The sequence below is a fragment of the Mytilus galloprovincialis genome, chromosome 14 (assembly GCF_965363235.1).
Source record: "Mytilus galloprovincialis chromosome 14, xbMytGall1.hap1.1, whole genome shotgun sequence".
NCBI classification, from domain to species: domain Eukaryota; kingdom Metazoa; phylum Mollusca; class Bivalvia; order Mytilida; family Mytilidae; genus Mytilus; species Mytilus galloprovincialis.
In genome coordinates, this window is record NC_134851.1 from 68,783,961 (window position 1) to 68,856,049 (window position 72,089).

At 31.6% G+C, this 72,089-nt stretch overlaps 2 protein-coding genes across 2 annotated transcripts; one reads left to right on the plus strand and one right to left on the minus strand.

The window, feature by feature from the left end:
• Nucleotides 1-1,712: 1,712 nt before the first annotated feature.
• LOC143058070 (COP9 signalosome complex subunit 8-like) lies at nucleotides 1,713-11,040 on the minus strand. Its single transcript, XM_076231531.1, has 8 exons — nucleotides 10,939-11,040; nucleotides 7,504-7,574; nucleotides 6,413-6,461; nucleotides 5,491-5,620; nucleotides 4,472-4,579; nucleotides 3,362-3,424; nucleotides 2,402-2,487; nucleotides 1,713-2,059 (listed from the first exon to the last, which is right to left on the minus strand). Exons 1-7 carry the CDS (start codon nucleotides 11,008-11,010, stop codon nucleotides 2,408-2,410), a joined length of 573 nt encoding a protein of 190 aa, XP_076087646.1. The 5' UTR covers nucleotides 11,011-11,040; the 3' UTR covers nucleotides 1,713-2,059; nucleotides 2,402-2,407.
• A 485-nt stretch (nucleotides 11,041-11,525) lies between these two features.
• On the plus strand, nucleotides 11,526-29,402 carry LOC143059636 (MPN domain-containing protein-like). Its single transcript, XM_076233151.1, has 15 exons — nucleotides 11,526-11,628; nucleotides 13,328-13,509; nucleotides 14,356-14,502; nucleotides 15,312-15,401; nucleotides 16,182-16,444; nucleotides 17,453-17,493; nucleotides 18,828-18,954; nucleotides 20,549-20,645; nucleotides 21,726-21,798; nucleotides 22,779-22,855; nucleotides 23,344-23,512; nucleotides 23,963-24,033; nucleotides 24,845-24,934; nucleotides 25,312-25,404; nucleotides 27,763-29,402. The coding sequence occupies exons 1-15, from the start codon at nucleotides 11,625-11,627 to the stop codon at nucleotides 27,847-27,849; spliced, it is 1,611 nt and encodes a 536-aa protein (XP_076089266.1). The 5' UTR covers nucleotides 11,526-11,624; the 3' UTR covers nucleotides 27,850-29,402.
• Nucleotides 29,403-72,089: the final 42,687 nt, after the last annotated feature.

The following is a 72,089-nucleotide window of genomic DNA, read 5'->3' on the forward strand; positions in this document are numbered from 1 at the left end:
ATTGGAATTTTGGCGGGAAAATGTTCTCTCTTGATTATTCATAGCTTTATCATTGAACGGTTAAAGTTCTCAAAAACAATTACAAAAAAATAAGATTTTGTAAGACTTTCACAAATGGCTTATAATTATACATGTAAAAGATTTACAAAAAGAAAAATACGGGTCCATAGGAAAATTTTTTAACCCATTCAACTGGATAAAACCAGAAGATTTCGAATCTGACAAAAAATTTCAAAACATTACAAACAAACATCCTTAAGGCAAATTGTTTTGTTACGAACAGGCTATTCAATTTTTCATTTTAACTGTTTCATATATTTCATGTCAGGTCCTTATATAGCCAAGTATTTTTATTTTTTATTTTTGGAACTATACAATTGCCTATAATTATTTTAATTCATCTGAACTTTGGAGGATAGTTGTCTCAATGGTAATCATACCCAATCTTCTTTTTGTTATAAAGGAAGGGAGACATGTAGTGTGATTGCAAAGTAGATAACTATATGTCTGATACCAAATGTGTTGTGGCTGATAAAACTATGAGTCACTGTATGGCTTTCAACAAATCCAGTATTTGAATTGGTTGGAATCTGGTAAGAGTATGATACTAAAAAATTTATGACTACATGGCTAGGTCCATGTGTTAAAAGTCAGATTATCATTATGTATTTATATATTCATTTGAGAAAAAACAACCATAAAAGTCCATTTTGTAGGTATTGAATGCAAATACATAGTCCCTAATCATTACAAATTCATTGTTTTGGAACCAAGTTCTAACTTAATTTATAAATTGTCATTATAGATTTTTGTTCGGTGTGAGCCAAGGCTCCGTGTTGAAGGCCGTACATTTACCTATAATGGTTAACTTTTATAAATTGTTATTTGGATGAAGAGTTGTCTCATTGGCACTCACATCACATCTTCCTATATCTATATATGGTGTAAACTATATAACAAATATCAAGTCAATGTCTTCAATCATGACTGAAAAAAGTGAAAAAAACCTGATTATCTAAATTAATTTTGTAAGTCCAAGGACAAATACCATAACTCTGCACAAAATCATCAGCCTAGATCAAAATTAGAACTTGATCTGTGACTTTTCATGATAAAACTATATACCAATTTTCAAATCAATACATTCAAGCATGAAGAAAATTTGAGACCGGAAACGAAAAATTCAGCAAATTTTCCATTTGTAAAGGGGGATAACTCTAGAACTGTTACAGTGATGCCACTGAAATTCAAACTTGATTTGTAATCATATTTCATATCATTTGGTTAAGGCAATCTAAAGTAAGAGAACAGAAACCAACTTTTGGACATATGGGACATATGTACATATGTACGTACATACAAACAGACAAGGGTAAAACTTAATGTCTTATCCTTTCCAGCAGGGGCATTTAAAGTGTGGAAAAGTGGTTTGCTGGACTGATGGATTAACAGACAGAGTGCAAACCTAAAGACCACTTCGACTTCGTTGGTAGGGAACTTAAAACTACACAAAAATCAGTAAATTTGTCATGATTTTTTTTATTTTCTAGGATCTAGGGTACACACATTGAACCAACTGCAAGCTCTTAATAGTCCCTAGTAGTATAAATTGCTAGATTTAAATAATGATATACATTGTTGTATATTGGATGAAAGAAAATACTTACATCTTTTTTTTATAAAGGTAAACATAAGCAAAAGAAAACAACACATAGCATTTAAATCTTTCATTCTCATCTTTTACAAATATTGAAAATCTTACAATGATTGGTGTTTAACGATGATTTTTTTTAACTGTCTTTTAAAATTTACACTATCATGACTATTGTCTATCTGAAAACAAAACAAAGATATGCATGACACTTTATCTTGCTGGCACATCAGAAACTGGCACATCAGAAAGCAGCTGGACAAATCTTTATTCTTCTAGTTGTGTAACCAATCACACATTCTGCTTCCTAGTAAATCTCTTATTATATTGTTTTTAAAGTCAGTGGCTAAGTTGACATTCATCTCCATTCATTAAACGTCCCATATCACAATCAAACTACAGTCAATCCTGGAAAAGAATAATAAAGATGCATTAATTAAAGGAAGTATATCAATACAAATTGTGTGAAATTTTACAAGACAAATGATAACTACAAAAGTCCATTTGTTGGTCAAATACAATCAAAATTTCATAAATATTTCAGGACAATATGACAATGATGTTGATGTTAAAAAAAATAACAAGACTTGAAAACATAGATGCATACACACAAGGAATGTTGAATTGCCATGTTTCTTCATTTTGGCTTGACACTATAAACAACATAATTATGTACTGGTATTAGAATAATGATGATAAAATCTTCACAAAACACTAGGTTGTTCACTTACTAGCAAATTATTTACTTACCAAGTGTCAGCTCTCTAGGAAAGACACATAATCTGTAAGGACACTCAACTGTTGTTCACTAACCAGCACAGGATCTACTACTGCACCTGAAATATGCATAAATATTGAAAAATAAGATCAAACAAGAATGTGTCCATAGTACACAGATGCCCCACTCGCACTATCATTTTCTATGTTCCATTGGACCGTGAAATTGGGGTCAAAACTCTAATTTGGCATTAAAATAAGACAGATCATATCTTAAGGAATATGTGTACTAAGTTTCAAGTTGATAGGTCTTCAACTTCATCAAACACTACCTTGACCAAAAACTTTAACCTGAAGCAGGACAAACAAACGAATGGATGGATGCACAGACCAGAAAACATAATGCCCATTAATGGGGCATATAAACATAAAATAGAATAATAAAGAGATTATTCAATAAGTTGTAATTCAGGGGAGGATCCAGCCATTTTCGAAAGTGGGTTCCTAACACAGGATAAAGGGGGGTTCCAACCATATGTCCCCATTCAAATGCATTGATTGTCCAAAATTCAGCCTCTGGAACCCCCTCCCCCCTCTGTTGGATCCGCCACTGTAATTAATGAATGTCTATAACTTTCTAGGAGAATACCTCTTGCTGACAATGGGCCATGGTGGCCAAGTGGTCTAAATAGTCCGATAGTTGTATCACTAGATTGTCAACACTGAGGTTGTGAGTGGAATGCAGCAGATATTAGATGCTTTCGACTCTTATCTTAATTGACTAGTATTATCAGTTTTCCTACTGGTGGCCGTGGTTCTCTCTGGGCACTCTAACTAATTTAACCAATAAAAACTCACCACCACGAAGTACCACAATAGGGTTGAAAGTTGTGTTAAAAAGTCAATCAATCAACCAATCTAAATTCATGAAATTACTACTCGCAAAATTTAAGTAGCTTTCTAGTGTTTACTTCTATTAAACTGAATACTTACATGGCTTCCTAGGTGTAATAAATCTTGTCTGTGGATCAGCATCCCAGCCTTCCTTTTGTACTGCTGAAAACAAAGTATTGAAGTATAAAATCAAAAATATTGTGTGATTCATTTCAATGGTCAATACAATAATTACTGTATAGTGGTTTATTATTGCGAGAGTAAAATTTTGCAATTTTCAGTGAATAAGGTATACATACGAAATATTTTGGCGGCTATTATTTTGAAGATTGAAAACATTTATCAATACTTTTGCATGTGCACTTTTAAATTGGCAGACTTTATTTTGACGATTTTATTCTATCCGTAAAAATAAGCAAAAATGTACATCCCCTGAAAATAACCAGCTATACGGTATATATCCTAAGGTGACCATATTTTTTACACCACTGTCTTTTGTACTTTATGGAGGTTACATGTACCTAATTGGGAATAATACCCCCATCTTTTTCTTTTTTTATTTACAGAACATACAAAGTGAAATGGTAAGTAATCCCTGTTAGTTGTGATTGTTTTTTTTTTGTTTTTTTTAAGTGAATGGTCATCATTGTGAGTGATTTTCATAGTAATATCTATTCATATATATATTTATACTCGATAGATATAATAAACATTATTTATCACATCTATAATTGTAGGACACATTTTCAAGAATAACCTTCATCATCTGAGATCAATTTGTTGTATTATGCAAGGGGAGATAAATTCATTTTTTGAACGTGAAACATTTTTTACAGTAGTCTCCCTTGATATTCCATTTGTATAATACCTTCATCTGCTAGCAAAAAGTATGGGGAGATATGTGTACAATACATTGTGCTGCTTCAGTTGATGGCATTTTGCAAAGGGAGTTATATTCTATTCTAAGATGCACACATTTGTTACAGTAGTCTATCTTGGAACAATACCTTGTGATGCTTCAATTTATAGCGTTATGCAAGGGGAGATAAATTCTATTTCGAGCTGCATACATTTGTTGGAGTAGTCTCTCTTGACATTCGTAAAATAACTTTTGCTGCTTCACTTGATGGCACTATGCAAGGGGAGACAATTTTATTTGTGAGGTACAAACATTGTTTACAGTAGTCTCCCTTGCTTTTTGTATAATACCTTGTGCTGCTTCACTTGATGGCATGCCAACAAATGCAGCTAAATCATCAACGTTGATAGAATCATAGGCTTGGGCAACCAAGTTAAAGGCTCTCTTTCTGGTAGCAGCTGTATAAAAATATAAAAGGTCATCATTTTAAAACTTGAAATCAGACATATTGGAAATCATAGAAACAAGAACAATCACTCTTTACCTCTTCCTTAGGCATAAATGTTAAACATATAGGAAATAAATACCTATTTTTTTCAAGCTTTCCAATTCAGGAGTGAATTCCACTTGTTCAATAGTCTAATTGGGGTAGATAGTAAATTTATGAAATGTTGTGCTTTTTTTTGAAGGACTAATAAGACAAGTCAGTCATGCCTGTCTACATTGATGCATTTGAACTATTTTTACTGTTTTTCTGTTGACCACAATTTCAGCAGTAACAACGTTTCAACACATTTAAGACAGTTCAATCATTTATAAAAAAAGAAGATGTGGTATGATTGCAAATCAGACAACTCTCCACAAGAGACCAAAATGACACACAAATTAACTACTATAGGTCACCGCACATGTATTCAATTAGATGTAAAAATTGTTCAATGTATAGTTCAATTACAATTGCAAGTAACTTATTTTGTCACAACAAAAAAAGTTTTCTTTTTCATCGTTTTTGGCTAGGAGTCAGATTCAAGCAATATTTCCACTCATTGAATTTCTGCTAAAGGGGAGTAAAACATAATAAACTAGACTACAAAAAATATACTGAATATTAGTACTGTGGATTCATTATTATTCGTTGGATACCAATTTTTCGTGCATATCGTGGATTCAGGTAACCCATGAAATTAAATGTTCAACGTATGACAAATTTTCTATAGGCTTGTACGCAGACCTCGGCAAAATCCTTAAATTAAATATCCACTAACATACAAGTTTTCCTTTATCCACGAAAATTGGTACCAACGAAAATAAATAAACCCACAATTAAAAAAAGTTTGAGACAACTTGTATAAGTTGTACCCTGACTGACCTAATAAAGCATCCATAACAGGTTTTAAAGCCTCAGACCATTCCTTGTTGAAAGCTTCATAGATTCCAGGAAAATCTCTCTGCCAAATCTTCTGTCCAACAGCCCATACATTTGTTAGCTCTGGTGTGGACTGAAATGGACAATTTAGAAAGTTTTTATAAAGCACAGAAGACTTTCTCATTTTTCAACTACAACTACGAGTCCAATTCCATACAAAATCAATATAATGTATGAACAAAAATGATGAACAAGGCTGAATGGTGTACATCTCATAAATTTAAAATCCCATTTCGGGTTGATCACAATAGTTCTTCTGAATTTCTTCAACATCTAGCCAAGTTGGTTTCAATTAACTTAACAATAAAAATTTCTAAAAATAACTGACTGAAAATTTACAATGAATCAAAGTAATTTTACCAAATTAAATAGAATTAATCATGAAACACAGAATACAATGATGAAGATGAGATCATATATATTTGTATTTTTAAGGAGGTTTGCTACTCAGTTTCAAAATAACTAGCTTCTCATAACACTAGTATATATATTGATAGGGGATAAATAAAGGAATTAAAAAAGCAAAAAAAAAATATATAGGTCAAGGTGCTTGTTTTCGAGATATTACCCATTGAAATTTTTGGCGGGGAAATGTTCTCTCTTGATTTTTCATAGCTTTTTCATTGACAAGTTTAAGTTCTCAAAAGCTTTTAAAAAATAACAAGGATTGTATAAGACTTTTACAGATGGCTTATAATAATACAAGTAAAATATTTATAAAAAGGAAAATGGGCAAAAAATGTTAAGGCATTCAATTTCAAATGGATAAAACCAGGCGGATTCAGAAAATTTGACAAAATTCCAAAACATAACAAGCGAACATATCACACTTTCTGTGCATAGCATATGTTAATAAATTACCTACTGTTTTTATTTGGGCTGGAATTCTTTTCCATACAAATTTGGCCTCACATCTGAAACAGAGATATAGTTTTTTAAATACAGAACTAAACATTTCTTTCTCTTACAGTTATTTAATGTCAGATCTACTAATTGTTCCTGCAAAGTTATCTTTCAAACACATTTCGTAAATTATATATATTTACAACTATAATAATTACATTTTAATTACATGTATTGAAAATTCCTCTCTCAAAAAGCATGTGTAATTTCAGACATGCTAAATACTACTAGTAGCTGTTGCACATTATCTTTGATGCTACTGGAATAAGGGAGGTAATCCAAGTGTAATTATTATGTCAGCAGTAAAAAAATGTACAATTTTTGAATTAAAAGTCGTTTTTCTACTTTGTAAATTTGTCTAAAGATTGATTTGATTACATTCATAACAGATGTATTGAAACTTATATATGGTAATGTATTTAAACAAAATGTTCCTTGACTATTGGGTTTATCCAAAAATATTAAAGAAAATAATATTTGACAAAGACTGCAGGAAATGACAATGTGATTTCAACTTCGCGTTCAAGCACCTAACAGAATGACAAATATCTTCAGCATTTGGATGGGGGCCTGTTTGCCCAATTTGCCTTGTCTGTGAGCTTTGTATTTTGCAAATTTTCAGACATGTAAATGTTTTGCCAGTATTTTAGTGTCTTTACACATCGGCACTTATTGTTTAAACCATTGACAAAACATTTTTTTGCGGGATTCCCAAAATTTTATCCCGGTGGAATTAGGTGGGATCCCAATTGGAATCCCATCAAAATTCCAGCCGGGATTCCAGTGAAATTCCAGATTCATTTTCTCTTGGGTATAGTTGAAACCATTGACAAAACCTAGTTTAACGTTTGGAAGGGAACTTGTTATCAGCCTTCTGTTATAAGAGGGCATTGAAATGGTTAAAACTTCAGATCATCAGACAACTTTCACCAGTATTTTTGTGTCATTACGCTTAAATTACTATATAACAGTCAGGGCGTACTACTTATACAAGTGATTTTCGCTGTGAAATATAAAAAAAATCACATTTCAACATTCAACCATAAGACTTACATTTCATTATGTAACAGGTGCAGGGCTAACAGCTGTGTGTACTGTTGGGATGTAGCTACTCCACCTGGTGACTACAAAACAAAAATAGAATTGTACTGTGCAGTCTTCAAAATAAAGATAGAATTGTACTGTGCACTCTTCAAAATAAAGATAGAATTGTACTGTGCAGTCTTCAAAATAAAGATAGAATTGTACTGTGCAGTCTTCAAAATAAAGATAGAATTGTACTGTGCAGTCTTCAAAATAAAGATAGAATTGTACTGTGCAGTCTTCAAAATAAAGATAGAATTGTACTGTGCAGTCTTCAAGATTAAATTCTGACCAGGTTGGGAACATACTATCTATATATAATATAGACAATAAAAGTGTATTGACTTGACATACATGTATCAACCATATAAGGATAAGGCTTAGAAACGGGGAATTCAAATGCCAGGCTCTGCCAAGCTTTATCCCCAATTCGGGCCGAATCCTTATATCGTTGATATGTCAAGTCAATACACTATTATTGTCTTTATCATGTTTATACTGCAATCTAAAAAAATCATTTTCAATTCAATTGTTCTTTATCAGTCAGGGGTGGTACTTAAACAAGTGATTTCAAAATCACTTCTTTGAGTGATTTTGGCTGTGAAATATTTAAAATTTTTGCACAGACTTTTCGAAATCACTGAAACAAGTAATTTGAGAAGTAGAAATGTAATCACTTCAATAAGTGTTTATAACATTTTTGGGATATTTTTCCCACAAGCTTGATTTTTTTATTGGTATAAAGACCAGAATTCCATTGAAAAAACAACTATGTACATGCAGAAATTGTCATTTGCTTGATAAGCCTGCCAGTTTTTACAGTGTTTTTGATTATGCAAAAACTGGAATAATTTGTAGATCAGGGCATAACTTTAAAATAAATCATTCTAATTCTAAAGAAAACCAATCAGGTCACCTAATACTGTTGACCTTTGTCTGATAGTAAGAGTAGTTAATGAATATTTGATTAGAGAACAATTCCCAAGGGTACTTTTAAAAGCCTTAGCGCACTAACTTACTGTCCAAGCCCACTGGTGAAATTGATATCCAAAGATAAAAGGATAATTGATTTATGTAGGAAAATTATAGAAAAGTTTGTGAAAATATGGAAAATCAATGAAATTAGCATTTGAAGATCAAAGAAAACACCAAAATCACTTAAATAGGTGATAACTGAATATAAAAAATCACTGAAATAGGTGATAATGAAATCACTTGTTTAAGTAGCACCCCTGACTGTTTATTGTGTAATTGTTGTTTATTTGATTTTTATTTTTTTCTAACTGTTGTCTAGTCGCATTATTTTAAGTATTTGAACAAAATATGTTAAAGTTTGTTGAAAAATTGACAGAATATTTATATTGCCGCAATCAATTTATCATTTTCTCTTTGATTTGCAGAGTAGAATACTGGAATACAATGTATTTATCTTTAATGATATTTGTTAACAAAATAATTGAATTCATGTTTGTTTTTATTATTAATCCATCAATGGACAAGTATCACAATAATTAGTGATCCGAATTATTTTGTCATTGAACAATTAATGATCCTAAACAAGCCTTAAACTTTTAAATATTTCAATGTTTTCATAAATTTCAAGAATATACATGATAGATATATCATATAGAAATATAAGTTTATTCAACTTCAATGCCCTGAATATATTCGTCCCCCTATTTTGGTAGAAAACTAATAATAAAAAAAAAATCGAAAAATTTCCCGAATTTTTCATTCTACTAAAGAACTCAAAATCATTAACTTTTTTTTCCAGATCTACTTCCTGTTCTGGTTTTCACCGCATTAGCGCAGAAATCTTCTTCCTTTTACAGTCTTGTTTGAATGAAATATATATTTATCAGTCTAGTGAAGTATTAGCTGCGGAACCGTAGCTCTTAGGTGGTCCGCAAATAGTAAAAAAATAGCATAAGGACCTAAGAGCTACAGTTCCGCAGCTAGTAAAGTATAAGATTGGAACTCAATACAAATTTATTTTTAATAATTGTTTGATATGAAAAAAACGTTACCTGAAAGCGTTTCTTTTGTTTACATTAAATATGACGTCATAACTTAAAGAACGTCACAGCTAAATCCCTAAAAAACAGAACCAAAATCGGGAACGTTACGGTATTTCGGTTTCTTTTAGCAATGTTTGAATTAAAAAATATAATGCATACAGACTTCGTCCCCATTCACAGGTTATGCCTGTCTCATATTATTTTTGAATGTAGGACAGAAAGTCACAGGACAAAAAGTCACAGACAAAAAGTCACGGACAAAAAGTCACAGGACAAAAAGTCACAATTCATTTTTTCTGATTATTTTCTTTGAATAAAAACCGCTTATTTCTACAAAAATATTTTTGTATTTTTCTTGAACTATTGTATATATAAACCAACTTTGTTAACAAAATTTATCAAAAAATATCAAAGATGATCAAATTATTGTTAAAAAACAAAATGTCAAAGTGGCTTGGCACTTAAATGGCTTCATGGTGCCAAGAAATGTATCTTTTGCCTGATTAAAATTAAATAAATCTTGATTTTTCAAGTATAATGACACATTTCCTAAACTTTAATATGAATATATGTATTAAAAAGTAAATATTTCAAAATATTTCTTTAATAAATTCAAACAATTGTCACCAAATTATTTGTGACTTTTTGTCCTGTGACTTTTTGTCCTATCAAATTTGTGACTTTATGTCCTGTGACTTTTTGTCCTGTGACTTTCTGTCCGTTTACCTTATTTTTATAGTAGGGCGAACGGAGTCTTTGGGCGAACGACCTCCAAGCGAACGGACCTAGGGGTCACTGTGAAAACTGTTAAAATATGGAAAAATAAAGGTTGGCAGGTAGGTGAAACTTACATAAATGAAGAGATAAATGAAAAATGAACAGATTGATGCCCGATTTATATAATTCCAAGGCCGTCAGTCGGCATCAGAAGCGACGAAGCAGCGCATCTATTTTGGGTGGGCAAATATCCACTTTTTGATATGGGACGAGCTCTGACGTCCCACGGCCCCAGCTTGTCTGGCAAAACAGCCGTTGGACGTCTGAGTAATCTCAGACTAGTGAGAATCCAACCCCAAAATAATTAAAAATAGAAAAAAGATTAATAGATATTTGGAATTGTTTATATATGTATATTTTATCAAATATTATTGGATGCCGAATTGACTTTAATTTGGTGCCGATTTGACTAGATGCCGATTTAACCAGGTGTCGATTTGACTTTTTCTATGGGTGCCGATTTGACCAGGTGCCGATTTGACTTGTACCCAAGATGACAGGTGTCACTGTGATGCCGATTTGACAAAGTTCCGATTTAAATTTTTCTATCTGACGGAAGAAAACATATGGGACATATATATTTCAATAAAGAAGTATGAAGAAATTTTACGTCAAGTTCTTGATTTTGCAAATCTATCTGCATTGTTTGAAAATTTTCATGAGCCACAACTTCGGCAGCCATATTGTGCGAATTTTGTAGTCAGCAAAGCTCTGTTAAGATTGTTAATTTTAAGAACTAGCAAAAAATAGTCAAAGATAAAATTTAAGTTTAAACAACAGCGCACTACCATAAACTGAAAACTAAATTAAAGTTGAATAGTGAAGGCTTGTACACTTAAAAAAGATGTATCATGTTATGATATCTATTGAATAACCTTTAAGGCTTGTTCAGAAAACTGATTCGGGAGCATGATTTTTTTCTTTTTTGAACATTTGGGTGCGTTGTCTTTAAAGTTATATGAAACGACTTGTTTGTATATTATAAAATCCCGAATGAGAACAATCTGTCAACACTTACGTTTTAGACACGCAGAAAATTGAAAACAAATATTTTAGATATTTTTTTGAAAACAAAGAACATATAAATCATGTGATTAGTGAAACATTTAACAAATTTGAAGATTTTGAATACTCTAACTATTTGTTTTATTTTTTAGCTATTAAATTAATCATCCAATTAAAATTCAAGAAAACATGTTGAACCGCACCTGAAAGGTCACAGGAAGCACATGTAAACAAAGAGGGAAAACTTGTTTGTAAACAATGTTCAAACTATATATTGATGTTTGAATAAAAATGGGTATTATTTTCAAACTTTCTTACTGAAATTGATGTAATGAAAAATATCGACCAATCATTTCCATGCATTTATTTAAACCAAAGCAGTGGACAGTCAAAGAATTTCAGAGTTTGAACCCAAATTTATTCAACAACATTTAAAAATGATTAAAATGTATAGATAACATATATCATGTATATAGGCCAAGAAAATATTTGTATTGTAATCTGTAATTTCTAAATAATTGCTCAATAATTCAGCACAATTTTCCTAGATTTGAGTCATGACAAAGAAATGAATCTTCAAAACAAAAATTAGTCATAATAACAGACTTCCCAGTGTCCTACACACTCCCTTGGGCAGTGTTGGATGGGGATTGTTCTGGTGGTGGGATAATATTGTAAAGGACACATCTCCATTAATCCTTAGGGAGTGTACATGGATCCGCTGTACCCTTGCAGTCAATCAACATGATCAAGGGGTGTGTCTAAATTGGAGGTATCTCAAAGTACATACATTTAGTGCAGTGATATTGTTGGCTTTTTCAAAACTACCTCTACCCTTTTTTATTGGGAAAATATGCGTCATTTTTATCAAATTGAGAATTTTAGATGAATTTGACTGGAACTTCAATTTGCAGACCCCCTTTCAAATAGGGCTCTTCACGGTTAGTTCGGCCATATTGGATAGGGGGCAGATTTTTTGGAAGGAGGTGGAAATGGTATGAAAGTGTGGGAAATCCTATGTGTGTTTCCAAGCAACAGCTCTGTTTTAATGATGTTTTCCCGTATTTTTCACACCATTTTTACCTCTATTATGAAAATCTGCCCCCTATCCAATATGGCCGAACTAACCGTGAAGAGCCCTATTGACTGCATTTTTTAAAACGTTTATCTGATTTCTTTTTAGGAGATTATAAAATAATTTTTACACCAAACAAGGTAAATTTTACAGACCCGAATCTCCGGAAACCTTTGTTTTACATTATCAGGAAATTCAGGTCCCGTCAAAATTTACCCAGTTTGGTTCAAAAATATATTTTATACTCCTAAAATATGAGTTTGGCGTTATGACGTCAAAGTAAGGCGTCAAAGAAAAAAATTATAATAGCCTTTCAAGACGTCATAATTATTTGGACTAGGAAAAAGGTTGTCTTTTTGGGAATAATTTTAAGCCATTTTCTTTTCAAATTGGAATTCTTCTCCAGCATGTCCAGGGGAAAAAGCCTTTATTCTCCAGTAATTTAAGGCAAACAATATCACTGTATTGTGCACATTTATTAGGCAATGGCTATTATTCATCAAAATAATTATTATTATTAGCCACTATCAATTTAATAACATAAGGAGATGTAGTATGTGGTATGATTGCCAATAAGACAAAGATCCAAGAAATACAAATTTATATGATGTGGATTAAAGCACCTTTAGGTTACCTTCGACAATGAGCAAAATCAATTCCCTAAAATCTGCTATTAAGGCCTAGACCAGATAGGGGATTATCTCCCAAAGGAGTTATACTATAATGTATCTGTTTTGGATATTATACACCAAATTGGATATACATGTAACTTCACAGTGCATGCAGTGCAAAAAAATTATTTTTTTACAAATTGGAAATGACAACATAAACATGATAAAAGGCAACAATTTTGCAACATTCCCCCTTTCCATTGTCAATTTTATGATTATGCATTCATGACATATTAATTTAATTTTAGATAACAAGATGGCGGACGAAATGGAGGAAGATTTTGATGATGAAAATGACTGTGATGAAGAAAGTAGCATTTCTGAGAACTTTGTAAAAACAGCCATTACTGGTCGTGGTGTCACTTTACAGATGCTTATTATCGATGGCATTATAGAACCAGGCAATGGACTTCTAACTCTTAAATATTTAGTAAGAGAATTTGATAAGAAAAAATTCAGGGGCAATAAGAAATCATAATTACAAATGGACAGACATTAATCATATTGACAACACCAGGCTAAAAATGAATTGACCTGTAATGGTTTACCTTTTAAATATTGTGACTGTTATGGAGTGTTGTCTCATTGGCACCCATACCGCATCTTCTTACATCTATAAACAATAGTGAATAAAACAGCACACTAAAAGCTATGGGAGCATTTTATTAGTGCAGTCATGTTTTATATCAACCTTAAACTGATCAAACAGAGTGCATAATGCACACAATAACCCTGTCAAAATCTTTCATGGTGGTGTTGCTTGATTCATTTTGATTGTTAAACAAGAGAAGTGACCGATATCTTAGAAGGGAAATTCAAACTCTATAAGTTATCATGGTTATCTTGACAAAAAAGTTTCTTTCCTATATGTAGGTGTATATAAGAACAATTAACTAAATTTTAAAAGAATTTATTCAGTTTATGCAATTGAAGATTGCAGTCCTTATTTAGTAATAATTGTAAAACATCATGACCATAGTATCATTTAAATTATAAGGGGAGATAATTTATAACGCTATAAGTTATCTTGACAAAAAAGTTTCTTTCCTATATGTAGGTGTATATAAGAACAATTAACTAAATTTTAAAAGATTTTATGCAGTTGAAGATTGCAGTTCTTATTTAATAATAATTGTAAAACATCATGACCATAGTATTATTTAAATTATAAGGGGAGATAATTTAACATTTCAATTGAACTGACATTGTCTTATATAATTAGTTTTATGTGGAGGAATATGTTTTAATACACAAAAATGTCTAATGTTATTTTCAGGGAAGGAAGTTTATCGCTGACCTACTGCCGAATGGTAAAATAATGACGCCTGCCACAAAAGAGATGTTTGGCACACCAAGTGCTTGGGCTGCACATTGTAAACGCCAGGTTAACCCCCTGAAAAAATCTGGTTGTGGGTGGAATTCTGTAAGTATTATGCAATCATAACAAAAAGGGAAAGATAACCTAAAAATTGAAAATTGATAATTAAAAAAAAAGATGTAAGAATTTTTGCACATACAGATCTAAAGTCTTTACCTGTTTTTTTCCTATTGACTTGTCAGAGGTAGATACATTTCCATTGACACTTTTAATGAAATCTTAGAAAAAAAACTTCGTTATTGCCAAGTATATCTTTCTGAAGTGCTACTTATTTTGATTAGAGCAACCTTTCATCTTTCTCAAGAGATATGAAGTAAAGGTGATTGCACTAGAATTATTGCAATTCCACCTTTAAAATTTTGAAGATGTGCATATTTACAATAAAACTAGAAGATCCTGAATGGTCTTTGAAATAGAAAGTGGAAAGTAGCATTGTCAGATCCTTGTTAACAAGGATTGGACTCAGGATCTGTATTTCAAACTGTGATGTACTTTACTTTTTGTTTGCAATAAAAGAATCATTACTCATGTTACTGTTAGACATCAATCATTTTCATGATTTTCATATTTATTTCATGCAGTCATAAAAAGAGGGGAGGAAGAAACAAAAAAATGATATAAACCTTATAAGTTCAAGGAAGACAACAAAAAAGACCTGTACAATATCAGAACAATATAGTATTTTGATGAAATGAAAAACTCACTCAAGGCCATTACCGTGAAATTGTTGAATACTAGAAAGACACTAACAAAATTGGAAAGTTTTCATGTAATGTTTAAAGGTAATGCATATCCTTTGTTACATAACTTAGTAATTGTGTGTAGAACGTTTGATCTTATAATAAATATTATAGGTGATGTACAAAGGTAAAAAGTTGGACATGTGGAAGACATCTTGGTTCAGGAAACATAGACCAGGAAGTCCTGCTAGGAGGGAGTCAGTTGTAAGTTATAATTCATTGACAACTTAATACGCAAATATCTGTAATATATAATTATATATAGTTAATGTTAAGGGTCTTGAATTTAATTATTGATTTGCAACACTAGTGGTTATTTCTGATTATTTTCGCCTTAAACAAATTATATTATGATTTTATACTTGCACATATGACTTGGCAGACTTGCACACAAGAATGTGGCAGGGTAAAACATGTTAATATTTGCTCACCCCTCCCCTATACCTGGGACAGTGGTGTTATTTATACATTCTTAACAGCTAAAAAATCACAAAGTACAGATATGAGAGTACTTGCAGTTATTGACAGCTAGTTCAAAGCCTATAACAAGTTAACAACTAATAAAAGAAAATCATGTACAATGTATCTAAGACTAAAATATCAATCAGTACACATCCAAAATCCAATGAATTTAATATAAAGACGTCATTAAGAGTCAGAGTCAACATGATCTTTTGTAATGCCAAAATATAGGTATAGACAGATTGTAGTACATGTATGTTGATAGTGTGGAATTCCCATTTCAAATATATACCAACATTTAAGCATACACAAGTGCTTGTCCATGAAAGAGAATTAGAATGGGAGTTTTTTTTAGTAGGTGGAAAAATACTGTCAAATGACATGTACACATTTGTAGTTCTATTTCTTATATAAAACTTATGTAAATTCATACAGGGAGAAGTGCCAGTTTAGTGGTATTCTATAGTAATTTAATACTGATTGTTAATTTAAGTCTTAATTACAAAATATTATTTTTCATAGTCGCCAAGAGTTTTTATGATGGAACAAAATGGTGAAAGGCCTGGAAGTGCAGCCAGTATACAAAGTAACCATAGTGACCGTCCAAAAGTATTTGATTTCAGCAATCTTGCTAGAGGTGTATCTAAAGACCACAATGACCAGCAAAATGGAAGAAGTCAGAATGGCCAAGTTTCAAGTTCAGCAACAGAATTCAAAGCAATACCTCCACCAATTGACCTCAGTGTGAAACCCTCGATGAATAATGGCAATGACCCTGCTTGTAGGTAATGACCGTAGTACCTATATACAGATGTTGAAATGTTATTATACCCCCTCACCAAATTTTGTCTGTCCCCTTTTCTGAAATCACTTTAGTTTATTAAGCTTATGCATACAATCAACAATCACATCAGTAATTTCCGAATTTACCTCCACTAATAGGCCACAGTCTGAAATCCTCAATGGATAATGGCAATGACTCCGCTCGTAGGTAATGACAGCAATACATTCATACAGATGATGAATAAAATGTTATTATGCCTTTCTATCATGTCTATTGTTTGTCCAATAATCTATTTGTAGCATTTCTGGAAGTATCTTTTTATAATCAAGAATATGTCCTTTGATCAACAATCAAGAATAAATTTCTCTGATTAACAATGGCATCATCAATATGCAGTAATTTCTAAATTAACAGTAAATATTCATAACAGTTTGTAGAAGCTTTGAAGAATGGATTTATTTAGTTGTGAAAGATACTGTGTTAGCTAATTACCTTTTTGTTAAAAAATTTAACAAGTGTTCAACTTGATAACTCAAATCCAACTGCAGATTACTTAAATCAATGTTACATGGACTGTTTAGTTTTAATTAGAAAAGAGAATGGAAATGGGGAATGTGTCAAAGAGACAACAACCCAACAAAAGAGCAGAGGTTCACAAGACTTTCATTACCCACATTTTCTTGTGTTGCTATCAGGCCATAAAAAAGAATAGGATTGTTTGCCCAAACGCTACCTACCAAGAAAAAAGCTGCCTACTCAAATTCTTTTATTGTCCTGATTTGAAGAAGTTTTTTTTAATCAGACAGGCATGAAGACTAATAAACACCCAATACTTCAATTTCTCTTTAAAAAAAAAAGAAAATGCCTACCTATCCACTGTCTCAACCTCTGAGTAGGGTTTGGGCAAACCAAAATATTTTTAATTGTGGCATTTTGAATTTGATTTATGATTTATTTTGATTTAATCTAAGGCTGCAATGAGTAATTTCAATTTTAATTTTAATTACAGAAGTCCTGGAGACAATTACAAGCCTGAGATACAAGAAGAAGGTAGGTTGCCTTTAATTGCTTACATCCACTTTATCTGAACTTTGGTGGATAGTTGTCTCATTTGCAATCATATCACATCTTCTTATTTTTATAAAGTATCTTATGATAAACAAAAAAGTATACCTATATACAGTCAAACCTGAGTAAACCAGACCCTGAATAAACAGGATTCCTGTTCATTCCGGCCGAAAATTAAAGTCCCATTTTTTTCCCTTCGAAGTCTTTGTCAAAATACCCTTTGTAAACCGGACACTGTGTATTCCGAATTCCGGTCTTATGTTGCAGTCCCAATACTCTTAATTAAATCAATTATTACCTGTCAAAACCAGTTAGTCTAATTAATTTAAAATGATTGATACGTAATCAAAACATATTTGTTTATACAATATGGCTTTTCAAGGTAATTAATTAGTCAGGTGTTAATCTGTAAACTTACAATCAGAAAGTGGTGAGCTGTATTATTTATCAAGACATAATACATGTAAACGTGTCAATTAAACGGAAAGACACACCAAATACATCTCGGATTGAATTTACATTGTAATTTGGATAAAAAAAAATAAAACGTGTTTTCGAAATCCTGGGTTCTCTGTTGTGAACCCCGTAACCAATGACCCCGATAATGAAGAACACCCAGATGACAACAAACAATATGCATTGAACACTTTAAAACAAGGTTTCGACAGTGATGAAATTTTCTTTGAAAATATTCTTGCTTTTTAATCGACCATACCAACGTTTCAAATTAACGATCATGGAAGTAATTCAAAGTCATTTACTTCTGGTCAAAACGGAAAAATGAATAAACCGGCTCACTGTCCAAACCAGCCCTTTTTCATAGTCCCATAGCCAGCCGGTTTATACAGGTTTTACTGTATAGGTAATGCCAAAACACTTAACTAACAGCACCTCAGTGTTCTGTCAAGTACTCCAGTAAATGAAAAAAAGCAATTTAGAATATGGCATGCCTCCGAAGATATTTTCTTCTCTAATATTCATCAGTCAGGAATGTATCAATAGACCTAGACACATAAGGTGACGTTTGGAACCAAACATTTCTTGGTCTCAGAATTTACTTGAAAAGATACAAAGCACTCAAAGTAAGCACTGGAAATTACAGGCAATTAGAAATTTGAAAATCATGTGGAACAATACAACTGGTTTGCATGTGACTGAATGTCAATTTAAGAAATATCAACATAAAATCCATGTGGAAAATATGACAAAAAAAGTTGAAAATATTCAGAGACTTGTATATGGTGTCTTACACAAAAAATGATGAAATTAAAAAAGGAGTAAACAGTTAAAGATTTGTTAATTTTCTTTTTTTCCAGCTTTAAATTTGTCAATGAAGGAACCAGAGAAAAAAAGTACAAAGATGGAAACAGGGAACAAGGAATCTCGTGTAAAACAAATGGTATCAGTTCATCATTCCAACTTAAGAAAAGGGAACCAGGACTTGTAAGTTTCACTGTCAATTTGCCTCTTTAGAATCTAAAGGAATTTGAGTAACTCATTGATCATACACCAAGATGAAAATAATGTTGCATCATAAAGCATAGAGTCCTTATGCGATTTCTGGCGCGGAAAGAATTAAGATTAAGATAAGATAGGTTAAATTTCCATTGTTTAGTATCATTGTATGATTTTAATCAATCATAAAGTTTTTGATGTATTATTTTGTATTATAACTAGAATGCATATGAAAAGGTAAATTATTTTTGAAGGGGAACAAGTATTTGCATGGTTTCCCATCTGCTTAAAAGAAATACACTACAGATCATGTGCATGTTGGTCATTTCTACTGGTAAGCTCTGAGTGAGCAAAACTTCTAGGAAATAGCTCGTACAGGCATTTAGTTTTCGTGAAGCCTGTTTTTTTTATGACAATGCATGGTACAAACTTCATAAGCTTTTCAATTTTAACGCCTCCAATGTTATAATGTAATCAAGATCAGATTTATGTGGCGTCACCTTCAGCTTTCAAGAGTTATGTCCCTTTAAAAAATTGCTGAATTTGCAGTTGCCGAATTCTTACTGTATTTTTCTTAAACCAAATGTTATGAAACTTATACACAATGCTTATTCCCACCAAACACAGATCAAGTTGGAGTTTTGGTTGCATCATTTTCATCGTTCTCAAATTGCTGAATATGCCATATATTTACAAGAGTTTTATGTTTGAAGTAAATTTCTGTATAATCAAATAGTGATTTATAAATATGAACAGAGTTTGCAAAATTCAGATAGAAGTTATGATTTCCATTTAAAAATAATGACACATATTTGAATTATTATTTTTCAATGTCATCTTTTTTACTTTTGTGTTATGTGACTCATTATTTCTCTCAAATTTTTGTGTAATGTGAATCATGTTTTTTTCTGTTTTCAGAAAGCCTGGTACCTTTGTGTAATGTGAATCATGTTTTCTGTTTTCAGAAAGCCTAGTACATTTGTGTAATGTGAATCATGTTTATCTATTTTCAGAAAGCCTGGTACCTTTGTTATGTGAATCATGTTTTCTATTTTCAGAAAGCCTGGGACCTTTGTGTAATGTGAATCATGTTTTTCTGTTTTCAGAAAGCCTGGGACCTTTGTGTAATGTGAATCATGTTTTTCTGTTTTCAGAAAGCCTGGGACCTTTGTGTTATGTGAATAATGTTTTCTATTTTCAGAAAGCCTGGTACCTGTGTGTTATGTGAATCATGTTTTTCTGTTTTCAGAAAGCCTGGGACCTTTGTTTAATGTGAATCATGTTTTTTTTATTTTCAGAAAGCCTGGGACCTTTGTGTTATGTGAATCATGTTTTCTATTTTCAGAAAGCCTGGGACCTTTGTGTAATGTGAATCATGTTTTTCTGTTTTCAGAAAGCCTGGGACCTTTGTGTTATGTGAATCAATTTTTCTATTTTCAGAAAGCCTGGGACCTTTGTGTTATGTGAATCATGTTTTCTATTTTCAGAAAGCCTGGGACCTTTGTGTAATGTGAATCATGTTTTCTATTTTCAGAAAGCCTGGTACCTTTATGTTATGTGAATCCATGTTTTCTATTTTCAGGAAGCCTGGTACCTTTGTGTTATGTGAATCATTTAAATCATTAGGAAAGACTCAGCCATTCACAGTATCATTATCAACTAATGTTTTATTACTTATGGTGAGTATTCTAAGAATGAGACCTGTTAACAGGCTGGGGGGAATTCATCTGTTTAATTTGCACTTTCCAAAAGAAATGTGCAGAATTTATCTTGGTTTCAAATAAAGAAATACTTGGCATGAGTAAAGTTTTATCCTGTCCAGTGCAATAGAAAAAAAATCACATAACATTCCATTGCACATAAGAAAAAAACCATCACTGGAAGTTAACCAATCAAATTCCCCCCCCTTATTTAACCTTTGTACAAGATTTAGTAACCATGTAAGCTCAAGTTTCAAATATATTCTATAGAAACCCAAAAATGAAAAAAATAATGGTGCTTTAAAATACCCACGACATATGTTTATGACACAGAAAATGTTTTACTGCAATAAAATGTAGGATTAATTACCTACAACTGTCAAATTCATCCGACCTATTTTCGTATGTGACATACCATGATTTGGTGGTATTACACCTTAAAGGTTCGAACCTCACCAAAGCAATTGCCATTACTTGGGGGTCTTTTGTCCTTCTGTATTTCCATCCTTGTAAACTTTTAATGACAAAATCTGCTACTCTGAAAATGAGCTAATATTAAACAACTTTACCATTTTACATAAATGTCCCTTGTATCCAACAATTTGATTCAGCAATTAATTTGGCTAAAAATAAAACATGGGGTAATACTGGAGTTTGTGACTCTCAAAAATCAGAGGGGAAGATACCAAACTCATAAACGAAAGACAAAGTAACATCATGGCAAAAAAGTAAACAACAGCTTTACTTGGTGAAAAAAACAATTGTTCCTATTAAATGAAGATTTTGAATAATTTTGTGTTTTGCCTATTATCTTGAAAACTATATTAGATGGGTAGACACGGTACACAGCAAAATGATAAGCAATACCAGATCTTCACTAGTGCACGAAGCTATTAAAAGACTCCAGGAAGTGCTTAAAACAATATTTTACTAGGTTATTGAATCAGTCTCATAGAAGCCTCTTGTTAATGACATAATTATTTAAAACTATAAATTATTATGCTAAGATTTGTATGGAGGAATGAGTTTATACTTTAATGAATAAATATTTTTTTTAAGGATTTCCATTGCCATCTTACCTCAAATGAAGTTGTTGGATACCTCGGTGGAACATGGAATACACAAACTCAGCGTAAGTTATAAATCCTCAAATTAAGGTGGTACCAAACACCTTGACAAAAATTAAATTGGGTAGTTTAATTTTCATTGAAGTTTGATAAAACAATTTGCTTTCAAACTTTGACAAAAAAATGAAAATAAAAAAAAAACTTGAACCACAGACTTTATCAGAAAAATTTCATTGGATATATAGTAGTCTGACAAGAACATATTTTGATCATTGAGAAACTTAATATTTCTTCAACATTAGAATGTGTTCATTTGATTTTTACAGAGTTATCTCCCTGTAGTGTTTTGTACCAACTTAAGCAATTACAAAATTCATGCCTTGTTAAGGAAACCCCCAAAAATTATTGGCAACCAAAAAAGCAAAATAATAAGACTACCGGTATTAGAAGATTCAATAAAATGTTTTTGTGAGAGAAATCTATTGATTTCTTATGGTAAAGATGTGTTATTAAAAAATACAGGTATTTTTACAGCTAGGGTTATTTCTCTGTCCTATTGACATGTTTTTGATAGCATTGTCCAACGCCTTTTTTTTTTTTTTTATTAGAAGCCTTCTAGTATAAGATAGAAAACCTACATGATATATAATGTTTTTTTTGTGAAATGCCTGAAAAATTACACAAACTATTAATTCATACCTGTTGAAGAATAGTGTAGCACATAACACTTTCACAAAAGTTTTGCTTTATTGTATCTCTGGCGAACAGTTTTTAAGATAATTTAATTAGGTTTGCCTTAATGTAGTTGAAATTTTCCTTATTTTTTTTCTTTTTTAAATCTGAAAAATCTTTTATTGTAAATACATTTTAAGTTCTTAGATATTTCAGATATTTTGAAAATTTCCTTAATTTTATGACCAAACGAAGATACTTTGGAGCAAGGCTAACAGTCATAAAAATTTGTCAGTTATAGAACATATTTTGTACTTTTTTCATTAATTATTATTGATGGTGTTTTAATATTAGATTTCCATTTCTGTTACAGATTTAAGTATAATAGAAGCATTCCCATGTAAAAGTCAGTTGTCAGACGGACATAAATCTGCTGATGTGGAAGAAGAGGTAAATACTCATGAATAAAAGGGGATGTCAGGAGAATGCAATCAGCCCCAATAACAAACAAAAAAGGCAACAAGTAGTCTCAACAATATACAAACTGCTATAAAAATTAATTGATTGATTTTTGTTAAATACAACTTTCAGCTTGGCTATATTATGGTGGCTAGGTTTTTATTTGAGAGAACCATGACCTTCCACCAGAATATTGGCAATCCTAAGCAGTTGATATTTGACTTCAATACATGGAGGGATTTGATAAAAATGATTGGCAATTTGTACATTTTTCCTTTGATCTAACTGCCTAGGCTAGTGATATCTGTAGATTAACTACTTATAACACTGGGCCACTGCCCATATGTCTGTGCAAAATGTCAGGATCCAAATTGGCCTTATTTAAACTAAACAGGGTTTATAAAAGGTCATTACTCATATGAAATAGATACCAGTGGCCATTATTATTAGTTGTGTAATATTCAAAGTTTATATTTCAGATTAAAAAGGTGATGAAGAGACGAGGATTGTCATTGGTTGGCTGGTATCATAGCCATCCTTGCAGCCAACCAGATCCTTCGATACGAGATATAGGTTGTCAGATGTCATATCAACTTCGTATGAAGGGATCTGGTGCTACATATTACCCATGTGTGGGTATCATTACATGTAAGTGTATGAGACAAAGCCTGTCATTGGTTGATAATTTTAGCAATATTTATTCCAACCAATTAGATATCCAGTTCAAAAAGCAAGACATCATTTAAATTTTTTGAGACGAGGCATGTCATTGATTGATAATTTTACAATCATTCTTTCAGTCAATTATACATAATTTGATACATTTATTCAAAATGCAAGATATTATTTAAATTGTTTGAGAAGAGGCATGTCATTGGTTGATAATTTTAACCTTCATTCTTTCAGCCAATTAGGTACCTCAGTTCAAAAGCTTGATATTTTAATTGACAAAGAGAATGTTCTACAGCAAATAAGAATACGAAGGAAGTACATATATAGGATTGAAACAATTAACTAGAAATTAAAAGTTGGTGATAAAGCATTGGAAATTTAAGGATCATTTTTTTTTTAATAAAAAAAGTTATATTATTATTTCAGCACCATTCCACAAAGTCCAGTCCAGTATTGATTCCAGCTATAATATGTTTATGGTCATGCCTCCATTAGAGGTGGGTAATTTTTATTCTAAGGAAATAATTAGTTTGTGTTCTTTATTCTTTAGTTTTCTATGTAATGTTATGTGAACTATTGTTTGTCTGTTTGTCTTTTTCTTTTTTAGTCATGGCATTGTCAGTTTATTTTTCGATTTATGAGTTTGAATGTCCCTCTGGTATCTTTAGGGATATCTGCCATCAAAATATTTTTTATTGAATCAAAATTTACCTGATCAATGTTAGATCAAAATACAACAATGCTATATTTGTTTTGAAAAAATAATGTAATATATATAACATATAAGCATAAATATCAGACATGTTCTTTTAGTTGTTGAAATTGATTTTAAAAAAATTTATAAAACTTTACTACTACAAGTTGTATTTTAAATTGAAAAAAAAACATTTTCAATTTTTTTTTGACTGATTGATAATTGGTTTCTTGAAGTTATTTGCAAAAAGACTACATCTAATGAAAGTCCCTAACTAAGAGTAAGTCAAATAATTGTAAAAATCTGCCTAACATCCATTGAAGTTGAATTCTTAAAAAAAATGTGTAATGTTCATTTCCAAGATCAGTTCACCAAAATTCATTACAGTGTAACCTGGCTTATCTGACACCTGAGTATTCAAACATTCTGCTTCAACCAACACATTTTTCTAGTCCCAAAATATGTCTCTCTGTACAGAAAAAAAAACTTGGTATTCTTAAACCTTGCTAAATCCAACATTTTTTCTGGTTTCCAGTGTGTTTGATTACACAGGTTACACTGTATTTACCAATATGTTTTATAAGCATTCCTAGAAAATTATATTTACATTTCAGGATGAGCCCGCAGACTGTGGTATTCCTATGAAAGTAGCATATGTACTCAATCAAAACCAATCAGTCACAGAGGAACTCCTGAGTGAGATGGTAAGGATGTATTTAGAATTAGAAAGAAGGCATTTGATTGGATAATTACTTTGTTGTAACAATGGTTTTTATTAGACAATCTCATATATTATATTGCAATCAAATACCATCACTTCCAAGTAAAATCAACATTAATAATTTCTAATGTAAAATAAATCCATGAAATTCCATAAGGAATTGAAATTGTGTAGAAAAAGTTGTATACAAAATGTTTGTTTGTTTTACAAGATAGTTTTTTTTTCATGATGTCCCATAGCTTAACCTGAGAACTACAAGGAAAATTGACATTGTAATTGAATATAAAGCAATGACTTGTAAAGAACAAAAAAAGCATGTGTTAAAAAATAGTGTCTTTTATAATTATTCTCTGCTTTCAGAAAAAAGTGCGAGATTTTTACAGAGGGACTGATGACTGGATAAACTTCAATCATTCCTGGCAATCATCAATCAAATATATAGACAAACTCAAGGTCAGTTCTAAAAAACACAAGGTTAAGGTCAGTTCTAAAATACACAAGGTTAAGGTCAATTCTAAAATACAAATATATAGACAAACTCAAGGTCAGTTTAAAAATACACATGGTCAATTTCAGTTCATCCATAAAATATATAGATAAATTCAAGGTCAGTTCTAAGATACACAAGGTCAAGATCTGTTCTGAAATACAAATATTTAAACAAACTCAATGGCAGTTCTGAAATACAAATATATAGATAAACTCAAGGTCAGTTCTAAAATACAAATAAAAAGATCTCAAGGTCATTTCTTAAATACAAATATATAGACAAACTCAAGGTCAGTCCTAAAATATATAGACAAACTCAAGGTCAGTTCTAAAATACACAATGTCAAGGTCAGTTCTTAAATACAAATATATAGACAAACTCAAGGTCAGTTCTAAAATACAAATATATAGACACACTCAAGGTCAGTTCTGATAAATACAAATATATAGATAAACTCAAGGTCAGTTCTAAAATACAAATCTATAGAATCAAGGTCAGTTATAAAATACAAATATATAGACAAACTCAAGGTCAGTTCAAAAATACACAAGGTCATTGTCAATTCTACGTTACAAATATATACATAAACTCAAGATCAGTTCTAAAATACAAATTATAGACAAACTTAAGGTTAGTTGTAATTGTAATACATGTAACATGTTTTATATTTCTCGTATGGTCGGGCCTGTTATCTATTTCTTGCATGAACAGATATTTCTTGTATCACATTGCACGGAGTGTGATACGAAAATCTGTGTTCATTTCAAAGGCTTGTCCAGCATCCCAAGACAAGATTAAGGCATTTTCATTGGTTATTCCTTGGGTCATTTTTTACTTTCAAAGGTCAAGATGAAGAACATTTCATACATGACAAAGGAAATTGTAATGTCTTCAAAAATATGCAAAATACTCACACATTTCACCTGACACTCTTCTCTTGTAAAATTTTTTTACATTCTGAAGCATACAAAAAGTCTTAAGGATGTTTGCTTGTCATGTTTTGGAGTTTTTGTCAGATTTTCGAAATCCTCTGGTTTTATCCATTTGAATGCCTTAAAAAAAAATTGCCTATGGACCCCCATTTTTCTTTTTATAAATCTTTTACATGTATAATTATAAGCCATTTGTAAAAGTCTTATAAAATCTTATTCATTTTTTAATAGTTTTTGAGAACTTTAACTGTTCAATGATAAGGCTAAGAAAAATCAAGAGAGAACATTTTCCCGCCAAAATTCCAATGGTTAATATCTCGAAAACACGCACATTGACCCCTATATTTTGTTTGCTTGTTTGATTCCTTAATTAATCCCCTATCAATCTATACTAGTGTTATGGAAAGCTATTTATTTTGAAACTGAGCAGCAAACTTCCTTAAAATGTCTGATGTTAAAGTTTGACACTGGAAAAGGACATATGACATCATACTGGAATGTGCAAAAGACTAGATCAACATTTAGCAGAATTTTAAAATTTACACATTGAGAGTATTGATCATATGTATGATATAAAATTTATGGTATTCTCATTCATGTAAATTTTACAGCTAATTTCCTAATGCATGTAGAGCAAGACTTAGGTTAGCTAGCTTGCTTTATTGTACAATTGTAATTGGGATAACATCCAATCAAATTTAAATATAATATAAACAGTTAGAATAAGCCTATATATATTGTTTAAAGATGTAATGTTAATTATAAAGCTTGAGCAAACATTAAGGATGTTCGCTACTCTGTTTAAAAATAACAAGCTTTTTAAAAGACTGTTATAAACTGAAAGTATATAAATAAAGAAACTAAAAAAGCAGAAAAAAATGGAGGGTCCGTGTTCTTGTTTTCTAAATATAAACCATTAAAAATTGGCGGGAAATAATTCTCTCTTGATTTTTCTTTCACTTAACATTGGTACCTTTTTGTTTAAAAAACTATGAAAAAATAACAAGGATTTCATAAGATTTTGAAATATGGCTTTTTGAATAATATGTAATAAAAATATGAAAAGAAAAGTAGGGGTTAGTGGGCAACTTTTTTTTGTGTAAATACATGGATAAAACCAGAGGATTCCGAAAATCTGACAAAAAATCAAAAGTTAGAGGAGCAAACATCCTTAATACAAACAAAGCAAGCAAGCCAAAACAATCTTTACTTTACTAGCATTAGGGACATACATGTAATTTTATCTCTATTTATATGATTATGTGTTATGTTAAAGTCATGAATGCAAAAGTATTGTGTGTTATTGTTAATATGTCTGATCTGGGGCCATTGATTGGAAAATAAAGAACTTTGAAATCTGAATTTTGAACTTTGAACTTATACTTTTAGGAATCATTGAGCAGAAAACTACCTGCTGATCAGATGGATAGTGGAACACTGCTGGATTTTGTAGAACACCTTGTTTTGAACAATTAATGGATAAGTTGGAATGTTTATAAACCAAAAGATATTTTTTTTAAATGTACAGAATCTGAAAATTGTGGATGAGTAACTACATATGAGCAGAGGCATGAAATATAAGACATGAAACTGTTGTCAGATAAACTTAGTGATGAAATTGTAAAAAAAAAGTACTTTGGGTTTACTTATTTTCAAGGGTACTACTTCTAGTGGATTGAGGGAAATTGCCATTTTAGTGGATATTTGATTTTGTGGTTTGGTCAAAGTATGCATATATTCTAATAGAAAATTTGTAATTTGTTGTACATGAGAATTTGTGGTTCCAAGGTTACCACTGGCAAAAAATCCACTGGTATCTAACGAATAATAATAAATCCAAAAGTTGTTGAAGAAAACTTTGGATTCTGATGTTTTCATTGAGACGAAAATTGTATTTTCATGATGGCTTTATTTTTTAGTTTTTTTTATACAAGTTATGGCATTTTAAAAATTATAAATGGGCATTTAGAGAAAATTGGTTGTAAGCATGAGGCAAAAAATGTATTTTATTGATTTACATGTTTCTAATATGTTATTTTGTGATTTATCTTTGTATAAATTTTGCTAGTGGGGAAAGAATGCTGCTTTACCTAGCAAGTCGCATTAATAGCAAATGGGAAGGCAATAATAGTATAACTCAGTAATAAAATTAAGTCAGCAATATTCATAGTGATAAAAAGTATGCTGCTTTGCTTTGTAGATTTGTTAGAATGTGGCAATAACTAATGTTAAACATGAAATTACAAACGTAATTTTAAAAAAAATGTGTAAGGATTACAAATGTGGTAAAGGTACGTTAGGTTTTAGACATTTGTGAAAATAGTTGATGAAATCTGAAATATATCATATATATATAATACAGTTTATTTTTATCTATGTGAGAACTTGTGACAATGCTTTAGAATGTGTATTATGATTGAGGAAAGGGCATAAGTCAATTTTTATGCCCCACCTACGATAGTTTTTTGTTTTTTGTTTTAAACTCTGACGGCATCAATAGGTAAACAGGTATTTGCATTCATCAGTTCACCAACTGATGCCATGGTAGCTTTGAAAACAATATTGTTATCTCCATTCTAATGAAACTGACAGTAAACCAAGTCAAATTATATACGTCGTTTACTCTTGCGCATACGTTTTCATAGCATCAATTGTGAATATTAATGACTTTATCCAATCAAAATGAACGTTACAAACGATGTTGCATTAGAATTCACATTCCTTATTGTTTCTCTGTCAACTACTGCATATACAAGGGTTGTTAATATAGTTGTCATATCTTAGATTGATTGCCAGACAATTGATTTTATTTTACTATGGGACATTTGTACTAGTTGTGCATAATTCATGATATTGAATCTCATTCTTTTTCTGATGTAAATATTTATGTACCATTGTTATACCATTGTTATGTTAAAATGTAATTTTGTCAGAAAAAAAGCCAAACAAATAAACCATATTGTATTAATAATGTAAATACTTCAAAATAATTATATTTAAACGGATGCAATAAAATAACAAATATTATATCAGCAGACTGGTTTCTTAAATGATTTTTCTGTTTTCTTTATAAGCTGTGGCCTAATGTTGATCTTCAACTGTTTTGGTTGATATACATATTCTGCTGTCATATATTCAGCTTTTAGCCTTCTTGATGAAGTTAAGGTGGTACCCAACACTCAAACTAAAATTAATTTGACTCGTTTAATTTTCATAAAATTTTGACAAAGTATTTACTTTGACCCTTTGACAAAAATATAAAAAAAATCAAAAAAATTGAACCAACCATTTAATCAGGAAAATTACACTGGTTATATAGTAGTTTGACAAACACTTATTTTGATCATTGAGAAGCTTAATATTCCCTGAAGAACACAACGTCATTAAAACGTTCTGCTGATTTTACAGAGTTATCTCCCTGTAGTGTTGGGTACCACCTTAAGTTGGATTAAAAGAGGGCTAAAGATACCAGAGGGATATTCAAACTCATAGATTCAGCTTAGAAGACAAAGTGACAAACGCCATGGCTAAAAAAGTAAAAGACAAAAAGACAAATTATAGTACACACATCACAACATTAAAAACTTAAGACTAAGCAACAATAACCCAAACAAAAACTTTCAGTGTTGTTTTAATTTTTTGAATAATCGTCACAGACCTACGTTTTTGTAACAGAAAAAAGAACCAAAAGAACACAACCTCCACTTAGAAAAAGAAAGGAAATCAAATATCAATAGAAGAGCGCATTGCAAATGATATTAAACTGCTGAAACTTTAGATATGACAATAGTTCAAATACACTTAAATTTGGAATTCTCATGACCTGTGAAAGAAAATCAATAATTTAGAATCATTGTTAAAAAAGGATTATGTGATTCGGGCTGAAATCTCTCTCTCTCATGTATGTGGATTAACGTGATCTGTACCATTCCGCTATAAATGGTTTGTTCAGAAATAAAGATAAATAAGATATTGCTTTTTAAGAAATTTTCCTTTGATCTTACTGACTGATAATTTCCTTTCTCATATGAAAAATCATCTCACATGGACAGAAGCTTGTTTATGATCATAACATGGTATCCAGAAGTGAATTTTGTCCCAAAAAGATTTTTTTTTTTTGGTATTTTACTTATAAATGGACTTAAACAAGTTCATGTTTTCTCTGACTGTTTATGAAGCTTTACACTAAATCCATTGGCTGTTGGATGTGTACGGATTGATAATTTAGTCTTAGATGCATGATTTTTTATTAGTTGTTAGTGGCTTTGAACTAGCTGTCAGATAAGTGCGAGCAAGTACTATCAGATTTGTTTCGTAAGAGTCTTTTTGTTGTCGGGATGTACAAGTACCCGGCCACGTCCACTTGTATTTTTGTCCATCGAGGAGTGAAGCATTTTTCAATTGATTTCATAGTTCGTTCTTATGTTGTACTGTTATACCACTGTCCCAGGTTAGGGGAGGGTTGAGATCCCACTAACATGTTTAACCCCGCCACATTATGTATGTAAGTGCCTGTCCCAGATCAGGAGCCTGTAATTGAGTGGTTGTCGTTAGTTTACGTGTTACATATTTGTTTTCCGTTCATTTTGTTTTATTTAAATAAGGCTGTTAGTTTTCTTGTTTGAATTGTTTTACATTGTCATTTTGGGGCCTTCTATAGCTGACTATGCGGTATGGGCTTGGCTCATTGTTGAAGGCCGTACGGTGACCTTTATTTGTTAATTTCTGTGTCATTTTGGTCTCTTGTGGTCGGTTGTTTCATTGGCAATCATATCACATCTTCTTTTTTATATTTTTTTTTTGCCAGGAGACAATACATTCACTCTTTGGTTAAAGTTTTAAAAAAATTTCATAACTTTTTTTATACTATCCTGGATTTGTACCAAACTTGGACTGACGCTTGTTTATGATCAAAAGCTAGTATCTAGAAGGAAATTGTGTTAAAGTTTTGTGCCTGTTTATCTGGTTCAGGTTAATATTACATACAGTCTGCAGTTAAAGTTTTTAAAACATTTATTAGATTCATAAAATATCCTGGATTTTTAACAAACTCGGACAGTCATCGTACAATCAAAAGATAGTATCGAGAGGAATATTTTAAGTGATTTTTCCCTCATTTTTTCGTGAGCCTGCGATTAACAACAAACGTATAGGCGAGAAACCGTTCTGCGGAACTCTTACGAATTTTTAAAGTTCATTTTAATCAGACTTCCACTGCTTTAACGTTATTAGAATGCCACTTTGCCGTCTGAGCATGCTGTTGATTTATTTTATAACCATTATATAAATCACTTGTTTGAAAAACATCGGAAAGATTAAAACATATATAGTTCTGCAGTAAGGAAACACAACAATGTGATTTCTATTCAAAATACAATAACAAAACACTTCTCCGTATTGAAAAATCATATTCATTTCATCTATTTATAGGAAAGAATTTTTCATAAAAATGTTTATGAATGGATTTAAAGAGCTTGAGCTACTGTAGCGTATCTCGTTCTTGTTATGTATTAAAAGATTTTTTTTTAACATTCTATAACATAGACTAGCCTTCATAGAATTACAAATGATTTAACACAAAGCGATTTAATCAGAATTCCAAGAAGTAGACACTTACGCACTGCTTGTCATTTAAAATATATTCAATACCTCGGTGATTTTCTTACATACTATACGTAGCTATTTAACTTTTGATATAGCTTAAGTATAACCTATTGAAACTCATCCGTTTGATATTACACCTATTAAAAGGTTTAAATGGAATTATTGTATCATTTCTTAAGGGCAGCAAGGTTCTTTATAAAAAGACAAAACTCAAGGCACTCTAAACATTAACGATTGAGGTTAGTTTCTTTTTCTTAGAAAAGAAAAAAATATATTTTGGAAAATGCAATTTAAAATTGATAGTCCAAAGAAAGGCTAGTAAGTAATTTAAACATATTTCTATATATTTTTTTCTTTCTCATATATATATTATACACTCGTTAATTTACTGATGTCAATGGGTAAACATTGACAGAATCCCAACACATCAAAATGGTCAACGTACATATGTATGTGTTTAATGAGACATTTTTTTTTTCAAGCTTTGTTTTTTTTTAATTGACATTTTATTGAAAGATTTTTTAACTGTATTGATTTTCCCGTAATGTTCAATTCTAAATATACGAGATTGAACATACGTTTATTTTCCTACTGACAAATTTTGTGAATCATGGTCAAGAAATTAGTAAATGGTAAAAATAAATATAATGCATTCAATACCGATTTTCTCAAAGGATCACAACATACACAATAACCATTCTTTATCTACAAAATGTACAACCAGTTGTTGGCATAATACGGGCTATGATCTTCACATTTTATCTATGATAGCATGATAATTAACTATTAACGAGATTGTGCTAAACTATCATAAGATGCAGACATGATATTTCAATCAGTTTAATTTGGGTCTTGAGCAGGCATATTAGTAATTAATAGTAGTTATTTTTGTAAATTTATGTTGTTTATTGTCATATTGAATAGTTTCTTGAGAATCGCCTATTCTATCATCGGTCTGGTATTTATTTTGAACTGCAATTTTCTGTACGTGTTTCTGTGTTTTTCTTTATTCCAAATCAGCTAGATGTAAATAAGGGTGGTTGAGATATCATAAAATGTGCTAAACTCTGTCGCGTGTTGTCGCCTGTCCCATATCAGGAACTTATATATCCGTTGTTAGTTATGTGTATTCCGTGTGTGTGTGAAAAATGCAATTTTAAAGTCCAATAATTTTTCTTAAAGACTATTATTATTACTTAAAAAGATATATTAATCACTTTTAGTTTAACGTAATACAGATTTACATCTTTTGTCTTGCTGGATTGTCGTTTCTTTAAAATGTTAATTGCGTTTTAACTTAAAAAAGTGAAATACCAACAAAATAACCGAACTCCAAGGAAAATCCAAAACAGAAAGTCTCTTTAGAAAACAAACGTCATATTCCCGACTTAATAAAGGCATTCCCTTGTGAAGAAAACGGTAGATTAAATCTGTTTTAATATATTTAAATTAGTTATAATAATTACTTTTATTATACCTCAGTCATCATTTTTTATATAAGATTATTGGACATCGGTAAAACTATTTGACGGCAAGCGTCGTCATATTTCGCGAAATTTAAAATGCAGCTACGGGAATGGCTAATTTGTAGAATGCCGCGGGAGTTGCAACGTCGAATTTTACATCTTGTATCAGTGCAGAACGAAGCCTCAACATTTAAAATATATATGAAGTAAACATGAAACAATATGATTGCACTTCTGTTATTTATGTTATGATAGTTGATTTAGCCCAAACATTTATATTGTCTGATGTATCTTTCGGTATAATAAAACACTTACTATGGATATTCGTGGAAGTTAGTTTATTGTCCTCTCGGATACAACTATTCACCTCGACTTCGACTCAGAATAATAGTTGCACCTCGAGGACAATAAACTTAGTATTTCACTCATAACCAGTCAATAAGTATACTTAATTTGAAAGTTTAACTAAATTAATATTTTCATCTTTTTTCTTGCTGGAGTGTTGTCTCTTCAAAATGTCAACTGCGTCACAACCTCGTCAACTGGTGAAATCAAAACCCCAAACACTATGGCAACAAACAAATATGTCAATATTTTCCTTTCAGGTAATAACAATATAATGGAACGTTTGAAATTGAGCACAATCGTAGCTTTAGATTTTGGAACTACGTATAGCGGATATGCATATTCATTTAACTCTAATACAACGAATTTGATGAAAATCCATGTTAATCAGTCTTGGAAATCTGGCTATCGGCAGTTTTTGACACTTAAAACTCCAACATGTGTTTTATTAGACATTAACAAAGAGTTCAAGTGTTTTGGGTATGATGCAGAAAATGAGTATGCAGATAAGTGTATGGACGACATTCACAATGATTACTATTTCTTCAGAGGATTCAACATCAAAAAGGTATTATATTCATGTAGTCTTGTTCATTATAAAGTACAACACCTTTTCTTTTTGTTGCTCGTCAGATCTAGATTTACTTTATTTTTTTGTAAAACATTTAAAGTTTAGCTGACACAATCCATAGAAAACTTTTAACTTAACAGCACGACCTCAATTAAAACTGAGATTAATCCTGCATAGTAAAGTGTTCTTTTCTGTAACCTTGCTGGAAAAAAAATGCGCAGGTTGCCAACATTGAAGTTCAATCCTCACATAGGTATATAAATCTTGTTTAAAATAACACATCTGAATATCACGAACTAGATGCACACATGAAGTAGAAATTATGATTTTGTAGATACTCTTACAGTTTTAATTCCTTGTCTCGATTAAATGAGTTGAGCCAGTTCCACTTGATTTTGATTGATTGTCATTCAGAAAAGTAGTTTATTGTTCCCAAAGTAATAAAATAAGCCCGATTTTGTAAAATGGTGTCCAAAGTTTTATTTGATAATTCAATGTGAATTAATTTTTGTAACTTATTATTTTGCTGTTGTTTATTGTACTACTATCAATCTTTTAGTCATGTCAGTGTCTTTTTGCGTTTTCTTAACCATATCAGTTTTACATGTTATTAAAAGCCGTAATTTCCTGTGGATAAATGCAGATATAATGTAAAGGGAACTTGTTATAAAAATGTCTAGAATTTCTTTATAATTTTAAAATCTTATTATTGATATCATTTTCTACATTGTGCGATCATTACCAAACCTATTACGATAGCCGGTGTCCATTTTACCAAATTGTTCCGGATATGCTACGTGGGTAATTTTTCTATCTTTTATCAATATATTTAGCAAATTAAATCGCTGCTAAATATATTTGTAGGACTCTAAAGTGCGATGGGGACGCTAAAGTACGATGGTCACGCTAAAGTGCGATGGTCTACGCTAAAGTGCAATTCCTACATACGCTAAATTCCGATGTTCTGCGAAAGTATAGACGTACGATACGTAGTTGGATTATGACGTTATCAGTCGTTTTACAGACTAAAAATGAACACCCCGGAAGACAAATTACAAATATTTGATTCAGAACTTTTCAACCAAATGTCAATGACTTAATTGATTTAAACCTTACCGTGCGTTGTCGACTAAAGCAAAGGTGTTTTATTTTGGTAGCTGGAAGAAGAACTTGTATCCTGCAGTCGACCGTTTTACTTTAGGCCCTATAGATATAGTATTCACATAACTTTCCTGTATCCTGCTTAGAAGCGAACGGATGCATTTGAATCATTGTTTATGTTTGCAGTATATTTTGCGGTCTCCGTAAAAATGTTGTCGCTTTATTGAAAAGTAACGTCGGCAAAATAAAGGTACATATTTCCATGCGTAAATTATAAATTGTCGGCTAAAACATGATTAGATGGTACATTGCAGGAAAATATAAAATGGATGTGTAGTCGCTACAAAAAAGGCGAAAATTAAGCTCGGCAAACATCGCCTTTCTCTCTCATTTAAATTAAACAAATAAATCAATGTTACATATTCCAACAATAATCGAATTTTGTATCTTTTAATTTTAAAAGAACGATTGTAAGGGGAGGTGTTACCATAAGCGATATATTGTCACAGTGGGTACGGCAAGCTACACCAGTTATAACAATATTTAATACGCACGAGTTGTCAAAAATTATTTACAAGAAATATATAGTATTCTGTGACACCTAAATTACCTCTTTAGCAATTATTACGTGGTCGGTCTTTGAGAATCATTCACTCCTGTTAAATTATACTGCCCTTTCACATCTATGGTATACACCTTATAATACTAGATTATACAAAAGGACTATTTTTACATTTAGTGTTCTTTAACGTTTTTTTTTTATAAAGCTCCGAACCTTACCCTTTTGGTCCATCGCACTTTAGCGTGATATACCATCGTACTTTAGCGAACAAACAACCATCGCACTTTAGCGTGAGACATCATCGTACTTTGGCGTATACCATCGCACTTTAGCGTGACCATCGCACTTTAGAGTACCATCGCACTTTAGAGTCCTACATATTAACTAATCAAATCATTTAATTTATTTTACACTATTTCGAAAAATGGATTGTTTCCCCTGTGTTTTAACGCCATTTGTGAGCATCGTTTTTGGAGATATTTTCTGGCTGCCAGTTTTTATTGATGGAGTGAGTCAGAGTGCTCGGAGAAAACCAGCAACCTTCGATAGGAAAACTAACAATCATAGTCAATGAAAATTGGAGTCGAGTGCACCCACAAGAGTTGGATTCGAAATCAGAACCTCAGTGTTGGCTGGCTAGTTATTACAATAGTAACGACTTGACTAATTGACCACCTAGGTCCTCAATTTATAGAACATTTTCTATCAAATTATACCACCAATACAATTTTCTCTCTTATACGTTAGAATACCACCAGTGATCTGATGTTGGAGGATGTGACAGGCAAAACACTTCCTGCTATCCACGTCTTCATAATGTTTATCAAGGCCTTTGTTTACCATATAACGGAAGAATTGGACAAGAAAGATGCATCTTTTAAAGAAAATGAAACTAGATGGGTTATTATTGTGTCTGTAGATTTGACGGATACAAGTAAACAGACCCTGAGGTCATGTGCAGAGCAGGTTAGACCGTGATCTAAACATTAAGTTACTTATATTCATGTTCAGTTTCACTAAAAGGTGTGTACCTCAATGGAAGATAATTTCCGAAGTCTTTCAAAACGAGAGATAATTAGAGTCAACGAAGGTAAGCACCAACGGAATTTTGATACAGAAATGTAGGTTCACCGTAAAATCATTGTTGACAGTTTCTTTTGAACAATACACTTATATATTTATAAAATAAGGAGATCGGCATACTTGCCCTGTTGCTAATATCAACAGTACCTGTCTTTAATATCATACATTTGGGAACAGACGTGCTATTTTATGTCATTGAAGGTATATTGATTTGTGCAAGACAAGTGAATGTACAGTATACAGTTTTGACATGACTAATACCGTGTTAGCGAGGTATTAAATGTTTACAAATATAATGCCTACCCATGTTAAAATGAGCATAGAGCATGGCATGATAGAATTATTTCGATTCTAATAGGAATATTTTGAACTTTTTTCTTCGAAGCGGACCTATAGTAGACGCTCGAAACGTCGCCATTTTGATTGATGAACAAAAACGTTATAGAAAAATCAACAGTTTGTTAATAAAAAAAGAACAGAAAAATTGTAACTTACTTTTAGAATGTTTTTATTTAATTTTCTAGCGAGCAACACCAACAAAAATGTCCATTTGTATCTCTGACGTTGCAATTTCAATTGTGACGTCAATCACGTGCAGCCCATGTTCTATTCGAATTAGAACATGGCTTTGTACCCAAAGCTAAAGAAGCACGTCATATTAGAATAACATGTTATTACTTTATTTGATCATGAGATCATTAGGCAAAAGAGCTATGAAGGCCTGAACTTAGAGAATTAAACATGAAAAGCAATTGGATGATTACTTTGTGCCTAATACATGTCAAGAAAAAAATCAGGGAAACCACCCAATATAATTTATTTGAATAATGAAAGTCAAATTGTTAATACTCTTTGATTACAAAAAATCTGTGTCAGGTTCAATAGTAATTTCATTAAATTTTACATGTTATTTTCAAAGGCTGGAATACCCTTAGGTCAATTGATGTTGGTAACAGAGGCAGAAGCCAAATTCGCTTATTGTCAGCGCTTAATGGACAGAAACCATAACCAACACATACAAGAAGGAACTGACTATATGGTGGTTGATATTGGAGGTATTTTGTTTGTATATATGAAAATGCTTCATTCTTAAGCTTTTTTGTCCTATTCTGGGTTATCTAGTTTACGAGTTATGAATCATAATAGTATTATATTTAAAGTTGAACTTCGTTGAAATGCAAATGTATCCCCACAATATCTTCCTATATAGGTTTGTCTTTTTTGAAGAATTAGTTAGCCCCAAATTTACTCCGTTATTTCATCTGCCAATAGTGATTTGATCTATCATAGGGTTAAAACAAGTGATAAACAAAAAAAATGAAAAAATATTGGACCTAGAACCGATGTTTTACAGAAAATTGTAATTTAAAGAAATTTTACCACTCCAGTCTCTGATAAAGGGAAAAGTAGAAGACAATTCTAAAAGTCAAAATAAACATAGTTGTGATGATTCAAGTAAGTTATGTTATTAAAAAAATACCTAATTAGTTATTAAAAGTACCAGGATTATAATTTAGTACGCCAGACGCGCGTTTCGTCTACATAAGACTCATCAGTAACACTCATATCAAAATATTCATTAAGCCAAACAAGTAAAAAATTAGACCATTAAGGATCCAAAATTTCAAAAAGTTGTGCCAAATACGGCTAAGGTAATCTATGCCTGGGATAAGAAAATCCTTAGTTTTTCCAAAAAAATCAAAGTTTTGTTAACAGCAAACTTGTAAAAATGACCACATTATTGATATTCATTTCAACACTTCGTCAACACCAAAGTGTTGACTACTGGTCTGGTGATACCCTCGGGGACGAATCGTCCACCAGCAGTGGCATCGACCAAGTGGTGTAAATACTTTGTCAATATACTGGTTTTTATTTTAACTTAATGTACCACGATTGTATGATAGAAAGTCTTTCATAAGACTCCATATACGTGATCCAATCTTGAAAATGAAAAAAAGAGAAGTAGATATTTTTTTGTTTTAAGACTAGCAAATATGTGATACTGGATAATGTATAAACTAAATGAGGTTTGTTTTGAAGATATATAATTCTTCACTCCATAAACAGTATTCATTATTGATAATAATGAATGGGTGCATGTAATAAATGTGTGTTTTTCCTGCTTTTGTCACAAACAATTTATTTTTTTTGTTCTAATTTTTGTTCTAATTAGGTTCTATTGCAGACATAACAGTCATCAAGAAAGCTAACGATGGAATTATAGGAAAATATCTCAGAACTGGTAATGATTGCGGTGGAACAGCGATAAATATGAAATTTTTAGATCTTTTGAATACTTTATTTGGTAAATCAGTGATGCAATCATTGAAAAAGGAAGCTCCTGATGCCTTTTTAGCTATTATAAGGGAATGTCAACAAATACAAAGAAAAGTAAAAGTAAATCAAGACAAAATAGAAATGAGAGTTCCATATGCGTGTTTGAATAATATTTGCTTAAAGATCCGTGATGAAAATCTTCTCAGTGTAATTTCCACTTCTGAATATGCTAATGACATCATTCTAAAGGGTGATTCACTTCGAATGGAGGCCGATTTAGTGCATACGTTATTCAATACAACTATTAACAAGATTATATCACTAATGGAAGACGATTTCTCAGAACACATATATTCACATAACGTGGAAGCCATCGTCATGATCGGTGGTATGTCTGAATGTATATTAGTTCAAGAAGTTGTTCGACAAAAATTCATACACAAAAGCGTTACTGTTCCTAAAGACGCTTGTTTAGCAATAGTTAAAGGAGCTGTTTTATGTGGAAGCCGATCATGTCAGTAAAAATATATCCATATCAGATTAGGATCTCGTTAATGAAAAATAACGCTCAAATATATAAATACAGGTATATGAAAAAAAAACAACAGCCAGCACATGAAATAGGCAAATGTATCGGATTATTTAGACTTAACAATAACAAAAGGAGATCTATCATATGATGTGATTATCTTGTAAAAAATATTTTAGTTTGCCCATAAAAAATCTTAATATTTGAAAATTATAAATTCTACAATGTTTTTCCAATGTATAATTGGAAATTCGAAAGTATCTATATATAGCATGGACAATCAAATAAATCATAAAGCGTCTAGAAAACACATATATGTTCAGATATACGTGTACTTTATGTAGAATATTGATAAAATAAGACTTATCTCCTATTTTTTTTTAAATTTTGTCACCAAATATAGTCAAAGTATCATACCAAAAAAGATTTTAATTTGAACAAAAAATGTTGAAATACATTTACAGAGTAGAGTAGAATCATGTCATCAACTGATTCCCATTTTAAACCAGCCATTAATTTTAAATTTCTTGTCCTTTTAACGAAAGGGGCCAATATGTAAATTTGAACCAATTGGTTTTATGTAGTTGATCTGCAAATATCTTGTTATATGTGTGCATCGACGAAAATTTTCTGTGTAATGTTAATATACTGTTTTGACATGTTTGATTGATTTTAAAATTTGGCTGATAATATTGTGTCATGCTCTCAGGTACTTTGAAGTAAAACTAAAACATTCTCAGACTGATATTTCCAATTATGTTTACCTTGTATATTATTCCTGTTTCAACTGTACAAGAAAATATTGTATTATGTATTTGATGAAAATTTGATATGATTTAGATGTAATTTCAAAATGTAATGTAAATCGAACTTTTTAAGAAAAATTTGAAAACCCATTATTTTAGACTCGCTTTCAGTGATTATATGTAACTTTTTATACTGACAATGACTTTTTTTAAACTTTGTTCTTTTCGTTGTAGTATAAATGCCTTTTAATTATGATAATTTATTTTTAAAATTTTCTGTTCCTTTTGTTTTTATTTTTTATATGTGTTTCAAAATTTTATTTCATTTTTATTGCATTGATTGTTTTAATGTTTAACACCTTATTTTTTTTTAAATGCATTGATTGTTTTATGTTTATGCGCTTAGAGTAATTTTAAATTAGATAATGCGCTATATAAATATTGTAAATAATAATAATAATAATGGATCTGTAAAAAATATGTTTATAATCTTTGTTTACAATAGAACAATCTATTAAAAAATGAGACATTGATGAAAACAAAGGTTAAGATTACAAAATATTTTGTTATTGACGATAATTGTCATAAAGAAATAACTATATGACCAAGTGTGTTCAGAGTCTTTTTTGAATTCATTTGTTAATTTGTTCAAATATTTTAGACTGTTGTGTTGCATGACATACACTGTTTTGTCTCCTTAAATTTCGTTTAATATCACTGATATATTGATGATGTTATTGCTATTAACAATTCGAAATTTTCTGATTGGGTTCTATTAATATACCCCCAGAACTTCAATTGAATAAACAACAGACACAACTTCCACCGCTTCAAGTTTAGACCTATAACTCGAATTTGACATACGTACAGCGTCATGTCAGTACCAGAATCTATGACAAACGAGACGACTTGAATTTGAAATTTAGTAATTTCCCCCAGCTAAGTAGACATAAGCTAGGTTGGTCCCCTCCGTAAAACATTCAGTATGCCTTCGGAATATACAAATATTGTCAAGAATTTCAATAACGGCCGGGGAACAGACTAACATAAGCCAACTTCACCTGCTTATGGAATAAACATTTCCCAACTAACTAGTATTCGGTATTCAAAAGCTTGCAGCTGTTACTCAGACTTTGTAACACGTCATCAGTGTCTGACCAGAAAGTTGTTGAACCGGTCAAAGAACGTCTCGTCCCTTTTTCAAAAAGTTCAGCAGAAGGTATTAAGACCTTGTTAATAAATATTCCGTATTAGCCTCACAAATAATCATGATGGTTTTGGATATAGATTCTGCGTACTGACGTTGTTTGTCGTTTTAATGACGTGTTACAGTGTTCTTTTATTTGTCTTTATTAATATTACTTTTACTATTAAGATATCCATTTGACAAGACTCTACTTATGCTTCCCGTCATACATTGAATGCAAAATTAATTTACTTCTACCTGTGACAGCACCAAAATAAAAAAAAAATCTCAAAGGATTTATCGAAAATTTGAATGTAATAAGAACTTGTCATTTAATACATACATTAAAGAACACAATATAGAATTATTTTTTAAAAGCTTTTGAAAACGTTAAACGACCATCGATTACAATAACAGAATCAACCTCGACAACGTTAACGTTTTTCATTTTAGTCTTGTCGTTCGGTTCTTGCCATTCAGTCCAGTCCTTAGTGTAACCCTAAATAAGGTTGTTAAATTTGATGTATGCCTTTGAACTTATACTGTTGAAACTGTTTTTGTGATATCCATTTGACGTGACATCCCATCATACATTAAACGACACCGTGTTTTGTTTCTACCTGTGTGAGGTCCTTTGAGAATGGATTTCACATGTGTAAATAAAATCGTGTAAGAAAATATCAAGATGATTTTGTTAAATTTAATATATGCATTTTGTGCTCCTTTGTTACATTTGTTTGTTTTATAGTGATTAAGATGATGACACAGTATCATCTGCTATATCCCTATTTTTGACCTTTTAACCTATTGTGGGTTTTTTTTCACACATTGTTGTCAATATTATGGAATTTGATGTGACTGTCATACATTTTAGAGGTTAAGCTAGCTAGAAACCCACCAAATTAGGAATATGACAGTTTTTGTACATTCGTTTGATGTGTTTAGGCTTTTAATTTTTCCATTTGATTAGGGACTTTCCTTTTTTTTAGTTTTCCTCGGAGTTCATTACTTTTTAGAAGTTAATGTATGTGCGCAGCTCATGGCTGTTTATATCTCATCTGCTTTTGTCATCAAATATATCTTTTGACAAATCTTGATTGTCCAATTACAATGGTATTTCATAACTTTTCTTGGATATATAAGTCCAAATTAATCCTATAAAATATAAGTTTGATGACCGTGCATGTCATCCTCTGCGTGGACTGGCCGAAAAATCCAAATTTTGCTCAAAATTCTAGTTTCATCAAATCTCTATTTCTTGCACTAAATACGTGTGCAGGACTTCATCCGTTTGGTTTCTCAAGAAGTCTTTCTCATATCACCTCGTGAGGATAAATTTGAATTATATCTCAAATCAGTTACGACTTATATACACGTGTTATAAAAAAGAAGAGGTGGAATGCTTGCCAATGAGACAACAGCTGTCCACAAGAGACCAAAAATGACACAAATATTAACAACTATAGGCCACCGTAAGGCCTTCAATAATGAGTAAAGCCTAAACATAGCACAGTTTTGAAGATATGTTATTTCGATGAATAGATTCGTTCCCCATGCTTCACTTTTAATACCTTTTTGATGTTCATAGTTGAGTTAAAGTACATTTGATTAAAATCAATCATCACTGTTAGTAAATCCGTATATTACATTGAACATAATACTACTGTATGAACCTATTAATTCACTTTTCTTAATGCTAATAGATGTCGATATTTGTATCGATGGATTTTCAAATTGACTCGATTTAGAAATTCAAACAATTCTTCTAATTATTTGGTTTTCCCTGAAAAGATTGATAACATCCTGCAGACAAATAGACTCAATTCCATTCCATTGATATTCTACTTTAATGGTGATTTTTTAATCAGCATTTTGTTTAACCACGCTATTTAGATTTTGAAAGGGGTCCCTTGTTGCTGTATTACTTAAATTTTATGTAATTTTTCTGTAAATTCTGTCATTTCTCTCAATTTATATTCTAGTGGCCTAATATTCTCTATTTTCTTACTATTTGGTTTATTTTTCTCTATTTCTTATCAAATCTACCATTTATTTTTCAAATTTTATCCATTTTTTAGATCCTTATTCCAAAACACATGAAATAAAGTAATGAGAACGATTTTGAGTTAACTTTCACGAAGATTATAAAAAATAAAAAGATCACAAGTTTCACCATTAGTTGTTTGAAAAGATACGATAATAGGAAAACGTTTCCAAAATGTAAGGGAATTTCAAAGTTTAGACATCTTTTGCAATATACACAACGAAACGCTATCATCAGGTAATGTATTTATCACATCAAAATCTATATTTAAAACTTGTATATTTAAACACTTTTAATCTTGGTATGTAATTTTTCTTGTATTTCTGTATTGTTGTGATTTTACTTTTTGTTGAAAAAATACCAAACAAAGAAACAAAATTAAATAAAATCAGTATCTACCATTAACTAACTAGAGGCTCTAAAGAGCCTGTGTCGCTCACCTTGGTCTATGTGCATATTAAACAAAGGACACAAATGGATTCATGACAAACTTGTATTTTGGTGATGGTGATGTGTTTGAAGTTCTTACTTTACTGAACGTTCTTGCTTCTTACAATTATATCTATAATGAACCTTGCCCATTAGTAACAGAGAAAAATATTTGGTAAAAATTTACATAAATTTACCGAATTAATGAAAATTGTTAAAAATTGACTATAAAGGGCAATAACTCCTTAAGGGGTCAATTGACCATTTAGGTCATGTTGACTTATTTGTAGATCTTACTTTGCTGAACATTATTGCTGTTTACAGTTTATCTCTATCTATAATAGTATTCAAGATAATAACCAAAAACGGCAAAATTTCTTTAAAAATTACCAATTAGAAGGCAGCAAGCCAACAACCGATTGTCCAATTCATCTGAAAATTTCAGGGCAGATAGATATTGACCTGATAAACATTTTTATCACATGTCAAATTTCCTCAAAATGCTTTGGTTTTGAGTTATAAGCCAAAAACTGCATTTTACCCCTATGTTCTATTTTTAACCGTGGCGGCCATCTTGGTTGGTTGACCGGGTCACGCCACACATTTGTTAAACTAGATACCCCAAAGATGATTGTGGCCAAGTTTGGATTAATTTGGCTCAGTATTTTCAGAGGAGAAGATTTTTGTAAAAGATTACTTAGATTTATGAAAAATGGTTAAAAATTGACTATAAAGGGCAATAACTCCTAAAGGGGTCAACTGACCATTTCGGTCATGTTGACTTATTTGTAAATCTAACTTTGCTGAACATTATTACTGTTTACAGTTTATCTCTATCTATAATAATATTCAAGATAATAACCAAAAACAGCAAAATTTCCTCAAAATTACCAATTCAGGGGCAGCAACCCAACAACAGGTTAACCGATTCATCTGAAAATTTCAGGGCAGATAGATCTTGACCTGATAAACATTTTTACCCATGTCAGATTTCCTCTAAATGCTTTGGTTTTTGAGTTATAAGCCAAAAACTGCACTTTACCCCTATGTTCTATTTTTAGCCGTGGCGGCCATCTTGGTTGGATGACTGGGTCACGCCACACATTTTTTAAACTAGATACCCCAATGATGATTGTGGCCAAGTTTGGTTTGATTTGGCCCAGTAGTTTCAGAGGAGAAAATTTTTGTAAAAGCTAACGCCGGACGACGACGGACGACGGACGACGGACGACGGACGCCGGACGCCAAGTGATGAGAAAAGCTCACTTGGCCCTGTGGGCCAGGTGAGCTAAAAAGGACACCAGAATGATACACATTTTATTGTTAATGTGTGGTTGTCAATACATCTTTTTGGTAATCATGCATCTATTAAAATGTTCGGGAAATCGTATGAATTAGCAACAGAATCGGAACCGGGCACAAAATTTAACTTTTGGGAGTCGGTCGACATATGTTTACGATAATGATGTTATTTGAATAATTATTTTTGATATTTATTCTTAGAGGTTTTATAGATTTGCCTAGTGTTATAAGGTACGTCCCATTAACATTTCACGCAAATACCGAGCTTAAACGTTACCGGAAAAGATTCATGCGCAGATACAGGAGATAAAAAAAAAACAGAAGAAAAAGTTAACGTTTCTGAGTTCATTAGAAGATACAAATTTCTTTATGTATTTTCTAGATATTTTTCTTTTAACTTTCGTCCCCATAATATTAAAAGATCTAAAAGGTGTGCTTGTCATTTTTATGTTTTACATTAATGTTTGATGCTAGATTGAGTTGTTTGAAAACATCTTTTGCATTTGTCGTTATACTTGTTTCATATATCTTCTACTGACATCACTGAATCGTGTTACTTTTTATTCTGCCTTTCCCTAGATGTTAGTTACCTCATTTATGGAAATTGTATACGCTTTCCTTGAACAAAAATGTTGCATTCATAATATACCTTCTTTAATGTAAGTTTTGGTCGTTTTAAATCATGATTTGACGAATTCTTATGAAGTTATTTTTCGTCTTCAGTTGTTGATGGCGCCTGGTTATGGACATTTTACCACGATGTATGTGCTTTGTTTGACATATTGATGTGTTGGGGTAAGACACATTTTAAAACATTAAACATAAAAACTACTTGAAAAGGAATGCTAAATCTCGCTGATTTAGTTTCCGATAAAAGTGGAGTTTCTTCATGAAAAGATGAGTGCAGGTTTAGATACCTTTCACCATTCATGAATAAGAAACAAAAAGAGAAAACAAACTTTGCCGTATTTGTAGCATTCAACTTCCATTTGCGAGTATGGTCTTTAGGAAACGATGATAGTCCGTCAGAAGGGGACGATAAATGGCTGACCCGTGTTAAGAGAGAGCACGTTCAAGACACCCTTGTAGATTTCGAAAAAGAGTAGGCTTATGCCGCTACAATGCACCACATGCACCCGGAAAGTGGAAAGGGATTAATATAAGTTGCATAACTTGTTTCTCAATCCACTATAAATAATTATGTTTAAACTATTCGACGAAAACTTAACATGTCTGTAAATATAGTACAGTACACTGGATTCATTTTGAATGTTAAAAATGATTTCATAATGAGATGATTCGTTTTGCTGCATTACCGTTTTCGAAATGATATTTAAGTTTGTTTTATTTTTAGATTTATCTTAAAATAGTATGATATATATTATCTGCCCTAAAACATATTTATGCTGTTATATTGGTCTCTTTTTTTATTTTACCAAATATGTATTTCATGTGATAAGACTAAATGTGTCAGTTACAAATGTAGACGTTCAACACACATCAAGTAATTTATTTCCCTACCTTGACAAACTTTATCAAGATAAAGTTTTAAGGGTAAATACAATTTCACAGGGGTACTTGTAAGGGCAGTTATGAAACTTTCTTTTTAAATAACTAATTGAAATATAAGGAAAGACTTCATTTATTATTAACTTTGAAAATACAGAAGCATTTAGACATTTAGAATTTTGAAATTATTACAAAAATAATGTATCCAATTATTGTAATTATTTAGATAGAAATAATCCAGAGTGGGACATTTCGGGGTACCCATGGTGTAAACTGTTATACCGATTGAAAGCAAATACTGCCAAATACTGCATGAGTGAGGTGATTTATATCATTGGCTGAATAATGAAGTTTTAAAGGTAAATATAAATATATTAAGTTCAACATATAAAGGGTATATTGATTCCATAACTGCATCACGTGTGTTAAAAAATATATCCACTCGAGACAGTGTAATTTTCAAATGTTTAAAATCTAAATGTCGAGAGTGAATAAATAGCATATTGCATGTGATTATGTTGTTGAATGTGTGTCCCAATAAATTTTACACGATATACACAGACAATCACTCACATTAATTTTACATGAATTTAAATTCATGTGAATCTCATTGAATTTCACGCCGAACGAACTAATATGTGAAACTCACGTAAGATCAGTTTTTGTGAATTTCATTTGGAACTCATGTGAATTTCACATGAAAATCACGTAAATTTTCATGTGAAATTCACATGGATTTTCAAAAAAGAGTAATTCAAATAACATCTATTTTTCAAATTAAATTAAAATCATGAAAAACATCAATTTCTCTCTGTGTACATTCACATGAAATCCATATGAAAAATTTCAGATCAGATTTATGTGAATCTCAAGTCACATAAAATTCACATGAAATGTCATGTATAAGCTCGTTTGAGGTGATTCTCTTGTGAAATTTTGCATGTGAAATTCATGTGAGCAAGTTTTGCCTGTATACAGACAAATGTACCCTTCTATTCGAATGATGTGCACAAAGTTGTGTTTTTTCCTTAGTGACATCATAAGACATGTTCGTCTTTTTTCATGACGTCACAACAGAAACTTCAGATGAAAGCAAGAACATTTGCCCTAGGAAGAACTAAAATCAAGCGAACCACATGTTGGTTTAAAAAAAAATCAACAGGCTAGGAAAATCCGTATTTATTAAAGAAATAAATATCTTTAATTTTTTTTAATTGATATTTTACCTAAATTCCTTTGATATCGTTTCTAGATTAAAAAATAAAACATATTTTGATAAACGCATTGTCTTTTAAATAAATGACTGCATGATGGTATGACAGCTTTAATGTTGATCCGGCGCTAATCACGAATTTGAATCGATAGCTACATCAGAATTCATTTGCAAATACGTTTTCGATCACGATTTTCGTTTGTTTAATACTTACAGATGATTATGGCAACATTAACATACTCAGTTCATTATAAATTCATCAACACCTGATTAAGGACAATTTATTGTTCTTGTTTAGAACATTCTTTTGAATGTTGTCATCCAATATTTGACTCATGTGTATGTTTCTCAGTAACTAAAAGAAGGAGGATTACTTCATATATCTGTATTGCCTTGCGGTTATTTTTTACATTGCCTATCAAATGCTGATAACCCTTTATAATCCTTCACTTCCAGGCATTATAAAAAAAAACCTACATCTTGTTTTCTATAATTAAGTATCAAGTATACATCCCGCTAACATGTTTAACCCCGCCACATTATTTATGTATGTGCCTGTCCCAAGTCAGGAGCCTGTATACAGTGGTAGTATGGTTTATGTTTTACATATTTGTTTTTCGTTTTTCGTTCATTTTTTCAAATAAATAAGGCATAATTCCTGTTTGAATTGTTTAACATTGTCTTATCGGGGCCTTTTATAGCTGACTATGCGGTATTGGCTTTGTTCATTGTTGAAGGCCGTACGGTTACCTATAGTTGTTAATGTTTGTGTCATTTTGGTCTTTTGTGGATAGTTGTCTCGTTGGCAATCATACCACATCTTCTTTTTTAAATGTTGTCTTACAAAGGACAAAAATGTTTACTTTGTCAATTTTTATTTAAAACATGATCATTATCCCCTGATCTATGCTAATAATCATAAGGAATGTTAATTTTACTTTAAACTTGTTAGTCATACAATTCATTAACTCATTTAAAAAGCCCGTAATCCATGTTTTATGTTGCTCAGTCTTTAGTTTTCTATTTGGTGTTTTTGTACTACTTCTTCATCTGTCTGAAGGTGTTTCGTTTTTCATTTGTAGTCGTTGTCAGTTTATTTTCTTTTACAAAAATCTTTTCCTCTAAAACTAATGGGCCAAATTTTACCAAATTTGACCAAAATTATCATTGGAGTATCTAGTTTAAAAAATGTGTCCGATGACCCGGTCAACCAACCAAGATGCCGTCATGGCAAAAAATAGAACATAGGGGTAAAATGTAGATTTTGGCTTATAACTCTGTACCCAAAGCATTTAGAGCAAATCTGAAACGGTGTTAAATTATTAATCAAGTCAACATCTATCTGCCATTACATTTTCAAATGAATTGACAACTGGTTGATGAGTTGCTGCCCCTGAATTGGTAATTGTAAAGAAATTTTGCCGTTTTTAGTTATTATCTTGAATATTTGCATAGAAAGAGATAAACTGTAAGCAGCAATAATGTTCAGCAAAGTAAGATCTACAAATAAGTTAACATGACCGAAATGGTCAGTTGATGCCTGAAGGATTTATTGCCCTTTATAGTCATTTTATATCAAATTTTCGTAAATTTTTGTAATCTTTTACAAAAATTCTCCTCTGAAACTACTGGGCCTAAATTTAACCAGACGTGGCCATAATTTGTTTAGGGTATATAGTTTTAAAAAGGTGTGCGGTGATCCAGCCAACCACCACGATGGCCGCCATGGCAAAAAATAGAACATAGGGGTAAAATGTAGATTTTGGCTTAAAACTCTGAAACCAAAGCATTTAGAGCAAAGCTGATCGGGGTTAAATAGCTAATCAAGTCAATATTAATCTGCCCTGAAATTTTCAGATGAATAGAACAACTGGCTGTTGGGTTGCTGCCCCTGTATTTGAAATCTTCAAGTAAATTTTAACAAAATATTTTCCTCTGTAGCTAAAGGGCCAAGTTCATTATAGATAGAGAGAGTAGTAAGTAGCAAAAGTATTCAGTAAAGTAAGATATACAACCACATCACCATCACCAAAACACTATTTTGTCATGAATCCATCTGTGACCTTTGATAAATATGCACATATACCAAGATGAGCGACACAGGCTCTAAAGAGCCTCTAGTTTCTCTTCTTCTTATTCATAGTTTTAAGCATCAGAATTGATTTAACCACAATGGACTTAATTTATTTCTTTGTTTCTTTTCACCACACTTTTAGATACTATTATCAAAATATTTCTCTGTCTTAAATTTCCCCAGATTTTAAGTGCTTCCTTAAAATAGTTGACTTATATGGCATATAATTTTCCTGATCACAATCTTTATCAGTTTTTAGCTTCCCCCGATTAACAAAGGAACACATTGAAATTTGATGATCGGACATTTTGTGATTGAAAACAAATCAGCGATGCGCGATTAGTATTTATTTTTTTACGGTGCGAAACCGAAAAATGTCCGGAATTTGAAAAAATGATACCCTTTTAAAATGAAAAGGTGGTCGGCTTTCAAAATAAGGTGGTCTGCACATGGGACTCAAATGCCAAATATAAAACTCTGGACCAATGATTACCAGAGAGACAACTCTCCGCAAGAGACCACATGATACAGAAACCAGAGACATGTTATACAATTGTATTATATATCTCTGCAGAAACTAACTCCGATAGGTCACCGTACGACCTTTAATAATTAGCAACGCCCATATCGCATAGTCACTTATGTATGTACTTGTTTATAAGAGTATCTATTAAGCAGTTGCAACATTCAAATTATGCAACATTTTGCAACTAAGCGACTATATTTAATAGATTATTCCATATATGTTTTGAGTAAGGATACCTTGAACAGGTGGAAAATAGTAACATTCAAAACAAACATCAAACTTCAATGTGTCTCTTTTAAGAATTATTTTTTTTGTAATAAAATATATGAACATAGTGGTATAAACCATTTTTGGAGTGTAAACAAATCTTTGGATGTTTTAGATTAATTTCGTGCTTTTGATGGTCCTTTTGATTCTGTTGACAGTTTTGATTTTTCTACTCTTTAAACAACACTTCCACAATATCTTATCAAACAAAAGTTTTCCTGTTTAATAAAGTGGTCGTTTGGTAAAGCTGAATTCAAATATATTTGCTGCAATCAATTTAAAGCCTTCTGCTCTAATTAGAAAGGTAAAATATGCTAGATATACTTACTGGAGGTGTGATGAGATGATTGAAGCTGTTAATTTTCTCCTTGATAATATTTATGTAGGTTTCGGCAACAAAGTTTATCGACAGGTTGTAGGTATCCCCATGGGCATCAATTGTGCCCCTTTAATAGCAGACTTGTTTTGTACTGTTACGAATCACAGTTTATGACTAAACTCAGTAAAGACCCGTCGAAATTGCATTTAATTGATAAATTCAACAACACTCACAGTTATCTTTATGATTTTTTTTCGTTAAATAATCAAGAATATTCTCAATATACTGCTGAAATTTACCCAAAGGAAGTTACTTTAAATAAATCAAATGTATTCGGTAATAACTGTCCTATTTAGATATTTCGCTTTTAAACGAGAAACTCCACACTAAAATTTACAACAAAAGAGACTATATTTCGTTCCCTATTGTTAATTTTCCATTTTGAGATAGTCATGTACCTTTGGCACAATCTTACGGTGTTTATATTTCACAGCTCGTTCGTTATGCCCGTGTCTGTTGTGACGTTTTTGATTTTAACGAACGCAATCTATGTATTACTGGTAAATTATTAAACCAGAGATATCGTTACCATAAATTACTTAAAACCTTTACTAATTTTTTCCATAGATATAAAGATTTGGTTTTGAAGTTTGGTTGTGCCTGTAGAAAACTTATTCCAAATGGGATAACACATCCTCATTTTTACGGAAATGTTTTTAACCGTGCCCGGAAATTTAGAAATGATCCATTGTCGCTCCTTTAAATAAACTCATCCTAAATGGTTACCTATTCAACGCTGTAATAAGATCATTGAAAATTGTTTTTCTTGGTATAAATATTGATTTTGTTATCAGTAAATTAAAAGCTTACTAAAATTACTAGTTTGTTATATACAAATAAATATTGAGGGATCTGTCTATACCTGTAACTTGGCATTGCACAAGGTAATGTTTTTCTCTGGTTGTTTATGACGTCTTTACTCTAAATCCATTTGATGTTGGACGTGTACGAATTGATAGTTTAATCTTAGATGCATGATTTTTTTATTAGTTGTTTGTGGCTTTGAACTAGCTGTCAGATAACTGCGAGTACTCTCAGATCTATTCATTGTGTTTTTTGGGTCGGGATGTATAAGTACCCGGCCACGTCCACTTGTACTTTTGTCCATCTGATGAGTTAAACCTTTTTCAACTAATTTTTATAGTTCGTTCTTATGTTGTACAGATTTCCCACTGTCCCAGGTTATGGGGGTGGGATCCCGCTAACATGTTTATCCCAGCCACATTATTTATGTATATGCCTGTTCCAAGTCAGGAGCCTGTAATTCAGTGGTTGTCGTTTGTTTATGTGTTACATATTTGTTTTTCGTTCATTTTTTTTATATATAAATAAATAAGGCCGTTAGTTTTCTCGTTCGAATTGTTTTACATTGTCTTATCGGGGCTTTTATAGATGACTTTGTGGTATGGGCTTTGCTCATAGACGAAGGCATAACGGTGACCAATAGTTGTTAATGTCTGTGTCATTTTGGTCTCTTGTGGACAGTTATCTTATTGTCTAAAAGTGAGTCTTTGACGTTGGTGTTAATAAAACTAGTTGCCCTAGAAAACGTGTTTGCTTTTTTGTCGAGCCTTCGACTTTAGTCGAAAAAGCGAGACTAAGCGATCCTACATTCCGTCGTCGTCAGTGTCGTCGGCGGCGTCAACAAATATTCACTCTGTAGTTAAAGTTTTTGAAATTTTAATAACTTTCTTAAACTATACTGGATTTCTACCAAACTTTGACAGAAGCTTGTTTATGATTATAAGATAGTATCCAGAAGTAAATTTTGTAAAAATAAAATTTCATTTTTTCCGTATTTTACTATAAATGGACTTAGTTTTTTCTGTGGGGAAACAAAACATTCACTCTGTGGTTAACGTTTTTAGAATTTTAATATCTTTCTCCAACTATCCTGAGTTTGTACCAAACTTGGACAGAAGCTTGTTTATGATCATAAGATAATATCCAGAAGTAAATTTTGTAAAAATAAAATTCCATTTTTTCCGTATTTTACTGATAAATGGACTTAGTTTTTTCTGCGGGGAAACATTACATTCACTCTGTGGTTAAAGTTTTTAGAATTTTAGTAACTTTCTTAAACTATCCTGGTTTTGTACCAAACTTGGACAGAAGCTTGTTTATGATCATAAGATAGTATCCAGAAGTAAATTTTGTAAATAAATAAATCCATTTTTTCCATATTTTACTTTTAAATGGACTTAGTTTTTCTGCGGGGAACCATTACATTCACTATGTGGTTTAAGTTTTTAAAATTTTAATAACTATCCTGGGTTTGTACCAAACTTGGACAGAAGCTTATTTATGATCATAAGATTGTATCCAGAAGTAAAGTTTGTAAAAAGTTTACTCCGTTTTTTTTGTAATCTACTTTTAAATGGACTTAGATTTTCTTACAATCATAAAATAGTAACAAGAGGAATATTTTTATTGATTTTTTTCCTCATTGTTGTTGAGCCTGCGATTAACAGCAAAAATAGGCGAGACACGGGGTTCCGTGGAACCCTTACACATTTTTTTTTATTCTTATTGATTGAGATCTTTCAGCCAATAATTGTACGATTGTTGAAGACGATACGATATAAATTGTTCTTATAGCAAGCAGCAACACACCTAAAAAAATAACTTGTTTACCTCCCATTTTTTCTGTTGTCTACTTTTTGTCTAGAATCTGTATGGAATTGCTTCATAAGGTACTATATGGTTAATTTACAGATATACATCACAGTATTTATAAAAAGCAATCAACTTTATCACGATCACAGTTTCTTTTTCATTTTTCCCCATTCTTCACCATGTTGTGCGGGTCGCCATGAACAGAAATAAACAATTTGCAGCAATCAAACTGAAATGAGATTATTTGTTTGATTATTGAGTTTATAAAATACGATTTTAAAAGCGTTTCTGATAATTTTCAGAGATATGAAAAATGATAAGTTACAATATTACTTTGATTAAATTTTACGACATTTTACAACACTTTGTGCAACATGTTGTGCAGAAGGAGTGAAAATTTAAACACCTGATGTACCTTAATTTATAAGGTTTGTCTACTGTTAAGGTTAATTTATGTTTTTAAACAAGAAAAACAAAAAACAAGCATAGAAGGTATAGTTTTAGAAATTTGACTCAAAAAGTAGAATTTATATTTTGACATTGTACGTTTCTTCAAATAAAATTGAGAATTGAAATAGGGAATGTGTCAAAGAGAAAACAACCCGACCATAGAACAGACAACAGCAGAAGTTCACCAACAGGTCTTCAGTGTAGCTAGAAATTCCCGCACCCGGAGGCGTCATTTAGCTGGCCCCTTAACAAATATATATACTAGTTCAGTGATAATGAACGACATACTAAACTCCAAACTCCAAACTCCAAACTGTACACAAGAAAATAAAATTAAAAATAATACAAGACTTACAATGACCAGATGCTCCTGACTTGGTACAGGCACAAAATTGCGGCGGGGTTAAACATGTTTATGAGATCTCAACCCTTCCTCTATACCTCTAGCAAATGCAGAAAAGTAAACGCATTACAATAACATTTTTGTTGCATTTAAGTGGCAACTGCTCACCCTTAATAAAATATTTGTAACTTGACCAATTTTCAAAATTAGCAGGCAAATTTGCCGCAGAACACCTAAATTCATTTCAAGTGGAATTTGAAAAAAAGTGTTTAACCTTAAGATAGCAATACACAGTTCAAAGTTTAGTTTCGCATTATGGCCATGGTGAATTTTCTAAGTATGAAAGTGTTTGTACAATAAAATAGAGTTTTAGATAGTTGAAGAATAATATAGCCTTCTAAGTGGGTTAATGTGAACATTTTGATTGTTTTAAGCATGTTTTAAAGGCCATTGTTCTGTTTGGCAGTCCGTGTTTTCCTATCCGTACCACCCATCTAGAAATTATTGTAATGTTTTTAACCTAGATTTGACGCTCGATCTTTTCAATTCAGTATTATGGAAAAAGGAGCTGAAATGTAAATGATTTATTTTTACCTCGTGATAGATAAATGTCTATGATTTCTGGAAAGATATTGTAATTCTACAGTATATTGTAATCCGCCAGACGAGCGTTTCGTCTACATAAGACTCATAAGTGACGTTCAGATCAAAATAGTTTTAAAGCCAAACTATTACAAAGTTTAAGAGCATTGAGGACAACAAATTCGAAAAAGTTGTGCCTAATACGACTTAGTTAATCTATGCCTGGGAATAAAAAATCCTTAGTTTTTCGAAAAATTCAAAGTTTTGTAAACAGAACATTTATAAAAATTACCATTAAATTGATATTCATACCGAAGTGCTGACTACTGGGCTGGTAATACCCTTGGGGACGAATCGTCAACTAGCTGTGTCATCGACCTAATGGTGTACGTAGTTATAGTTATCAGAGGTACCAGAATTATAATTAAATAAGCAAGACGCACGTTGCGTCTACATAAGACTCATCAGTGACGCTCAGGTCAAAATAGGTATAAACCCAAACAGGTACAAAGTTAAAGAGCATTGAGGACCCAAAATTCCAAAAGTTATGCTAAATACGGCTAAGCTAATAAAATGGGCAAACGAATGTTGAAACGGCTATAATTTGTTTTATCTGAAAATCACAACCTATTATAGAATCCGATCTTTTGTAGTATTTATTAATTTAGTTTAGTAAAAAGTACATCACCCAAATAATACCTACAGTTAAGTTCATAGGAATATCAGTTAAATGCAGTAATTTAATTAAAGGCACATTGAGATGAATTCACTGATTGACATGGTCAATAAACAGGTCGGGACTACTACCTTATATGGAAATGCATAAATTAGCATACTTATGTTCTCGCACATGTAATTGTTTATTTACGTGTGACGCAATTTATTTTTACCTAGGTTTTTGACCAATCCACTAAATGAGTCACAATACAAGATGGACTACTACGTGTTTACAATCAACCAAGAACACGTGTTATTTACTGAAATACAACACATTTTTTCGTGCTATGCGGGATTCACAATTTCGCTAAGTTTTTCATTTTGTGTATCCTCATTTATAGTTCGTGATATAAAGTATTACTTCCATGCTCAGATTCACGAAAAGTTGTTTCTATGCGAGGAAAATAGCGTTTGAATTACCCGATATATAGCCATTAACATGTTTGATGATGGCACAGAAATTTCAATTATTTGTCAACCAGACAGCAACGAAACAACAGCGAAAAAATACAATTACCCATGAGACATACTTACTAGTGTAAAGTAAGCCGTCGATAACAGCCGGTGCTCATATTCACAAGTACAGCAATTTTCGTATAGATAATTAAAGGCAAATGTGGGATCCTTGAATTTTGTAGTCGTAAAAAAGGCGAAAAATATTTACATACATGGCAGTGTTAACAAAATCTATAAGTATTAGTTTTTGTCAAATTTCAGTATATGGGACTTCCAAACTGTTCCCTTATTTTTAAGGAAGTGAAGTCAGCAACTGTAGTTTCAATTTGTTTGTTTTTTAACAGGCTCGCCGGGACTTTTGCCAAACTGAATTAATGATTACAGCTGATTTCTTATACCTGCAAAGTAAAACTTCGGTTGACTTGCTTGCTTTGTTTGTATAGTTGTTTATACAAGCTTTGAAAATAAGATTGACATCTTTAAAAAGTATATATATAGGCATTGTTTAACTTGTACATTTTACATTTTGAACAATAAACAAACAAAGGAAGCAAGCTAACCAAAGTTTTGCTCTAAATGCATTTAGAAATAAGCTTTAATGATTTTATCCATTTGTATGTGCGAGTGGGACAAGGTGGAAAATTTGATATGGTTTGTAAAAATTGCAGTGTTGGATCTATAATAAAAAAGAAGATGTGGTATGATTGCCAATGAGACAGCTGTCCACGAGAGACCAAAATGACACAGAAATTAACATTTATAGATCATCATACGGCCTTCAACAATGAGCAAAGCCCATACCGCATTGTCAGCTACAAAAGGTCCCGATATGACAATGTAAAACAATTCAAACGAGAAAATTAACGGCCTTAATTATATAAAAAAAAAATATGAACGAAAATCAAACATGTAGCACATAAACGAACGACAACCACTGAAATACAGGCTCCTATACAATATATTCTTTTATGGGATAGATTTTTTCTGCTTTAATTTTTTTGATTGGGCTGGTTTTTTTGTTGTTGTTTGGATTGTTTTACACAAGTAATCTTGGGCCATTTATAGCTTACTTTTCAGCATTGAACCTATGAATGCTTACTTTACTGAATTATGTCTTTGTTTGAAAGATGTCTCAATTGGCACTCATACCTCATCTTCTTATTTCTATATACAAAGCATGTTTTAGAAAAAAAAATAATAGGTAATAATGGCACCCACTATGATCCAGAAACTTTTAATATTGGAGATATTTTACATATGTCAACAGGACAGCAGCCGAACGATATAAAACCTCTGAGGTATATTTTGTGATAAAATTAGCAACACACGGGTTTTACCGATGGATGAACTATAAAAAATGTATTGAGCTATATACCGTTCCCGCTCCAGGAGGGCGGGGGTTCCGGGGGATGCACCCCCTTTTTTGGACGATCAGTGCATTTTGATGGGGACATGTACATGGACCCCCTCCCCTTTTAAAACGACTGGATCCGCCCCTGCCGCTTTCATAACACCTTTTTTAGCATACTGAATATTATGATGTTCTTACTTTTATAATTTCAATGTTATAATTTCCACTGCCAGGAGGTTTGTCATGTCACAAAACCAGGTTCAATCCACCATTTTTTCATAAAATGCCCTGTACGAAGTCAGGAAAATGGCCATTGTTACATTATAGTTCGTTTCTGTGTGTGTTAAATTTCGGTGTTCTGTCGTAGTTCTCTTATACTAGATACGTTTCACTAGATTTAGTTTGTAACCAGGATTTGTTTTTTCTCTCTATCGATTTATGAATTTTGAACGTTGGTATACCGCTGTTGCTTTTATTTGTCCAGTATTAACCAGAGTTGATCGACAAACATGAAGTGCTTTTTTTCACCAAAGCATTAGGTATTGGACGTGAACGGATTGGGGTTAGGCCTAATTGGTATAAATGTTTTTAGCCATAAATACTCATTTTTTTCGTTCTTAATTAAAACTAAAATTGATTGATACTAGTTGCCGATGCCAATACAATGTGTGATGGGTCGTCAGAATCCGCGTCTTCAATAATATATGATGGTGATATTTTTTTTCGAATTTAGGTCAGACTTACTTAATACAAAATTGCACTTCTACTTTTCGCATCGTGATTGTAATTTCTACATTGACGGGTTACGCATATATTACTTCTTGAATGCCTGTGTACGCAATCTTTGTTCGAAATTTATCTTTGAATTGACCAGTTTGCATTATTTTGTATCATTTACCTCAAAGCATTTTGATCCCAACACCTCATGTAATAAATCAAATTCTTTATACAAATATATATTAGTCAACATATGTCTAAACAAATATAAACTTGACATTCTACACCACTCAGTCTTGGAAATAGAATAGTTTAGCCGCAACGCAGATCTTACGTTCCTGTATATCATTGTTGTTTAGCCTTTGTCGTGTAAACAATTCGTGAATACAAAATAATTTTCTTCTTTATCAACAACTGTCACACAAACAATTGCAGATAAGGGATATTTCTTTGAATAGGGACAAATAGACTTAAAATTTCCAAAATACATTCCCTGACCTCTATCATCCAGATCTCAAACGAATGTCATTTATCAAAATTCTCACAAAATTATTAAAGCTGATAAAAAATGAAATAGTTTAAATATAAATGAACTACCTTTATTTCAAATCGGTATTTTTAATGAAGGTTAGACATTAAAAAGATAGTTTTTTTATTAATAATTCGACAAACATAACGACTGTACCTAGCTACTAAACACATCAGATGATCAGGCAAAGTAAGCATCTCCTGCTCAACATGTGGCACCCGTCATGTTGAGTCTGTAAAATAAATCCGGAACTAAATTATTTTCAATCAAAAAACAAAAAGTAATTGTTTGCAAAATTCACAGATTGATATTTTGTCATCTGTTCAAAATGTTTAAGAGCTAGAGTAATTTTGTTTATATTTTCAGTACGACATTAATTTGTTCAACGTTTTAGCAGACATTGAATAAAGCATTATCTTTAAAAGCATATTGTATAAATATGTATGCCTATGCAACTATCATCATGTTTACTCTTTTCGCTTTTTGCGGATTATCATATTTAATGACGTATGTCGCAATGACCTTTTTTTTATAACCTGGAAATCTGCCTATCATGCTGTAGATGAATTAATACCAGACGTGAAATAAACATTTGATTATCACCATGAATAAAAAAATAGTCATATTTTTATCAGTTTATATATGAACGTAGTTGTTTAATGCATACCTGTCTCTATTGAAGGCCAATTTGGTTCAAATCAAATTTGAAAGAATGAACCATAATAGCATTAATTGGTATATATATTGTTGTAATTATAGATAAAGCATAGCCATGGCAGAGAAAAAATATCTAATGGTAGCATCTCTGCAATTAGGAAGAACTTACAGCTGTTATGCCTTTTCGATGAGAAATGAATTTATGAATAATCCATTGCAAATTCACGCCAACCCTGTTTGGGAAGCAGGTTCAAGACAATTAATGTCATTGAGTACTCCCACATGTCTGCTTCTTGATGCAGACAAGGAGTTCGTAGCTTTTGGTTACGATGCAGAAAATCTGTATGCAGAAGTTATGTTGGATGGTGAAATAGATGACTATTACTTTTTTCAGCGTTTTACAACGTTACTTCACAGTAACAAGGTATTAATTTCTGAAATGATAACTGAGTCGACTTACCTTTTACGTTGGTAATATTTACTGATATCCCGCTCTAGGAAACTGGTGGTATGATGAGTGTGGCTATCTGTTTAATCTTACATCTCCATTTTTACCCATTACTGCTTCAGAACTCTTTAAAACAGTTTTGTATAACGTCCACGCAATTGAATTTACATGATATGCTAGGAAACCCCTTTTGTAAGTTAATTATTTTGTTTAAAATATTCATATCAGCACAAAACATAACACATTTCAATAGACTTTTTCTCCTTAAATAATGGCAACAGAAGTATACCGCTGTTCGAAATTCATAAATCGATAGAGAAAAAAAGCAAATCCGGGTTACAAACTTAAACTGAGGCAAACGTAATAAATATAAGTGAACTACGACACAACAGAAACACTACATTACAATGTAACACACACAGAAACAAACGATAAAAAATGATTTGGTACAGGGCATTTTAAGAAAAAAATGGTGGGTTGAACCTGGTTTTGTGGCATGCCAAACCTCCTGCTTTAATGGCAATGTTAATTATAACATTAAAATGACAACATTACATGACAGGACTACAACACAAATAATTGGGAGAAAATATAGGACGGAGAAACAAACGAATAAAACTGTATAATAAAAATTCAATACATCGTTCACTGAATCATTCCAATATGGTATAATTGTGCATATTCTATTAACTCTATATTCATATTATTTTATGAAATATCTGTAACATATCAGCGACTGTGGTACAGTTGTTTATTTGGTCTCTGATAGAGAGTTGTTTTATTGGCATCTATACCACATTTTCGTGTTTTATATTGATATAACGTTTACTGATTAAGCTGTGGACAAACACACAAAGTTGTATGTTCATCTTGTAGCAAAGCAGAATATCGGTGCCACATGTGGAGTAAGATCTGTTTACCCTTCCGGAGCACCTGAAATCACCCCTAGTTTTTGCAGGTGTTCGTGTTGCTCATTCTGTAGTTTTCTATGTTGTGTCATGTGCACTATTGTTTGTCTGCTTGTCTTTTCATTTTAGCCATGGTGTTGTCAGTTTATTTTCGAATTATGAGTTTGACTGTCCTTCTGGTATATTTCGTCCTTTTTTCAATCAAATCTGAATTTTTCAAAATTTGTTATATACATTAATCAAACCTTTCGACAGCAGCTAGAGATTTTAAATCAAAAGCAGTCAACTGTTTTGTATGCATGTATGAACAGATGTAAAATAGATATAAAAAAAACATATGTATAAAAAAGATACCGAACATCAAAGTAAAATATGACAGTTGTTTCTAATTGTATCAATTGATAAAGTTGGATATGCAACCCAGACTGTCAGTCCGGCTCATGGTAAAATTGCAAACTTAAGTCTGCCTTTTAGGACCTATTCACAAGATTAGACGTTTGGACATGCATGCTTTGACGGATCCTGAAAATAGACTAGCACATGACCAGAACTTAAGACAGGATTGCTTTGACCATCTGCCTTGTAAAAAGCCTTTCATACCAGACCTGACCATTGTTATATAAACGATAACCGTATTGTTCTATGTTCTGACTGTAAATATAATATACACTAGCTATGATTATTCATAGGAGTAACATTAAGAAATAAATATTGTAACTTAAGAGAGTATTTCCATATACGTTTCAGATCACCAATTACTCCCTCCTTTTAGGACGTAGATAAAAGTAGCCATACTCTGACACAAAATAATGCTTTTGTTGCATTGTTATACTTGGTTTCTATGAAGTTAAACTTAATGTCTAATATTGAGAATGCTGTGAAAATTGCAAAATTTGGTTGAACAGATAGACACATTTGTGGTGTAAGATCTACACGAAAACAGCTTCATACGGTAATTACGGATAACAATAATATATTTTTTTTTTATTGTAACCAGCAGTTAATGTAATCAGTAAATTTTAAAGCACATTTAAACAGGCACTGATTGGAAATTTTGATTTAGCCAGTGCCAATATAAAACACAGTAAGATTTCTTTTTGTATATCTAATACTTGCATAAGTAGAATTATTGCTAAAAACAATATTGCACTTGTAAATCAATATAATTGTATATATATTCAACTATCAAAAAGAAACACTTTTTCGTAATTAGAAGGCAAAAGTTTGATATTGCCCAGATATACATATATAAGGTGCTTTTTTAACTTACCTGTAAACTTGGCAGATTTTTCTCTACTTTCGTTTGCGGCTGTGACGTTTCAATATTTTGATTCGGGAGGACATGCTGGCACTTTAAATTAAAGAGGACAACATGTTGTCGTGATTGTGTTTAATTAATATTATTGGCCTTACTTTGAAGTAGCTGTTTCACAAACCACGCATCTTTTTGGGAGATAATCAATATTTATAGTATTCATGGTTTTGTTTATCTACTGGCTCCATATCATAGAGACTCAACTTTGGGGTTTTACCAGTATAAATTAAACAGTAAGCCAAACTGAGTACTACGGAACACTCAAACTACTAGAGAGGTAGTGGATAAACTTAGTATGATTTTAAAAACATAAAAGTTCGAGGTACAAATGTTGAAAATCTGCTACACAGCCTAATGTTTTGGTCTTTGTAAAAACAGAATTGCATGTGAACTGTCTATTCCAGAATATTATGTTTTAGGAAACTTTAAGTAAAGGTAGAACATGTTTAGACGTAAAAAGAAATTCTATGGGTAATTGCGTTGTCTTTATTCTACGAATATTAACCTACAATTTATCCTTGGTTCCTTGGTTGACACACGTCATCTACATCTGTACATATTGTACGTTAGCTGTTTATTTTAAGGTATAAAACCACTAGTTCATAGTTCCATTGCTTCCTATGTTAAATACTGCAATTTCATGCATCAATAGCTACTTTGTCTGTAGTTCAAATAAAGTTGCAGTCATTTTATGTCAAAACTTCACCTTATCCTGACTTGTGGTGAAAATTTCAACATACCAATCGTGTAGAACGCCACATGCGGGGTTACGGCTATGTTTGGCATAGGGTGTCAATTTCGAAGCGAGGAAAAACTATCAAAGTAAGTTCAAATAGCAAAATTTGTTTTTTTAGAATTCTTAGTACCATATGAAGAACTGCACGGAAGGAACTGAAACACAATCTATTTCCTGCAAGCAGCAGCAGTTGTTTTCAGTGCTCTGTTTTCTCAAACATCCCTCCCTGTTTTCCGTGTTGCAGATTTTGAGGCTTCATATGCAAATTTCTAGATAAAAGACTCTTTAAGACGACTTCCCTCCGCATCATTTATATAGAATTGAATTCCGATTATGGCATTTTACCAAATACCAGCTTCTTACCTAAAATTAATTGGTTTTAAAACTAATTTTACACAATCCGTTCTTTCAAAGGTTGCAAATACATTTTACGTATATCTCGGTATATTAATGTTTTCTTCCATTCTATATAATATTTAGAAATAAAATATGAAAAAAATAGAAAGCATCTTATATCTTAAATCACAATGAATCACAAGCTAAGTTTTTAGAAAAATAAAATTATAAAAAAGGTAGACAAGTTCAATCAAAAATCTCTTTATACTTGAAATTTAAACAAATCCACCCGTTTGACTTTAAGATTAATGAAAGATCATGTATAAAGACTTTTAACCAGATATATTTTTGTATCTATCATGAAAGGTTACTAAAAACTCGTTATTTCAACAGCAAACATTAGATTAAACATGTCCCATTAGCCATTACGCATGCATAAACTTTAACCTACAACGACTACTTCTTTTAAATGGTTTTACACTAGTAATTGTGGGGCCCTTTATAACTTGTTGTTCGGTGTGAGCCAAGGCTACTTGTTGAAGACCGTATATTGACCTAAAACGGTTTACTTTTATCAAATGTTATTTTGGTTGAGAATTTCCATTTCTAAGTAGCACCATTCTAGCAGCACCTGCGTACGGTGTATATATCTCCCAATATATACGATATTCCCGTGCTTGCATTTTCTATCATCATTTTCTTGATAGAGGGTTGTTGCTCACAAAGAAGCTTTTAAGATCAAGAGTTCCAAATGGGGAAGTTGAAATCATCTCTTCGTAAATTTTACGGACGCAATCACGAATTGGTTGACCGTTATGGAACATATGTTTCACAAATGATATCGGATATGTTCCTTACGTCATTACTACAATCCCCTTCCCTTTCATAAATGTGACCTACCGAATTAGATTATTTACCGGATTTGATATCTCAGAAGCAACACGACGGGTGCCAAATGTGGAACAGAATCTGCTTACCATTCTGGAGCACCTGCGATCAACTCTACTGTTTGGTGGGATTCGTGTTGTTTATTCTTTAGTTTTCTATGTTTTGTCATGTGTACTATTGTTTGTCTGTTTGTCCTTTTAATTTCTAGCCAAAGTTTATTTTCGATTGATGAGTTTGACTGTCTCTCTGGTATCTTTTGTCCCCATCTGTCTCATTGGCACTCATACCACATCTATCTTCATTTATCTATATATTTTTTAGTAGCTACCCTGACGAATCGTTTAATCTGGATCGAATTGTGTAATTGAATTAGATATTAAATCTAGAACGAGTTAAGGTCTGTTATCTGTAAATAAGCAGGAAGATCTTTAATTATATAACTGATTGAACAAGTATTTCGTGTGCATCTCGGCCGATCTTTAATTATTTCAAGTAACGTTAAACCTGCATGAACAGTCACCTCTTTTCAGCAGTCTAACGGTCAATTTAAGACTCTCCCAAACGTTTTTGTTTTCCATACAATTTAACTCAAATAAACGGTAACCTATATATCTACGTTCAACTTACAACAACGTTTATTTTAATGTTTTAACCACCAAATTATAATGACGAAAAATATATGAGATCAGTATCGACGTCAGGAGGAAAATCAGAACCCGCTTGCAACTGAAATTCTCTTATTGGACGTGGACTCTTTGTGATCCACTCCTTTCCGTATTGATTGAAAGCTGTCTCTTTTATACAAGAAAAAGAATATATTTTGAATGTTTCCTTCTGTCATTTTATATCAAAACTCTACCGATTGAAAAGACTTAAATATTTTGCGCATATGCCGACAATAGGCGTTTTCGAGTTTAACTTTTGTTTTGGAACCTCATTTCAAAGGTCAATTTGTACCATCTGATAGAGACTGCTTAATACAGATTTGTATAACGTAAATGTCTAGTTGGAGTGGTAATTGTTGATCATACTCATATATTATGTTAACATTTGTTATTTGTAGTGATCTTTGATTAGCTAACAAACAGCACTTCGTTTTCAGACAGACTATATCCAGTGCATACGTATACATGTTATGTATTTAAAAGCAAAACGTAAATCATAATTGAACCATTTAAATTCTCACTTTTAAATTTTAGGATGTTACATGTTCTGATGACATGATTATTAAAGATGTGACTGGAAAAACTCTTCCTGCCTCCGAAGTATTTAAATGGTCTATCAAATACTTAGTGAGTCATCTAATACAGACGTTGGATAAGCATGGCATAGGTGTCGGACATAACGATTTGCAATGGGTTTTGACAATACCTTCATCTTGCTCAGAAACTGCCAAACATATCATGACATTAAGTGCAGAAAGGGTAAGTGGAAGCAGGTAGTGATAAATGAAATGTTGAAAATGTGTTAAATTAGAGTGATAGGATTTCCGTGTCGATCTTCCTTTTCTCTTCTGCATTAGCAAGAATTGTTACAGTATGTGTTGCTGTTTGTTACACATTCAACAATCAATCATTTGTGTGCTGTACAAGCTGTATATAGTATACATTTATAGGGTAAATAAACGCTCATCTATGCAACGGAAAATTGACATTATACATTTGGAAAAATAAAAAAAATAAAAAATTGTCTTCATGCACATAAAATATAAAAGAAAAATGAAGGAAATGGTGGATTATTTCTTTATTTAACAGAAACAACCATGTCCTATGACATGTCAATTATAGGTTAATATTTAAACCATTTACTATAGCATAAGAAATTATGGCGAACACAAACTGACAATTATAGAACCAAATAAAAAAAAAAAACGACAAAAAGACAAACAATAGTACATACCACACAAAAAAATAACGACTCAGCAGCAATAACCCCAACAAAAACCGAGGTTGATATCATGTGATACCATTCGTGTAGGTAATGCAAGTACAAAACATTTGGGTAAGTTTACTTCGGTAGACCTTATTCGAGGAAAAGAGAACGGGATTGATGTTACGACAACAGGAACTTATCCGTCGTTATCTGTAAAACAAATATTAAATAACAGTCAACAAACTCATAGTAGCGTCCGTAAACTTTTCGAAAGGACGATTTTTTTGGAAGGCTTAGCTTATTTACTGTCTTGTAAGTCGCAATGCTCTTTAAATGAAAACAAATGAAACGCAAGCACTTGAATATCATATAAACCAGGAGGTATAGTTCCTATGCAGGAATGTGCTTCCTACAGAAGGAAATTCCAGAATCGTAAAGCTCAAATCATCTCTTGTGTCGGAAAGGTTGTAATAAATTGTTTATAGCATTGTAATTCCACATTAGATTTACATATACACATATGCAGTTTAAATTTGAATGGGACAACGATCGACAAGAGTCCAAATGCCGAACGTTGTTTAAGAAATAATTCATAAAAGCCACAAATTTACCCATGACCTGGTTCGTGATATTCGAATTTTATCCCGGGCGTTTGTGAATAATAAAAACTACAAATATCACGGCCCAGGCCATGTGTAAACGTACAACAAATCTATGAATTATTTTGATTAAATGGACAAATACGATCATTTAAACACTGATCTCTAATGTAATAATTCTTTTTGATATGCTTTAGAATAAAAATTTTCTTGGGTTTTTCCATTGTAATTTTTTACAGGAAAATTGACATAGCGTTTTTAGATAGGTTACGATGCGTGTGTATTTACTTAGGATGTATAGTTGAACAGCCATTATTATGTACATCTCTGAGTCTGCGCTAAGTTAAGATATATCGAGAATCTTATCATGGTGATTTTTTACAAAGCGAAAGAAGCACGTTATATAAGAATAAAGTGTAAACCAACCAAATCATAGAACGTCACATCTAGTTTATAAGAAAAAGGGTAAAATCAAAATAATCCCTTTTTGTTGACTGATGTATGATATGAAACCTGCAGTTCATTGCAGAAAAAAAAATCTAAGTCATAATCATATCTAATTTGATGATTCAAAGCACCCTTATTTTTAGTTGTTCTTCCTATGAAATATTTCAAAAACTTAATATTATATGGTTACTGAAGCTGGTAAACAGGGACGAAAAGGGTGAACAGTTATTACTTAACTTCCAGTTATGATTATTATCTTGTATGCAATTACATTTTGAAATTTAATCTGTAGTTCTGAGTTACTTGAAATAAAGATACATGTTTTAGAAATAGCTGAAAAGTGCCAATTTGAAGACTAATAAGTGAAAAGCAATGGTGGTTGTCGACATTTTTATAAAATTTACTGTTTACTGCCTATCATTGAAAAACGTCTCGCTAAATAAGTTTAAACCAAATATTCAAAGACTATATTAACACCATACAATCAAAATTTCGTCCTTATCAAATAAATAGATATAGAAAGATGTGGTATGAGTGCCAATGAGACAAACTTCCATCCAAATAACAATTTATAAAAGTAAATTAATATAGGTCAAGGCACGGCTTTCAACATGGAGCCTTGGATGGATATTAAAATGGAAGAACTCATATTTTGTTTTATATATCACTCGGTACTTCATATTCAGTCCTGATTTTTATCTGACAGAAGTATAAGTATATACACGTATCCCTCACTTATTATACGATTGATTTAAGTTATCTTTCATGGTTTTGACAATGAGATATCTGTCATACCCATTGTATTTTCATTTTCATTATTCTATATTTGAAATGCAAACTGTTTTCGTTTTCAAATGTTCTATCTCCTTTTTATCCAATTAATTAAATTTTGTTGAGAAAACATGTTTTAGAAGTTTAAAAATGTAGAAATCATTGTTTGTCTTGATTTATTTATTGATGATTAAATTTAATATTTAGAATTAATAAATTAAATATTCTCTTTTGATATTGTACAAAAGAAGGTGTGCTCGTTTAAGTTTTGTTCGGTGTTGCATATGTATATTGAATATACATAATCAGGACGAGAAAATAAATATGAACCCGACTTTGAATGCTAACTACATCCCGGTTCAATTTTCTTACATACTAGTTCACAGCGTTCAGAGGTTGACATGACATTTAACCCGGAAACATTATGTTGACTCAATACCATAAGATTGATCTCACTTCTATACAGTTTATCGTGTGCCTAGCTGAGATGCAGTCAATCTTTGATCTTAACTAGCCAAGTACCGAGCTCATGATCTCCCGCATCGGAGGCGAGCAAATCACGACAAGACCACAGAGGTGGTTATGAATATTGACGATACACATACATGAACAAGTTTATTTAACACGTTAGAATATATGGCAGTAAAACACCATGCCTCCTTGTACTATACCTTTTCCATGTACTAAAAACTACTTAATTATGACAAAATCTTTATTTAGTATATAATTTGAAAATAATTGGAATTGGAACATAACGGAAGACAGACGGTCAAGCAGACAAGAAGGGAGGCGAAAGATACCAAAGGGACATTCAAACACATTAGCAGGAAATAAAAGTAACAACGTCGTATCTGAAAAACATACAAACAACAGTACACACAACACAACACAACATAGAAAACTCAAAGACAGAGCAACATAAACCTCACCAAAAACTGAAGGCAATCTCAAATTCTCATGAAGGGTAACCAGATCATGCTGCTCATTAGTTGGCGATAATTCCTACTCAACAAATAACCAACAAATTAGATGTAGTTGTTTGATATGTTTTAGTTAAACTCGAAACATTTTTTTTTAAATGTGATAATTGACGTTAAATTATACCCATGAATCTTTGAAATAGAAGAAGATGAATTTAATAAAGCGTTATCATGTTTTGCTAAATTCCATGTTCCATGTTATGAAAATGCAAAAAAATAAAGGGTTGTCGTGAACACCTTTTATATTATGGCGTGTTCGAAACTGCTATTTTAACTTCATAAAAATGAGAATATCGTCTCGCTTCAGATTGCATTATTTTTATAGTTGTAAAATTAATAATGTTTTTGTTTTTTTTGCAATTGAAAAAAATCCAAATTTTACTGAATATTTATAAATATATGGGTATAGTGGAATGACCAAGTAATGGTAGATGCATTTGATTCTGGTTACTTTTTTTATTTTCTGAAAGGTCGATGTCAATCAAATCTTTCTGAATCTTATAACATAATATGTACAGATTTACAAAAAGCAGATTGGGTTAATTCTGGAACATCTATACATTTGATTTACCAATAGTTATCAAAGGTACCAGGATTGATTTATCAACTTAATATGTGTATTTTGGTAATTTTGTGTTGCACAGTATTTTTTTCTTTTTAAGGCAGGCATTAAATCTGATAACTTGGTGATGGTACCCGAAAACGATTCTGCATTTGTTTACTGTCACACTTTATTGCTACATGTCAACGAAAACTATACACAATACACTGGAGAATATATGGTTGTTGATCTTGGAGGTAACTGTAATAAACAAAATAATATATAATTCAAAACCTATTGTTCAGAAAACATTGAAGGTCTTTCCGCTAAACCCCCCAGAGTATTTTGATATAAAAATGTAAAAATTCGGTTTAGAATGTCACTAACAGCGAGAGATAATAGCTCATAGTTCGCTTATTCAAAAATTGTGTAGTTCCTATACAATATTGTTTAAATAAAAGAGATAATTTATTACTTCCAGTTTGAAAATGTCACTTCCGGTATTAAAGACGCTGATTCCAAAAATATATGGTACTATACATTCTTACACTCAAAAAGAAAAAAATTAGATAATTTAGGTTTCTACAGGGTCACTTCCGGTTCTTTTTCAAGGTCATATGGCTTGCACCTTAATGCAAACATTCCCATGGCTTCATCATGCATACATATGAGGTTGTCGATATCTAATATTTTTTTACCTTTGACCTTGCCCTTTTTTATGGATTAAAGGACCTCAAATTAAAAAACCCTAGGTCTCTATCACTTATAGATTGCTAATCCAATTACATTTTACTTATTTTAAATACTCTTATATAGAGTTTCCTGGACGCTTCAGTCAAAATTATTTTTAAGATCAAAAGGATATAACGAAAGAATTGGTGATATAATTTTTTTTTTTTTTACATAAATAAGGCCGTTAGTTTTCTTGCTTTTTGTTTTACATTGTCTTATCGGGGCCTTTTATAACTGACTATATGCGGCATTGGCTTTGCTCATTGTTGAAGGCCGTACGGTGACCTATAATTGTTAATGTTTGTGTCATTTTGGTCTTTTGTGGACAGTTGTCTCATTGGCATCATACCACATCTTCTTTTTAATATTTGGCTAAACAGGATCAGTTGCAAAAGCGCAGTAACTGTTCGATATCATATAAAAAAATCTAAGCACATCTTGATCAACAATAAAGCATCACATGTGTTGGAAGAAAAAATAATAATAATATAAATGAATAAAAAACATTTGTTCAGAAAACAATTGAAGGTCTTTCCACAAAAATAAACATGTATTCGAATATGAAAATAGTAAAGTTCGGTTTAAAATGTAATTTCAAGCGTCAAAATATAGCTTTTTGTACGCTGATTCCAAAAATATATGGTTTTATACAACATTTTTTTTAAATAAAAGAGGGTAATTTGTTACTTCTGATATTAATCAAACGTTTAATAAACACTGATACCAAACACATCTGGTTCTATAAACTTTTGTTTTGATAATTAAGAAAAAGAGATAATTTCGGTTTACACAAGGCAGTTTTCGGTTGGCTTTTCCAATGTTTATGGCTTGAAACCTAATGTCAAAAGTCCCATGGGGTTGTCATGTATACATACGAGTTTAAAGCAAAGGCCAAAATTAAAAGACGTAAATTTAAACTATGACCAACCAAGGAACTCAAATCAATAGACCCTAGGTCTAAAATATATTATATATAAGTTATATCACCATATACATATTTTTGAAAAAAAAACCAAGTTGCAACTACATTTTTCTTATTAAAAATACATAAGGGGGAAATAACTCCAATATATGTAGTCTCCGACCGCTTCGGTCAAAATTATTTTTAAGATCCTGAGGATATAACGAGTAAATTGGTGAATTAACTTTGTCGTCATCTAACACGATCACAAGGAGATTTGTACACAAGAAAACCAGTGAATGGGGAGATGATTCTTACAATAAAAAGTGATCGGCTAAAAGGGTCAGTTTCAAAGTCGCAATAACTGTTCGATGTTTTTTGAAAAATATCTAAGCAACAGCTAGCGAAACAGAAAAACAATGTTACAAAAACAAAAGCGGAGGCAAAAGCAGAAAACAATAATAATTAAAAACCAATTGTTCAAAGAACAATTGAAGGTCTTTCCACCAATAAGGATCTATTTTGCTATGAAAATATTAAAATTCAGTTGAAAATGTCAGTTCCTATGGCTTAATGATGTATAAATATGAATTTCAAGCAAAGGTCAA

Excerpts from the sequence above, each read along its gene's own strand:
- LOC143058070 (XM_076231531.1), bottom strand. The coding sequence starts at position 11,010 with ATGGCTGCCGAAGTTGTGGCTCATGAAAATTTTCAAACAATGCAGATA. Across the intron at positions 5,621-6,412 it reads TTCCAGCCCAAATAAAAACA|TCCACACCAGAGCTAACAAA; the intron begins GTAGGTAATTTA and ends TGTCCATTTCAG. Across the intron at positions 2,488-3,361 it reads TATTACACCTAGGAAGCCAT|GTGCAGTAGTAGATCCTGTG; the intron begins GTAAGTATTCAG and ends TGCATATTTCAG.
- LOC143059636 (XM_076233151.1), top strand. Across the intron at positions 15,402-16,181 it reads CTGCTAGGAGGGAGTCAGTT|TCGCCAAGAGTTTTTATGAT; the intron begins GTAAGTTATAAT and ends TATTTTTCATAG. Across the intron at positions 23,513-23,962 it reads ATGTGTGGGTATCATTACAT|CACCATTCCACAAAGTCCAG; the intron begins GTAAGTGTATGA and ends TTATTATTTCAG.